Source organism: Salvia miltiorrhiza, chromosome 2, assembly GCF_028751815.1.
Source record: "Salvia miltiorrhiza cultivar Shanhuang (shh) chromosome 2, IMPLAD_Smil_shh, whole genome shotgun sequence".
In the NCBI taxonomy this organism is placed as follows: Eukaryota; Viridiplantae; Streptophyta; class Magnoliopsida; order Lamiales; family Lamiaceae; genus Salvia; species Salvia miltiorrhiza.
Window position 1 is genome coordinate 67,693,646 of NC_080388.1, and position 72,089 is coordinate 67,765,734.

The window sequence follows — 72,089 nt, forward strand, 5'->3', positions numbered from 1 at the left end:
TTACGATAATTTATAATTTGTTTTTAAAACTGTTCAAAACGTGTCTAGTGGACTTTTATAATGAAATTACACTTTATTTGTGGGAATATGGAATTAGAAAGTGACTAGCTAGTAGAAAAATAAAAATTGGGTCAAATCATGATACTAAAAATGACTAAAAAAAGTTATATGTTTTATACGAATTTAAGTAGCAAAGTCAATAATTTTATGAAAATATTGGTTTTCACCACAATTAAACTAAAATAGAGACTAGTTGAGCACTTGTCATTAGGGATGACTTAGGGATGACTTCATTAAACTAAAATAGAGACTAGTCGATGCCTTCTCCTCAAGAGACCAGAGATCAGATGGTGCAGGATAAGCCAACGTATGCGGCGGTTTCCAGACCTCTTTTATCTCGGAAGCCAGACGTCCTTGTTCATCGCTTAACGACGGTGCAACCAGAAAAGAAAGGTGATGTTATCGTGGTATCTATACCTCAGGATCTTTATCAGAAACGTATGGACGAATTCAAATTTGCTCTAATTGGTAGATTGGTTCTCCGGAAGGGTGATAAACCAAGAACGACTCATGACCTCAAGCAGGAGCTCACGGATATCTGGCGACCAACAGCCCCTTGGCAACTTGTACCTATGGGAAAAAGCTTTTTTTCCATTAAATTTCAAAACCCTGATGACAAAGCGTTGGCAAAAAAGAAGCAGATGTTGGAGTTGTCCAAGGGCTCTCTACGTCTACGTGAATGGACTCGGAATTTTGACCCATATAAGGAGCTTTCTTCTCTTTGTCAGGTTTGGGTTCGCGTTTAATTTTTACCTGTTGAATATTGGACTCCTGATACTATTGCTAGTATTGGACGTGCTTTAGGGACTCCCATAAAAGTTGACGGCGCCTCTGCGGATGGTGATGTGGGTCATTATGCTCGCATTCTTGTGGAGCTTGATCTTGCGTTGCCTATACCTGAGTCGGCTCTTGTGGATTGTGCAGACAGTTATTTCCATGTGGAATTTGGTTTTGAGCAATTACCCTTCTATTGCAATAAATGTAAGATAACTGGACACACGATTGATAAGTGTAGAAAAAATCAAAAGCAAGAAGCTGTTTTGAAGGAGGCGATTGCTCCTAAGGTGGTTGCTGAAACCAATATGGTTAAGTCGACAGTTGGTGATTCCATTCTTGTTAATGGAGCTACTACCGATGGCTTCCATGTGGCTAAGCATAAGAACAATTGGAAGCCTAAGGCTGGCTCTCAGTTGAACAGCCAAACAAGTAATGTGCACCGGAATTCTTTTGAGGCGCTTAATCAAGAACCGCTTGATTTGGATTATGCTCCGGACTTATTGGCTGCGGTTACTGTTCATGATCCTTTGTTGCAGATGATAAATTCGGAAGATATGAGTAATGGCGTGGGCTCTGGTTCCAAAACGGAAAGTTTAGACGAGGAAATCATAGCAGATATTGAGCCTGCTGTGCAAATGGAAGTGGTCCGGGAATAGGGCGACATCTCAGAAAATATGGGGCTTGCTGTTACAGCAGCTGATCCCCCAGTAACAGGTAGTGAAGCAGCCGAGCGACATGATTCGGGTGGTCGAATTTCAGCTGTAGGATCTGGGTTTGCCCAAACGGACAGGGTTTCTCTGCAGAATGTGGATATAAGTGGGAGTGTCCTTCTTGATAGTGGCAAGATTTCGTCAACTCCTGCCCCAGAGGATATTGATAAGCGTATTAGTCGTTTAGAGGAGCAGGTTAATCAAGGGATGCAATTGCTCTCGGAAGCGCCGGTAAAGCGAGGTCGTGGCCGCCCAAAGGGCACGGGAAAGGGTATGGGAAGGGAGCCTGTTCAAGCAGTTCCGGAAGGCAGCATAAAAGGTCGACTCAGAAATGCAGAGGAAATGGTTTACACTCCGAGGGACTTTGTGGTTGATACTAGCAATAGTGCTAGCATGCGTGCAATGAATAATGTAGTCCATAGACATTGGTCGGATGAAATGGATGACGATCCTCTTTGGTAGATGCATAGATGTCCTGTGTTTGCTAGAGCCTTTGATTAGGTCTCTTTTTGTTTAACAATCTCTTTTCGAGTTTCATACCCTTAGACTGCGTTCTTGTGCTTTCATGGGTTTTTATTTTTCTTTTTCTTTTATAATAAACCTCAATTTCATCATTAGGAATGTCAATCGGGCCAGTCCATCGAGTTTTCGAGCTAACCCTATCGAGTTCCGAGTTAATCGGGTGCAGGCTAATAGGGCTGGAGATTTTTTTGGGTTGTAAATCTTCAACTCTAACCCTAAATGTTCGGGTTTCGGGTTAGCCCATCGGGCTAATCAAGTTAAAGGCGTAAAAATAAAATTATCATTTGTATTTTATTATTCTTAATGATCTAATGTATAATGTATAAATATACATAGATATTAAAGATATAAATTATATAATGCAAAAATATAATATATTCAAGATTACATAACATATTAACATATAAAATAAGTTTTTTTTAAGACTATATAAAATAAGTTAATAACAATAAAATGTTCAACTTTGTTAAAAAAAAAATATTCAACAATAGTTTGAAATTAAAGAAAAAAAGTATCTAAAAAAAATCTTAAACCTTAAACCCGCCAGCCCGAACGGGTTAGCCCGATTTATAATCATGTTGTAATTTTACAACTCTAATCCTCTAATTTTATCGGGTTATTCGGATCGGTCTACGAGTTTCGGGCTGGATTGACATCCCTACTTGTCATGTATGGAAAGGCCACGGCGTTGGCAGTCCGAAATTAGACGTTGGAACTGAAAAAGGGCTGTAGGCCCCACTGACTATTAGTACCATTTTATCAGAGCCTAATAGGCTAAAGCTGGCACTCATAATTTCCCACTTATTTCCTCCCAATTCCATTCCTGCCCCTTTTTTCTTACTTCTAGCTCTAGGGTGGATTTCCGGCCGAATTCTCCACCACAGGCGTCACCCCACCCCACCCGACCACCTCCACCACTCCCAAGGTCAGATTATTTTCGCATTTCTGTTTTTAGCGTTGTTTGATTCTATATGAAGCGAAGAACGAGCGGGGGAGTTTGGTTGCAATTTCGAAGTTTTTCTGTGTGATGTTTGGTGCCTACTTTGTTATTTTGTCTGAGCTGATTCGGTGACCTGATGAAACTTGATCCCATGAGAATTCGACATTTATGAGAATTCATCAATGTATGTTGTTAATGTGTTTAGAGTAATGTTGCTGTGGTATGTACTTGCCCAGAGGTGTTGGAACCACATTCGTATCTGGTTTAGCTAGTGTATTTGCCACAACTCTTATCTCTTGGTCAGTATGGACTGCCAGTTCTAATCTCCTGCTAGAGGTCTCAAAATTTCGAAGCTCTTTTTGCTTCTGAAGATTTGATTCATGCTTTATTTTGTATGATAGATTGATACCTTATTCAGTTTCCTATCTTATGAAAGGTTTTACACTTGAGAATCCATGATCTAGTAAATTGTTCTTGTTTTCTTAGTATTTGTTGAATGTTAAATTATTGTCATTCAGATGGGAAGCAGCAGCTCGGACGAAGAGTCAGATTTCAGTGACTCAGAAATAAATGAATATAAAGTGAAACCTTACGAGTTACTTAAGGCGGGTACTTACAAAGTAAAGGGCCCCAAAGGTTCTCTTAGGTGTCCTTTCTGTGCTGGTAAGAAGAAACAAGATTATCAGTATAACCATCTTCTTCAGCATGCCATTGGAGTAGCTAAGGGTGCTGCCAGCCGAAGTGCAAAACAGAAAGCTAACCATCTAGCGCTAGCTACTTTCTTAGAAAAAGACATGGCTAGTGAGGCCGAGCCAATGCCCCAACCTTCAATTTCTATACCCGATCCTAAACCTGAGAAGAGTGAGCTGTATTGTTGGCCTTGGGTGGGGATAGTTGCTAATATACAAGATGAGCCGAAGAGTAGTGGTTCAGCTGATCGTGATGCTTACTGGTTAAAGAAATTCTCCAGATATAAGCCTATCAAAATTGAGATGTTCTGGGATGACCAGCAGCCTAATGCACAAGCCGTTCTAAGATTTGATCATGATTGGTTTGGGTTCAAGAATGCAATGGAGTTTGAGAAGTCCTTTGAAGCTGATGGTCAAAGCAAGAAAGGATGGGATGAACGGAGAACTTCTCCGGGGCCTAATCTGTATGGCTGGTTTGCTCGTGAAGATGATTATAATTCAGGAGGACCTGTGGGAAACTATCTTCGGAGGAAAGGGGAGCTGAAGACGATTGCTGACCTTGTGCAAGAAGCAACCCAGGATAGGGACACGATTGTTGGGAATTTGGTCAATGAAATCGATTTAAAGAATGAAAATTTGGATCAGTTACAGACCAAGTACAATGAGAAGACATTGTCATTGAGTAGGATGCTTGAAGAGAAAGATGAACTTCACCGATCCTTCTATGAAGGTATGCTGTCTTGGATGAACTTTAACGAGAAGACATTGTCATTGTGTCAGGTTCTGATTGCTTAATGAGTGTCTGTATGCATGTCTCTTATCAACTAATCTTATGAACTTGTTTTAATCTTGTGTTCAAAACCTCACTGCTCCAAAAGTTTCTTTAAACCTTGCCCGTGCTCTTGCTATGATATTCAACTCCATAACATGATTTGACTTCACAACTTTAGTTGGATCTCTCTAAGATTAGTTTACAATATATCGTGGCAGTTTATAAATGATTATATTCTATGGGTTCATTTAGAAAAATCTTTTCTCATGAAACTCTCTGAATATGCATGATTTTGCTGACTCTTGTTTGTTTTCAGAAACTAGAAAACTTCAACGCATTGCTCGTGAACACATAAAGAGGGTTTTGGATGAACAAGAAATGCTGAACATAGAATTGGAGAGTAAAAAGAAAAGGCTTGATTCCTGGAACAAAGAGCTGAAAAGCCGTGAGACATTAACTGAGCGTGAGAGACAAAAACTTGAAGAAGAGAAGAAAAAGGCAAGTCTTTTTCCATGCTACGTATCAGTCTATATGAATGCATACCCAAATATGAAGTTGCAATTCTGCCTTATCTTCTTAGGTCTAAGCATGACCTTCCATGGGTGCTACTAATTTGACAGATTCTGTGTCATTCTAAAAGCCAACTAGAATCTATTATTTTAGCATATTCTATATAATTTGCTAATTGGTATGCACGCTGGTCTATGAATTTGTCATGATTTATGCATAAGTTCTTATGCCCTTCATGTTACAGTTGAATTTTCAGCTTCTACTCCTTTTCCACTTATCTGGAGTGTGTGTGTGTGTGTGTGTGTGTTTCTTTTTCCTGCTGACATACTTTGTAACTCAAATTTATTATAATCCTCCTAATCTTCTGCTTATAGTAGTACTCATCTTTGATTATAACGTTGGAGCAAAACTAAATTGGTGGTAATGTACTGCTTTCATATTTTCTATCAGAATGATATGAAAAACTAAATTGGTGGTAATGTGTACAGCTCATCTTTGATTACAGTGTTATAGTGAAACTAAATTGGTGGTGTACTGCTTTTATATTTTATGGCAGAATGACATGAGAAACAGTGCACTTCAATTGGCTTCTGAGGAGCAAAGGAAATCTGACGAGAATGTGCTGAGGCTGGTTGAAGAACAAAAAGTATGACTTTTGATATCACTGCTCCTCCTTATATAACAGTCACATGAAAACTCTATGTAATCCAGCCTAATGTTTCTATTGCTTCTCGTATATCATGACATCTATTGCAATGTGCAGAGAGAGAAGGAAGAGGCACTGAAAAAAGTTCTTGAGTTAGAAAGAAATTTGGACGAGAAGCAGAAGCTTGAAATGGAAATTGAAGAACTCAAAGGAAAGTTGGAGGTAATGAAACACATGGGAGGTGATGACGATGCAGCTGTTCAGAAGAAGATAGATCAGATGAATGAGCAGCTGCAGGAGAAGAAAGAGAATTTGGATGGTCTAGAAGATCTAAACCAGCAATTACTTGCTAAAGAGCGCCAAAGCAATGACGAGCTGCAAGAGGCTCGCAAGGAACTAATTGCGGTATGAAATTTATGATGTCTGATTAGACATTTTCAGCGTAGTGACTAATATGCTGCTCCAAGTTGATAAACTTATAATCATCCAGAAGAGTAGAACTTCCAAGAAAATGCTAAAGCAGTAAAGAAAGATTGTAGCAGATTCTCTTTTGAAGATCTGCTGATGCTCAGCAAAGATAAACCTTTCTCTTTTGGGCTCTGTTTGAAGGAACTGGTTTTTTACTCTCATAGTTTACGCATTTTTCTCTTATTGATTTTCAGGGTTTAATTGATCTGCTGAGCAGCAGCCGTGTTAATATAGGGATAAAAAGAATGGGTGAACTTGATGAGAAAGGCTTCAAAAATGCATGCAAGCAAAGATACCCTCCCGAAGAAGCAGAGATCAAGGCTCTTGAACTTTGCTCCTTGTGGCAAGAAAAGCTAAAAAATCCTGAATGGCACCCATTCCGAGTTGTTGAAGATAGCAAGGGGAATGCTCAGGTAGCTTGAAATGACTTTACTTACTCAGTTGCATATCATAGTTGACATTTTCTTCCATATACATGCAACTTTCCAAGAGCTCTGGTTGAGCCAACGAGCAAAAAAACGTGAAATGCCTCCAGTTTACCAATACAACCTTACCATCTTTTGAACTTCTCCAAATTCTTCAAAGCTTTCTCCATAATATATTCTGGTTCTCTATGCAGCATGTGCTGAAAGAGGATGACGAATTGCTAGTAGACCTTAAGGAAGAATGGGGAGAAGAAATCTATGATGCCGTTGCTACAGCCTTGAAGGAAATCCAAGAATACAACCCGAGTGGTTGCTATGTGGTTCCGGAGCTGTGGAACTTCAAAGAAAACAGGAAGGCCACCCTAAAGGAAGTCATTGCATACATTTTCAGTCAATTGAAGACGCTCAAGCGCAAGAGAAATTAACAAGATCTCAATTCGTGATGATTTGAACGGCCCATTTGAAACTGGGAAACAAAACCCAAATTTTAAGATATTCATTTTTCACTTTTTTTTTTTTTTTCCTGAGGCTGGTAATCTGAGTTGTATGAGAGATGCGGTCGAAATATGTGACTAGGATTCTAAGTCTAACTGCATTGTTTCATAATGCTGAAATACCAAGAAGCTGTTTTAACTGTTGGGCATTGTTTAGTCTCTTCTAGAATTGCTGAAACAGTGTATTTGTGAAATAATTATGTTGTTTGCATCAGCCTAACTTTCTTTGATTTGGGTTTCTGTCACTTGAAGAATACAATAAAGCAGATCTTGTGGAACAATATGAACCTCTAAATTTGTACATTAAAGTTTTTCTTTCTTTCTACACAGGACTGTTTGTTGCTGCTATCTTTCTAGCTTCATTTGATTGCAAATGACTGTCCTGGATTCATCATCTAATTATCAAGATTTCTTGGCCAATTAGTTGCAAGGATTAAGGTCTCTCCAATTCAAGTTTATTCTTGCTTATCCGTTGGAAACTCTGTGACTCTCTCTATGTATAAAGAAAAAAAATTCACAATTTTAAATGACTATAACTTGTTCATTTTAAACTTTTTTTTTTTCACATAAAGTATATCAAATTTAAGTTCTTATCACGATCTTTAATTTATGATATATTAAATTTATTTTTATTAACAAAATAACATGATTTTGCAAAATAATAGAATTATAGGCAAGAGAGAAAAAAATACTCCATCTATCAATTTAAGTTTAACTAATATTAATTGCTGAAATTATCTCTTAAAAAAATTAACATTAACTTGTTTATTTAAAATCAGTTTTATATTAAAATTATTTATTTAATATACTATAGATATCTAAATTCAACCCAGTTTCTCTTCGATTCCGTCATATTTTGCAGGTCCTGTATGGAATTAAAATAAATTAAAATTAATATTTTTTCCTAGAAAAAAAAAAGTATTCAAATTACGAAAAACTGTTTCAAATAACAAAATAAAGAAATAAAATGATACGTAATGATAATTGATAGCAGATTAGCATCTAAGGATCCTGCCATGGAGGCCCAATCATATTGGGCTGAACTAAAATTGGTTCAAGTCCAAACGATAGAAGCTAGGGTTTTGGGGTTTTCTTCTTTTTATCCTCTCTCTATAAATTGCGACCAAGATCGTTTCAGCAGCCCTCACTCACGTTTGCTGCTCAACGCTTGATTCCGCAGGTGCATTTTTCATTTATTCTCTCGCAACTTCTCTTGTCTTTCGTTTTTTGTACGATTATCTTATTCGTTTTTGTTTTGTTTATTAACGTTGTTGCTTTTATTTTCATTTTTCTGGTAACTTTTTGAAGTTGATTAAAATTCAGTCTACAAAAGATGATGGTCTGAGATTAAGATAATTGGTATCTGAATTTGATTTGATATCTATTGTGTATGTTGATTTATGGTTTCTGTATTTCTGAAAAATGCTGCTCGCTTTGTTCGTTTGGATCGTTTAGTTTCCTCTGTTTTGTAGTTATTGCTAGATCATATATCGCCTTAAACGATGTTATCCGACTTCTTACTTGCAATTTCAAGATATTGCCTTTTTTTTATATGTATCTGGTCGGGGCATGCTTAAATTGGAAGCTTTTCGATTTATCTTCATATTTACAATTTGCTGATTTATGTTTTGGAATGTTTGATTTATTGCAGTTCATATAATTAGAGACCGCCTTTAGCCCGAAGCCAAAATGTCTGGGTAAGAAACTCTGAATTTTTTGTAACTATTGAATTTCCTGGGTATGTGAAGTTGATTCCATTGCTAAAGCGAATGCAAAGATTTTATAGTGCCATTAGTCAGATTGTTTAATTGATTTTAAGAGAAAAGGAGTGATGTAATGTTGGATATGTGGATTGATTATGGCTAAAAATCCCTGTTGAACTTGATTGGATGTTTTGCAGAGAAGAGCCTGTTGTTGTGGAGACACCAGTGCCGGTGGCTGCTCCCACCCTTGGTGAGCCTATGGATATCATGACGGCTCTGCAGCTTGTGCTCAAGAAGTCATTGGCACACGGAGGTCTTGTTCGAGGCCTTCATGAGGGTGCAAAGGCAATTGAGAAGCATGCTGCCCTCCTTTGTGTGTTGGCAGAGGACTGCGACCAACCAGACTACGTTAAGTTGGTCAAAGCATTGTGTGCCGACCACAATGTCAACCTTATCTCCGTTGCAAGTGCCAAGACCCTGGGTGAATGGGCCTGGTGTAAGTGCATTCTGCTGATTTTAAATTACTGACTTAAAATCAAGAAAACCACTTATGATTTGTCTTCGACAACTGTGGTGATGACGGATCATCTTGAGCCGGTTGTCTTGCTGTTACTTGGGACAAGTTGAGATAGTATTTGATTGTAGTGTTGAATTGTGCTTGTAGTTGTGCAAGATTGATTCTGAAGGCAAGGCCAGGAAAGTTGTCGGGGCTGCTTGTGTTGTCGTGAAGGTAATGGTTTTCTTGTCAATAATACATGGAGAGCTTTGATTAATAGGTGGGTCTGACTTTGAGTTTGTTGTGATATAGGATTTTGGTGAGGAAAGCGAAGGGCTCCATATCGTGCAGGAGTATGTGAAGTCTCACTGAGAGGCTCTAATTATTGAAAATGGGTTAAGGGGTTTAGAGATAGAAGCTCTCATTTATTACGCTTTTAATGGTTTCTTTGTTTTTGTTATTTTCCACCGGATTTCAGTTTGCAGCTGTGCAATCTGAGAACATCTTTGTTGAGGCTTGGTTTGCCTTTGATGATATTATTGTTAAGTTTTGCTCTCGATGTTTGATACCTTCTTTATTCTTTTATGATGTTTTGGTCCATATAATATGTGCATTCAATCTCCCTAAATTAAGTGCAGTCTCAGTTGAGTTTTATTTCAACAAAATTGCGATTGTTTCAATTCAGCTCACTGCTACCTAAGAATTATCTTAACCATAATTGTTGAAAAATTGCTTAAAACTGATTGCTCTATGTCAAGTGTAGGGTTCATTTATGCGGAGTACTCTATTTGTCCTATTTGAAATGTTCTGCTTTCCAATCCGGGCTGTTCCATTTGAAATTGTATTTTATTTCTTTGAGACGCCCAACAAAACGGAGAAGAGATTCAGTGTCCCATAATTTTATGTGTATTACTGTGTCCCATGCTTATATTTATTATTTTAAAAATAATTTTTACAAAAATAAAATTTATTATAATACTATGAATTATATTTAATTTTTATTTCAAAAAATTAAATTTTTTAAAAAGTATATACTGTGATTTTGAATTTATCAACCTATTATTAGCTAATAAAAGTGAAATTAAATAATAAAAAATAATTATATACCCAAGATTGATGGAATAAACCCTAGTTAATAATCACAAAATTAAACTAAAGTATATAAAGTTGAGAGTGAAGAAAAAAAATATAAGAAAACACATAAAATTGAAAGTGGGACACAAAATGGGACATAAAGTGTGGTACACTGAATCTCATTCCAACAAAACGAACACCTAACATAAGTTTTAGATTATGGAGCAGTAATAATATATTAATGTTACCAAAAATTATTTTTGTATTTTTCTTGATATGATTAAAAAACCCAATTTTGTTATAAATAATTTAATTTATATTTATTCTAGTCTCGAATAACTTGCGAATACCTAGATCAAAAGTTATAAGCTTTGGCAACTAGGTAGGTAATGAGGAGTAATATATGCAGAACAGAGGAATGACGTTACCAGGGGAATCGCGGGGAGCAGCGAGATGGTTCTCGCCAGATGAATCTCGCTCGTCAAAGGAATCACACTCGCCAGAGGAATCACATGCTCGCCAGAGAAGTCACTTTCGACCAGAGGAATCAGCAGAAGCGCGGGGAAATCTCCCGCGTTAAGACGACTTTACCATTTTACCCTCGACCACGCAAGGCGCATGCCGCGGCACTGATTTTACTATTTTGCCCTCCCATGTAATCTATAAATAAGCTATGAGCTCGTGCATTGTAACCTACGTTATCTCTAATTCTCAATACATCAATAGTTTTTCTCTTGAGTTCCTGCATTCCGACTGTTTTCTTTGTCTCCTTCGTTCAATTATACTAGGTATAATCTACGTTTACTGCTCTTTAGTCTAGGTGTTGGTTCCTTGTTTCACCAGTAGGAAAATTATCGGACCAAACCATGATTTGGATTGTATCCTGTTTGGTTCAAATTTAGATCTTGATTTTCTTACTTAGGTTCGGATCCAGTCCACATTCATTGGACCCAAAAAAATGAGATTCATGTCCAAATTCATAGGTTTTGAGCTTAGACCCAGATCCATCATTTTTCTTTCTTTTAAAATAAATTCTAAACTAACTAAAAATTAAAATAAACCCATAATAATTGTCTAGAGTTACAACAATCATATCATTCAAAAATAAATAATTACATCATAATCCATAAAAAAAACATCATAAGAATTCAAAATAACCAAAACCACAATAATCGAGTACCACAATAATGGTTAACAACATATTGAAACCATTAATTTTTTTAATCTTCAAAATCGTCTACAACTACTTTCAACATCATCAACATCCTTAAAGAAGTTAAGATAAAATATAATGAGAAATACACACTTATTTTAATTGTATACGTATAAAAAAAAGATGACGTGCGCCTTCAAATTTACCCTGAAAAAAAGAAAAAGAAGTATTATGTATTCAAATAATAATAATAATAATAATAATAATAATAATAATAATATTCTCTCTGTCCCATTTAGCATGATCATTTTTTCATTTTGGGTTGTCCTATCACAAATGGCCACTTCCAAAAAAGAAAAACTCTTTATCTCACAAAAAGTTGTGGAATCCACCACTCTATATCACTTTAATCCTTTAATAACTCTTCTCCTTAATAATCATACCCGAAAATAAGTGGTCATGCTTAATGGGATAGGGGAGTAATAGTCGAAAAAAATTTACGATAAAAATATATTTTTCTTTAATAACATTAATATTATTTATAAAATGAGATGACTAGAGAGTAGAGATCTTTAGAGTATGGCTACATAAAAATAAAAATAAAAATATATAATTATTTATATATAATTGGACCCGCGGATTAAATCTGGACTGAATCTGGATCTTAAAATTCTTACTCCAAATCCAAATTCAGATCCAAATTTTTTAGAAATAGCCTATATTCCAATCCAAATTCATGGTGTCCAATTTTTACGAGGTACAAATTAAAATATATATATATATATATATATATATATATATATATATAGGAACTATTATAGGCCATAAGATCTTAATACATCAACAGCTGGATTTAGTGACTAATTACTATAGGCAATTTTCGGCAGATATCATCTTTGGGTAAACAAGTAATTTGATTATTTTAATAACTATCTTTTCCTTAATTGTGGGGATTACATTTAAGTGGGTATCTTTTTCTCTCAACCCATAAATCTTAATTAAACACGTCTAGTAAAGAATTGAAAAAAATCACGTTCAAAGCTTGTTAACTCCAACAGAAATCACGTCCATTTCTCATGATTCACGAAAATTAAAAGTTTTTCTCATATTTAAGATATGGATACACTTTTAATTCAGATATTTGATTTTTTTTTTCAAATTGTTGAACGAGCATGCACCAGTATGAATTAAATCCGTAATTTATGTTGTTGTTGAATTAGTATGAATTATTTGTGAGTTGTTTATGAATTGGTATGAACTTATACGAATTAAATAAGTATTAATTATGAATTATATTAGTCAGTTAATTATTTTACGGATTTCAGGCCAAGTAATGACATACTGAATTACTGTACGAATTATTAGTGCATTCGTAATTACTGTATGAATTATCAGTGCATCATAATTACTGTACGAATTATCAGTTATCCAAACCCTATTAAATGGTTGGTGCAGAGTAATTCTCATTGTGTATGTCAATGATATCAACTTCTTTTCCAAAAAAAATTGCAATAATTGCGAGATCTGATTATTAATGTAGAGAGAGATTAAAATGCAATACCCAAATATAACCTTATGCAACAATTATCTATGAACTATATGCATAACAATTTCGAATGTAACCGCCCATAGTAATTTAATCTCAGCCGTTCAAGATTTGATATAAATGGTCAGGATTTGTTCTTATATTATAGTCTAAGGGGAGTTTTTTGTATAGCCCCCCCCCCCCTATATATATATATATATATATATATATATATAGGGTGCGGTTATAGTGAGAACCACAATTATCGTGAGAACATAAGAACCAATAAAATTACTGCATCTGCTATACAAATTAATGCATCCGCTATTAAATATAGTGCAGGATCCAATGCCATCTTAGCCATGAGGTGAGCGAAAGATGCGTAGCGGATTGCGGTAAAAGATTAAAGATGAGCCTCACTCCCTATTTGGGGTCCGATTACTAGTCACGTTCAGCTCTCATCATATATCACCAAACTAATCTGGGTTCGTCCTCATCAAATGTTTTAGTACTATATCTTTATTTTATTTTTATTTTTCATAATACTCTAAAATTTGTTTACTTTGGGAATTTTTGATTTGTTTGATGTATAACTTAATGTGTCAATATGAATTTAATAGATATGATAATGCTAATGTAGACAAGTACGGTATGATCATTTTCTTGTACATGTCTGATAAGGTGCATGGGAAGAAAACTTTAAATTCAGTCATGCAAAACTAAACCATAATTACCAAAGATTTGAAACTAGAATTGTTCGACATTCTCATATCATATAATACATAATTATTATTATTACTAGTATTACTGAATAAACATAAATGTATTATGTATATATAAGCATAGTCATAGAGTGAAACTCTTAATCGTTCTTTGATATTGAATTAATCTACCCACTCTTATAATCTATCTTACAAAACTACCCACATTACCCAAAAGCAAAAGTGATGGTGATAGGCATGCTTGGTTTTTTGTAAAAGTTCTTACACAATGTCAGAAAAATACCATAAATGCCAACTCACGTCACTTTCCTGCATTAATATATACTGTAGGTTGAAAAATTGAAAAAAATTAGGGGACGTTTGTGTGTTAGAAATATTATTTTTTTTTGATCGGGCAAAGTCATATTAGATGTTAGTAATTAGTTCCCCATCCACTCCAAGGAACCACCTTATCTCTCCATTCACCAAATCCACCTTATATCTCCAATCTCCAATTCGCTCCCAAGAGGGATCGAACCCGGGTCACTTCACTTAAGTGAGGACCCGGTGGCCAGTGGGCTAAGCCCCCTGGTTGTGTTAGAAATATTATTACGAAGGTACAAAAATTCACGATTATGTGTATTATGAAGGAAATATTTATTTTGAAGCGAATGGCATAACTAGCCGCCAGAAATTCTTAGCCGGCAGCACTAGCCGCAGAACTTTTTTACCGGCGGCTAGTGCTTACGGCTACGAATTTCTGGCGGCTAGTTACGAATTGAGAATCAAAAAAAGGTTCTGAAACTAATGGGTCAACTAGCCGCCAGTAAACCCTAGCCGCTAACACTAGCCGCCGGAGAAAACACCGGCGGCTAGTGCTAGCGGCTAGGGTTTACTGGCGGCTAGTTGACCCATTAGGTTCAGAAATGTTTTGTTATTACATATATGTTTAAATTGAATTTTTCGGCCCTCGTATTACTGTTTTATTAAATTTTGTGCATTTTTAACTACCTATCTTACATATTTTCTTACACAATTGTACTTGTGTAAGAACTTTTACAAAAAACCAAACATGCCTATCACCATCACTTTTTGCTTTTGGGTAGTGTGGGTAGTTTTGTATGATAGATTATAAGAGTGGGTAGATTCCCTATTCACCGTTCTTTGATATTGAATTAATCTATATGGTTGTGTGTGAGTTCCAGCAACAACACAGCTGTGAAGCATGATTTTTTCTGTTTTAGATTAGAGGTTTGCTATTGGTTTGGAAATGGAGTCCACCAAAAATACAGACTGGATATTGATAAGGTTAAAAATTTAATTAGGGGTTAACTAATAATTTTTCCTTTTAAAAAACGATAATTTGTTTTCGCCTTGCCTAGAATATATTCACATGCATATAAAATGCAAATTTGCATAATCGCACTTTTTTTTTCTTCTACTGTGATTCATCTTATATAATTTGCGAGTAATCGGTGCCCAATTTCCAAAAGAAAACATCACAAGTTGCATAATTTAACTAAAAAGAATGAATTAGGTGCGGTCTAATATGATTCTATTGATTATTACTAGAATGGACCACAAACAAATACACGTTAAATTTGACCAAGAGGGTGTTTCTCTGAGCTTATTTTAAAGAGCTTATAAATTTTTTGAGCTTATAAAATGTTTATGAGATGTTTCAAGAGCTTTAGTTCCTAAGAAATTATAAATTATCAAAGTGATTGGATAATTGAGCTTATAAGCTAGAGAGATAATTTTTAGTTAGATAGATAAAATCTTTGTTAGAGAGAGAAAATAAAAAAATAGTAGTATGAAATTAGAATGATACATGATGAAAATAAAAAATCATAGTTGAATTATTTTTATAAAATGCATGTTGCTTATAAGATAATGAGAAAATAAGTTGAGGTAGATGAACTTATTTTTGAGGGAACTTATAAGCTCTTAGAGCTTATTTTTACAATTTATAAGCTCTTCAGGAGCTTATTTTGCCAAACACTTTGAAAGGGCTTATAAGTTGTTTTAAAGAGCTTATAAGCTAAGCCAAACATCCTCCAACTCTGATGGAGTACAATATTACAATTTGTTTCATTTTTTCTCCAAAAAGATTCATAGTGAAAGAAGATATGAGGCATTTACTTTAGAGAATTATCCTTGACAAATAAAAATAGTAAGGATATTCTCTTTGTTTACTTAATGGATTGAAACTTTAGAATATCCTAAGGTTCTTAATTATTTCTATCATTTAAGCTAGTTTTGTTTGATTTTTATATCATTATAAATGTGAGATTGGAACAATCCTACTCTTTAGGATAAAAATAATCAATCGTGTATTTTGTCAATCATATAAAGTAAACGCCCCTAAATTTATATATAGTCAGCACTTTTAACAAGTCGACGATATAAAAAAAAATAGGTGCTTTAACCTTATGACTTATATTAGAGTCACAATCTTTACCAAGTTTAATTTGTGTATATGTTGGCCTAACAATAGATAAATTAATGTATGAATCAAAGGTCTCAAGTTAGAGTTCATCATAATATGATCTTTAAATTTAATGTTGTAATTATTTTTTATTTTTTACTCCCCTCCGTCCCTGAAATAAGTTCCTCTTTGAGGACGACACGAGTTTTAAGGAAAAGTGGTAAAGTGTATTGATAGTGGAGAAAAATGTGTTATAATTAGTATTGAGAATGGCGAAAAGATGAAAAAGTGTTATAATTAGTATTGAGAGTGGTGAAAAAGTGAAAAGTAAGAATAAATAAAGTATTATTAATGGTAGGGTAGTTGTCCAAAAATGGAAAGAATGAAAAAGGAATTTATTTGGGGGACGTCCCAAAAAGGAAAAAGATGAACTTATTTCAGGGACGGAGGGAGTATTTTTTATTTTTTTTAAACGAAATTGAGATACTCGTCGAAAGTATCCGCACTGAGGCCGGTGACTAATTGGCGGATAGCCGCCGTGCATTTCTGCAAAGGCGTGAGAGAATCCCGACCTATGGCATCACTGCTCATCTGAAAGTAACTATCGACACCTTGAATAGCTTCGACGATGCGCAAGAACAACTCCTTCTGCATTCGAAAACGACGTCGGAAAAATGTAGGCCCGTACGTTGGATTGTCGTTGAAGTAGTCTTGCATAAGACGTAAATGAACATTCTCACGATCACGGTGGACGTAAGACCGGGGACGTTTAACATGTTCCGACTCCGGCGCCCGTTGGGAGTAGATGTGAGACATCAATTGTTTGTGCAACTCTATCTCGTCCATGATCGCTTGAGCTACACCGTCGGATGAATTAGACGAAGAATCGTGCAATGGTTCTGCCATTTTTTGAAGAAAAAGAAGAAAATATTGAAAGAGAAATATTGGAAGATTGAAGGAGTAGAATTGTTGTTGTGTGAATGAAAGAGTGTAGGGGTATTTATCGATAGGAAATTAAAAAAAAAAAAAAAACCTTTCAAACGGCTAAAATAGCCTTTGCTTATTAAAACAAAAAAAATAATTGAAAATCGGCTTAGTAGCCGTTGACAGCAAAATTAGGATTTTTTTTTTCTTTTATTAAGGCGAGTGTAATTGTTCTTGACCGCTCGAGTAGGCCTCATGTAGAAGGCCTTTGCATCGACCTACTCGATCTCCACCTTATTCGAGTAGGTGGGATCAGGTATACCGATGCAGATGCTCTAACCTTATATTATCACTTTTCCCCTTAAGATTTGGGGATTGGGTAGAGCAAAACTCGTGGCTACATTTGGTTAAATAATTAATTTAATTTGCATGCATGAGTTTGTATCTTTCATTACATATCCACAGCTCGCTCTCTCTCTCTCTCTCCCATCATGACTAATCCCAAAGTGTTTATTGTAGCATTATTGGTCGTGAGTGTGGTAGTTGTGTATGGACTGCCAGTTAAGTACACAAACAGATCTGAGTGCGACGGCGCTTGTGAGGCAAGGTGTAGGTCATCGGGAAGGCCCAATCTATACGAATAGAAAAGGGGCTTAAGGCATTTTAGGGCACAACTTGTGGATTATTTATTTTACTTTTTTTATATATTTTATTTTAAAGTTATTTTACATATTATATATTTATTAGATATTATACTTAATCTATGTGATATATATATCTGTAGCTATTGATAAAGCTTATAGATAAATATATCCATTCAATAAATTATCTAATAAAAATAATAAATTAATAGATTTGTTAAAATAATATATGATCAAATAAAATAATATTAATTATACGTACAACGTACGTTCTTTCTACTAGTTTGTTCTTTCCGCTAGTTTGTGTAAAAGAGCGTGTGGGAGTTGCTGCGCGCACTGTTGCGCCAACTATCAAGCATGCCCTTGCTAGTTGCTATGCTAATTTGACTACTCATAATCATCACCTCAAGTGCCCTTGATTTTACATAATTAATCCACTCTTCTTTTGCTTTTGCCTTTGCTTCTTTAGTGGTCTTTTCATGGTTAAGGGTATTTATGTATTTTGGCAATCCTTGCAAATTATTGGAGTTTTTCTAGTTTTTCATTATATTTATGCCTTTGTTTGGCGATGCATTTATCAGTTGTCTAGCTTTGCGCTGGTGATGTGCGCGATGATAATTATAGTTCGATAAAACAATCAAGAACAATTACAATCAACTATGTTAAAATACATCATAAATATGTAACCTATAATTTAGAAATATTTAATACTAATTTTTGATGGTCCCACCGCCACTTTACATCTTTATCATACATTTCTTAATCTCCGTGCCTAATTTTTTTTGGGTCATTTGAAGCGGAACAAAGCGAGTACTATTTTGAATACGGTACACTCAGTTGTACCCAAATTTTTGTATTTAAAGAAAGAATATAATCTTATCAAATATTTAATTAGTTTCAAAAATTTGAATATCAATTTCAAACCGAATAGGAATCAGAATTTATAGCCGAATAAGAGTCGGGTACAATATTGTGTCGTTTCGATTTAATGACACCCGCAACGTCACAAGATTTAAGTTGTGGAATTGAGTGAAGTCTAGTACATTCGGTGTGAGGAAATTACATGAAACTATTTTCAAAACTTTTGCGATGTTCACATGCAACTGTGTTCCATAACGACAGTTGAAGTAATATAGGAGGAGGGGGAGAGAAAGTCCCTAGTAAATAAACAGAAAGCGGTGAACTATGATTAGTCATTAATTGTAAAAATTGCATACGACTACGGGAGCTTTCACTTGGTCTCAGCAACGGGAAGATAAATACCCTCTGCTGCTAACCAAATATTATCAGGTTTCTTGTCACGAACGCCACAAACCTGAAAGATGTAATAATGTACAAGCATTATGATCGAGATCGAAGCTCCAACTTTTTAAATTCATTTATCATTTCATTCTTACCTCTTGCTGACCCCCAGCTATGCGTTGGTATTTCTTGTCATGGCTATGAAGGTACCCACCGGTATCTACATGCCGAAGCCTTACCCTCTGATCTTGCCTCCATGTCTTACCACTTCCCTCAATTTCAACACTGAACACACACAACAAACACTATCAACGCCTCGTTTTTTATAAACCTAATCACACAATCCACAAGGTTCATAACTAAATGTCTTACCTCCAGTGATCCCCAGTGTCGGACTCCCCTTCACTGCCAAAGCAACTGACCTGTAATTTTGTTTTTCATCACATATTTATGTTTAAGGCAATAATAGTAAGTTCAATACAAAATGGATTAGTGCAATCCAGAAACAACTTTCACCTAGAAAGCAATTTCAAACACGATGGAGCTATAAGTATTTAAACAGTTTATGACACAAGAACATATTTTATGTGGAACTCATACAATTCTATAATTTGAAGTGACCAGCCGGGGGAGTAAAAGTCCCTTTCTTCCACTAGTCACAAACTCACAATAGAGTTAAGATGAATATTTTTTCTAGAATAAACATGATACATCAGTGACAGTCCATTAACAAGTTTGATTAGTAAGATCTTATCATATTATTAGTAATTATACCAAATAAGATGATTTTCAGAAGTAAGGTAACAAGGATCTTATGTCTGTTACTTCAACAATCTAGTGGGAACCAATGTCTGTTACTTCAACAATCTAGTGGGAACCAATAAGCACCTTCAGAAAAAAAAAAAAAAAGTCACTCATTTTGCAAATGGGTTACACAAGGGGAAAAGAAAAGGTTTGATAAAGTCCATCTAATAAAATAGACAACTATACTGTATTAAAATGAAATGAATAACAACTGCAAAACAGATTGAGCATAGATGCCACTGCAAGCTTAGTACTTACACGAGTTGACTTAAATACTCTGGAATAACAAGTCTTCAATAGAGAAGGACATGTAGATATTTTAAGAAGCAAGTTAGGATTGCTTCACTGTGAGCAACAATGTGCAACAGACTTGATAGAGCAGTGGGAATCTTGGAGTAGAATCGTGCAGTATCCCAGTATTAATTATTTGAGTAGTTCTTATTTAATTATTTGGAGTTAGTTAATCAGTATTGAGTCAGTGAACAAAGCCAGCTCTGCATGGGCCTAGGATTAGGGTTTGTTAGAGTCTATATATTTCTTCTTTCTGCATGGTACACTCGTCTATGGCGTTTGGCCTCTTTAGAGGAGTGTACTGTTTATTTATATTTTCTTCATCATTCTCTGTGTTCACTTTATCAAAACTAGTAGTAAAAAAGAAGCTTTAAACTCCACAAACAAATATTATTAGTAAGAGACTGAAACATTGTTGCTATAAAATTCTATCGACAAAATAGAAACATTATGCCAAATTACTAGGTCTCAATGGATTGAAGTTTGAAGATAGATTTCATATCAATAATAGCAAAGACATTTAATATTCATCCCTCAATTTGGACTAATTTTGACAGATTTGAAATCAATTTTTGTAATCCTTCAATTAAATCCCCGAATCGAAATGCAACATTTCGAGTTGTAATGAGAGCTAAACTTGATAATGTATCCTCTGATTTGGTCAAATTAACGGTCAGCTTACACAATTTCATAGCCGAAAACATGTTTGAGTAACATTGAGTCACCACTACTCTACCAGAATTGTGGAGTTCAGCACAATGACATAGAAAAGTAAAAGAAACAATGCTCTCAGTTCAACAGCCAGAAAAGAACACAGAAAGATAGATATTTAAATATTTGATGCTGAGGGAAGGTTCCTAAGCAAACTCATAGACACTAACCTCCATATTGCCTGATATTGGCGAGGCATGTAAGTGGCTGTGCAGCCACTTCCTAGTTTTCATATGTTGCAATCTAATAAGGCTTCCACTTTTGATTGAGTCTCCTTGCTTTGCAGATGAATCTTGTATAGGCCTGACAATCTGCAAAATAACAACTTCTAATTAACAGTCCAGGAACCGGAATCAATAGATCACATACACAAAGGAATTGCAATTACATCAGGACAATCAAACGATGTACTGCTGACTGCTGACATACCCAGTAGCTATTGGCATCATCAACATTAGGAAAACCAGTGACAGACTGCTGCCCACTGCCAGAGCCGTAAGGAACATCATGCGAGTGCAGCCTGAATTTTGTCCTCTCATGCATCAGCTTGATGACTGAACCATATGTTATCTATAAAATATATGAGAAAACACATTGGTACAATGACAATGAAACATAAAGCACATAAAACTGGTTTAACTGCATGTTACTAATTACTTCATATTCTCAGCATTCGAGTCAAACGCCATTCAGAACTAAAACAAAAACCGAAACATGTTTCTCAGGAACCAAACAAAATCCAACAAATCTCATCAAGTCTAAAACCTTAAACAAGTTAGTTCTCACAATTGAACATACTCCAGCAAAATCACATCAACGAGGAGTTGATATATTTAGGCGACCCCACAAAATAATACTACAAATAGTTATCAATTCACAAATGCACTGATACTCGTCACAAAGTTGAAACCAAATGAATACCCCGTAATCATAACAGCTGCAGTCTGAAACAAAAACCGGAGCATAATATCTTCAATTTTCGAGTACAAGTTCTTCAATATAAACCAAAATTTACGATAAAATATACCTAAAGCTCGCCGACCAAATAGCCAATATTAAATTCACTCATCCAGAAATCGCCTCTCTAGCTCACACACACTGTACGCGAAAAAACATCAAGGATAATTATCACTTGCCTGAACGCCCTCGGAGGCGGCGGAAACCGGAGTCGAACCATAATCGGAGTCGAGCGTCAGAAGCAGGAATATCGCGAGACCGAAGAAGGAGACGGCCATCACTAGCAACAGCACAATGAACCAAGTCTTCTGCCAAAAGGGAAGGCTCAGATCCGGATCGGATGAGCGGCCAACGGACTCTCGGTAGACTATTCGGGTGGAACCCGATGAAGACGCAGCGGAGAAGGCGGACGCCGGTGCGGATTTCCTGCGGGTGAGGTTGCTGTGTTGGTGCTGCGGCGGAGCGGGGGGAGCCACGGTTAAAGCTTCTATGCGGTGCCGGAGCTCCGGCTAATTTTTCGATTGAAGTGGCAATTCGTGTCTTGTCGTCGATCCAGCAACTGAAGAATGTGCATCTTTCTCCCTGGCCCCTGGGCTAATTAAATTCAAGTTTGGGGCTCGCCACGTGTGACTCATGGAGTCTACGAATTATATTGTTCCACGTGGAGTTTTGTTGACGTGGGCTGCTACTATTGGAAAACGGGATGTGCCTGGGTGGTGGGCTCACTTATGCAGTTTTGCATACGGTTCACGTTTACTTTTGGGTTAGTGTTCAAATCTATCTCAACAGAACAGACTCACCTTCTAGCAATTTATCATAAATTCTACTTTTGGAGTATTTCACCTTTTGAAAATGACTAATTCTACACAACTTTTAATGATTTTATCAAATTCTATTTCAACTAATACTTACTCCCTCCAATCCTCTAAAAATAATTACAGTATATAACTTTGATGAGGATTTCCCTTTTATTTTATGAAAATAATTAAGTTGCATGTCTTGGCCGCAGAGTTTCAGCAAAGAGATCAATCAACTTTAAGGGTGCGTTCTCTTTGGTTGTAAATTTATTATGACGTTCTCTTAGATTGTAAATTTATCATAAGAAAATGAAGGATAAACAAAATTTCACTCTTTAAATCCTTCTTCCTTTCTTTTCCCACATTTCCTACTTGATCTTTACTCATTCCTTATTTACACTAGTACACTACAAAAGAAGGATAATATTATCACACCATTTTTAGAGGGATGATATTATCCCTCCTTTATAGTGTAAATGAGGAATGAGTAAGGATCAAGTATGAAATGTGGGGGAAAAAAATGAAGAATTTAAAGGGTGATATTTTGTTTATCATTCACGATTTCAGAATCAACATTCAGAAAAAACAGACCATCACAAAGATATCCCTTCCCCACAAAGTTCACTTTTAGTCAACACGACTTTATCAGACTCAAAAACAATTTCCAGACCAGCTTTGCTTAGCTGAGCACTGGAAACTAAGTTCCTACGCATGCTCGGCACATACATCACATTAGAAAAACTCAAAATTTTTCCAGACGTGAGTTTAAGCAAAACTTTTCCTTTACCGAGCACGCCGACAACACTGGAGTTCCCCATGTAGATGCATTCTCCCTCTGCTGCATCCTCGAACTCAAGGAAAAGGCTCATGTTGCTACAGAAGTGTCTCGATGCTCCAATGTCCAACACCCAATCATTCTTGTTCTCGGCCTTAGTAGCTTTCACCATAGCTGCAATGATGTCATCGGTTTCAACCAAGTTCGCTTGATTTGCAGGCTTTGGTGCTGGCCAGAAAGGTTGTTGTTGGGGATTATGCTGGTTTCTTTGAGGACATTGATAGGACTTGCGACCAGGGGCTCCACAGGTGTAGCACGTCACCTTCGTCTTTGTGATTTTCTTGTCTGTTTTGAATGTTGGCTTCTTTCCATCGTGCTTTATCTTCTTAAAAGCTTGTGATTTTTCTGTTCCTGCAGCATCATCAGATTCAACAAGATTAGCCTTTGAAAAATTAACAAAGTTCGATGGCTTATCTTTGAGGCTATTAGCCTCTTCGGTCCGCATGTGGCTGATGAGCTCTTCAAGTGACAGGTCCCTCTTTCTCGTGTTTTAACAAGTTCCGGTATTCAGACCACGATAGAGGGAACTTCTCGATGAGCACATTAGCCTGGAAGATTTCACACATCTCCATTCCTTCGTTGAGCACAACTACGGTCAGATTCTCGTATTCGTGCAGCTGCTCCATGATGGGTTTGTTGTCCACCATCTGAAGCTCTAGTCATTTTCCGACAACGTACTTCTTTAATCCTGCGTCATCACCACCGTATTTCTTTTCCAGAGCCTCCCATATTTCCTTTACCGAGCGCCGATTGACGAAAAGATCAAAGAGACTATTCATCATTTGGTTTAGAATGTGACCACGAACAGTTTTGTTGTCTTTCTCGTATTTGAGCAGACTGTTGTCATCGGGTGGAGGAGCTGGGGGATCGGCTGTACCACCGACGGCGACGATGATTGTGGTGATAGGTGGAAGCACGGCAGGGGCTTCCTTGACCAACACATAGTCGACTTCGAGTTGCTCAAAGAAGATTAATAGTTTCTGAGACCATCTCTTGTAGTTTGATCCGTTCAGAGGTTCCAACTTTGACAAATCGGGCAGAGCACGGTTTGATAGGGCCATTAGGATAGCTTTTAAATTGTTGGATCAAAGCCACGCCAATGAATCATCTTGTTTGAAGTTTGAAAGACCATAACTAATTTCTAAGAATCATCTCGTCTAAGGCTTGTAAAAATTGAAGAGAAATTCAAATTATATCATATCAATTTATTTAGTACTCTCTCCGTCCCACGAATCTTGATGCATTTCTAAATATAGTAATAATTAGCTAAAAAAATAAGGGTTCTTAATTATACTTAATTTACTTTTCTACTTTATTACCTACACACTTCTACTTTATCATTTTTCTACTTTATTACCTACGCACTTAAAATACTAATCTACAACTCCTTAATTCTCGTGCCGAAAATAAATGCAGCAAGATTCGTGGGACGGAGGAATTATTTCAATTGGTGAATTTTTATAAAAAAATCAATGTGTAATCCATTTAAAAAAACAAAAAACAAATTGTGAAAAATATCTTATTTTATGACCAAATTAAAATGAAGAAATAATTTATTTAATCACAAGTATTTATTTATAAAAATTAAATTAAATAATTTTTTATTTAAAATTTTCAAAAACATGACCAATAAAATATATATATGGCCCGTGCATCGCACGATAGTGCGTACTAGTAATAATAAAACTAAATGCAAGAACGTGCATAAATTATAATTGAAGGCTAGAAGATAACACACCTCACATATTTTGAATTTTATTTTATTAAAAAAAATATTACATTGCGCGCACATACATATATGAATTTTCCGAAAAAAATTAAATGTGCATCAGATGCGGCTAGTCTATCATTGTAGTCACTGCCATGCACCGCCAAAACAAAACCAAATAGTTCATTCACAGCATCGCGGACTTCGTCAAGGTCGGGCAGAATGAATGGCTCGTCTACCATCAAACGAAGAAAGCATCAACAAATAGTCTTTCATTCATAAATGTCAATGCCTGCCACTTGACCATCACATCTTGCTACCATTGCAATGCCCATCATCATAACAATTCCTACCATGTAAATGCTGCATCTACTTGCACCCATTATCATCATAATCATCAAACATAAAATTTATATATTTATGGTGGAAATGGAATGGGAGATAAGGGATATTTATGCTTTCATCTTTGGTACTTGATACTCAAATGTGCATCTACGATTGTGACTTGAGTGTATGTTTGGCGTGTCTAGTGTCTAATAGGCATATACTACCGGTAGATGTCTTTAATGTAATAATGTCAATGCGATGAGTTATTTTCTGTTCATTATTGGGCGCTTACTTTTAGGGTGTCTTGTTTGATGAATAAGATAGATAAGATTGGATTATCATTAAATAATCAACTTAACATTGAGATTATAAATAATCATTTAATTAGATGATTAAAGTGCAGGTTGAGTGATAGGGCGTATTTATACGCATATATTTTGGGTATTTTGTTATGAATTTTATGCTTAGTTGATGATATACATCATCTTTTGGGAATGTTTTCAGATCCTAAGTCGTTCCTAATGATTTTTGATAGGTTTTGAAGAAGGAGATCGAATTTTGAAGAGTTTGAATCTGTGCGCGTCTATATTGCAACCAAAATTGAATTGGCGAGAAGTTATTAATGGCAGCCTTTGACTTTTGTTTAGGGGTGAGCAGAAACCGAACCGAAATACAAAATCAAACCGAACCGAACCGTTTCGGTGCGATTCGATCCCGATTCCACTGGTTCGATTTTCGGTTCGGTTCCGAAAATTAAAAACCGATAAGTTAAAATCGAACCGAACCGATAAATATTAATATTTTATTATATATTTATATTTTATAATATATAATTAATTTTTTAATTTTTAATTGGTTTATATATTTATATTTTATAATATTTTATATATTTTATAATATATTGATTGATTTTTTCAAAAATTATATATTTATATTGTTACATTATTTTACACGTTTTAATAGGTTTTTTTGAAAAAAAAGAAAGAAAAAAAAATTGCATAGGTTCGGTTTGGCACCTCCAGTTAGTGCGATTCGGTTCCAATTTTAATCATCAGTTCGATTTTTGGTTCGATTTTGCACCAAACCGAATCGATGCTCAGCCCTACTTTTGTTAGTCCCTACTATAATTCCCACATATTTTATTATTAGTAGTGGGCTGAATTAAGTTTTTTTTGTTATTGATTAGGCCTTAACGCCACTTTTGTTTCCTTTGGTGATTAGGTTTAGTTTTAATTCCTTAATTATATATATTAGTGATTACATAACAATTAAACACACAATATCAGACGCCAATTTCTGGAGTAGCAACTTGGGCGAAATTAGGGATGGCAATCGGGTACAACGGGTACGGATAGTGACTATTCATACTTATACTCGCAAACTAAATGGATAGTGATTTTTAACCACGAAATTATCCATGGATATCAAATGGTATCCAAACCCGCTACCCGCGGATACCCGCTATCCGTCGGGTATCCGCCACCCGCTATCCGTCGGATACCCCCACCCACTATCCATCGGATACATGCGAAACAGAATTTAAATATAAATTTATAACAAATTTAATACAAAAAAAAAAATCAACACAAATAACATAGTTCAAATTCACATCCTTCATCCATATTGAAATCCACAAATACCAAAGTTTAAATCCAAATTCATCAACTAAAATATAAAATTCCAATGGCTGAATTAGTGTTTGGGCCTTAGGTTTAGATTTTGTTATGGCCTTTTTTAAGATATGATATGCTGGCCCATATCTCAAATGTATATTCAAAGCCTATATTTTTAGGATTTTTTTGTGGGTATTTGAAGGGTATTTCACGGATAATTGACGGATATTTTCGCGGATATTTTTCGCGGGTAAACGGGTTTCATGGGTATGGATAGTAAGTATCTAAACCCATACACACGAACTAAATGGATAGTGAATTGCACCTACGAAACTATCTGTGGATATCAAATGCCTCTCAAACCCACCCTAATAGGTTCGGAGTTTCGCGGATATCCGTTACCCGCGGGTAAATTGCCATCCCTAGGCGAAATCTTGGAGTTTTTATTCAAGTTTTATTTTCTGCATTTTCGCAATTTATTTATTCATTTCTTGTGTTATTTTATTTATAAGTTCTAGGTAAGTTCTTTTATTTTGACAAAGATTAGGAAAGTACTAGCAATATTATTCTATGAGATCTAATTGTTTTTATACTTTATTTTATGCTTGCATCTGCGATTCTCTGTATTTATCGATATTAATTGTTTAATCCATTAGGTAGTGCACAATATTTATTGGTTTAAAATTAATTATACAACCAATTAAATCGGTCATACCTAATCGTGATTTAGGTTTGATTAGTGGTAAATTGACACATCAGGGTCAAAGGAAAAATAATCTTAATTCAATAATCCTGCGTCAGAGTTTATTAGTTTTGAATCGGATTTCCCTAGAAATTAATGTTGTCGACTCATCTATATAGTGTCTCTTACGTTTGTCAGTCGATTAGGACAGTAATTAGTGAATGGTCTTCCTGATTACCGAATAATAAGGAGAAATAAGATCACATCAGAAACGTCTTCGGTGGTTATAACTGGTTTGCTTGCATGAATTAAAGTTATATTTGCATCAATGATTAGAATAATTAAGCTAAGGTGTACTTAATTGATTGCTGGAATTCTTTATAAATTGTTAAAATTTTCTATTTATTCTATTAGGATTAGAAGTACCATTACAATTCTTTTGGCCTTTATTTATTTATTTATTTATTTATTTTTATTCTGGTATTTTTCTATAAATTTCGTTTGTTGAGTTACTTTGCACGTTGAATTTTTAAGAGAATTCTCGCCAATCCATTGGGAGACGATTTTGTTTGCTACTGTCTGCGCAGTATGAGCATACCGGCTGACTGTCGGATATTTTTAGTGTAAAACGACACACCATTAAGTTATTCAACACGAGCAGAATCATGCAAACTTAATACTCCCACCGAATCATTTTTGAAGTTCCCCGTCCCAGTTCCAGTTGTAGCTGCACTTGGTAAGCAGTACCACCAACTCATGAAGATCAGAGCATAGGACAATTATTTGCAACTACCTCCCATTGCCTTATACTCTCTCCGTCCCGCGAATCTTGAGGCAATTCTTTCGGCACAGGAATTAAGAAAATACTCCATACGTCCCACTTCAATAGGCTCATTTTCTTTTTTGGGTAAAAAAGTTGTACTTAATTGGTGTGGACCACACCACTTTACTACCATTTTTCTACTAAAACGTAAGTTTTCTTAATCCTCGTACCCAAAAGAAGTGAGCCTATTGGAATGGGACGGAGGGAGTAGTATTTTGTGTGTTAAGTGGGGTAGGTGAAAAAGTGAAAATGTGAATTTGTGTGTTAAGTGAGGTAGGTGAAAAAGTGAAAATGTGAATAACATGAATTTTTTTTTTGCCATATAAGTATTTTGTGTGTTAAGTGGGGTAGGTGAAAAAGTGAAAATGTGAATTTGTGTGTTAAGTGAGGTAGGTGAAAAAGTGAAAATATGAATAACATGAATTTTTTTTTTGCCATATAAGGGAAATGACTCAAGATTCGTGGGACGTAGGGAGTACTACTTATTAAGTAAAATAAGTTCACCAAAATCCACCTTATATCTCCAATCTCCAATTCACTCTCAAGAGGGATCGAACCCGGGTCACTTCACTTAAGTGAGGACTCGGTGGCCAGTGGGCTAAGCCCCCTGGTTAATATGCATATTAATCATCAATAGTTGATATCGAGAATTTTCCTAGTTAATCACTTTTCTTACTTAGCATCTTAGAAACCTCCGTAGTTGTTTTTCATAAACCATATTCTTTGCAGATGTATGTGGTTTTTTTCTTTTATTATTATATTATCATTCTTTGCGGATGCATGTTTTGAGTCCCCAATTTTTAATATTTTTTAAAAATTGTTCGACAATATAAAATTCGACGATGGAATGATGTGTCATCTCGCCAGATTCTTAGTTGTAGCTCTATTTTACTGGGCAAAATTCCACCTCCGGATTAGCAAGGTGACTCATCATTCCATCGTCAATTTTTTTTTATAGTAGGACAATGTTTGGAAAAAAAAGTTGGGGACTCTTTAATAGAAAAAAAAATTTGGGACATTTTTTAGAAAACACTAATTAAAGTTGAGAACCCAAAACATGATTAACCCTTTTACTATTGATATTGTTGGTATTATCACCATCATCATTTTTTTTATGAATGAACAATTAAATTTAAAAATGACATGACGGTGGACTCGACTTGAGACCTTTGATCGTAGGCATTAACTAATACAGGCACGTAATACCATCATCAACATTATTTTTGTTTGATGATGGAGGCAGCATGATCCCCTTAGGCCCTAGTCCCTACCCTCTCACCTTCCTGTGCTATATGATATTGTGCTTTTCTCTTGTTTTGAAACTTAGATGATTCATGTTTTGAGTTATATATTTTACTTGAACTTGCAGCTCCACTATCTTTAATTAGTAAATGCTTTCAATCTATTTTGGTAACTAGAAGTCGTAGCCTTACATAGTAGCTTTACGCCTCTAAAGTTCCTTGTTCTGATTGGTTTTCTTTCCATTGTATGCTGCTTTCCACGGTGAAGATTGGGCACTTCCTGTTCATGATTACAAGTAACTTCTCCTGCTCAGCTTACTTAATTTTTTTTCATTACTATTTATGGCTTCCTCATTTTACATTTGCATGATTTTCAGGTAACTTAATTTTTGAATTGCTTAGCTTTGGCATTGCATATTTGCATTGGGTGAAGTAACATACTATCACAATGGCCATGGTATCAAAATATTGCTGATGTCTTTTTGGATTGATACCCAATAAAAAGATACACCCATTTCAAATCAATTTTTATGTGAAACTGGCAGAATCAAGATGTAACATTGAATAGGTATATGGTAAATGCTTGGTAGATAAGGTAGGAAGCGGAATACAGTTTATGATAATTTTGCTCCTAATTTTGTCGTGAGAGTGGAGATCATACATTTGGGGTTTTGTTGACAAGTTCCAATCTGGTCGTCCACTCTGCAAGCCGCAGGAATTACAAATGATCATCTTATATTAGTTGCCTCAGACATCAAGATTGCATACCATATCGATCATCTGTGTTTAATTTGTGGGTGATTCCCTTAATCCTCTCTAACCTTTTTGTGACACCTCAGAACTTCTTGTTGCCCACTACAATCCATGTAAGTTTATGTACAAATCATTAAATATTATTTGCTACTTTTCTTGTACATCATGTGATCATAGAGAATAATTATTGTGTGCAAGAAATCACAAATCTTTGCCACTCGCAGTTTTTATTATGATTAATTAGAACTGATACCCCTCTCATATCTTTTTTTTTTTTTTTTGAGGAACTCTCATCTCTATATTCTTAATTACATTGTGATTTAGACTTACATACTCGTTCTTGTTAAGCTTAAGTAAGTGGGAGAAGATTTATTCAAAAGCACACACCATACAAAATTCTCCCTATATTTCTCATTTGTAAAGTCTCGATTTCGAAAACTGTGTTGCTGTAAACATGAATAGGCATTTACCAGCGAAGAAGGCTTCAATAAATCTTCTCAATCGAACTATTTGAAGCAAAGTTTTACTCCATCGTCACCATTTGTTTTGTTGAAGAAACTTCCCTAATATGGCAGCTGCCAAAGCTGCTTTGAAAGTGGGATCTTTTTTTAAGGTTGAAGCCATCGATCTGTTCCACTAAGAAGGTGTTTGGCCGAGCTTATAAGCTCTTTAAAACAGATTATAAGCTATTTAGAGCACCTCCAACGCTCGTGTCGAGCGCTGTATCGACCCGCGTCGAGGAGGGGAGCGGTGCACTGGAGACTCGGCCTGATGCGAGGCCGTGTCGAAGCTGCGATCCGGGGCGAGCGGCGGTGGTGTATGGCGCGTCCTTCAGACGCGCCCAATTAAATAAATAAAAAAATCGAAAATCATTTTTTTTTAAATGATCGTTTGAATTTTTTTTTTAAATCGACCGTTGCATGAAACGGCTATTTTGTTATTTTATTTTATTTTTTCTTTTTTTCCCCTTTTTCCCTTCTATAAATACCACTCTTCCACAATATCAAATTCACCACTTTCTTAACTACAATTCTCTCTTTAAAATTTTTCTCAACTACAATTCTCTCTTTTACATTTTTAAATGGATCGTGAATTCGATGAATACCTCGAGCAACAAGGCGGTTCGAAGCTTCCAATGATGGGATTTGCTCCATTTTCACAAGCCTCCAATGTCTTGGCTACGGGAAATCTTCCCACGTCGACGGCGAACGCCAACGTCCAAGAAGAGCCGGAGGCGGTGAAACTGAAAGCCAAGGGCACCCGCGCTGCATATTCTACCGAGGAATCCGAGCTCGTGGCAATCTTGTGGGCGGAGGCAACCCACAATCCTATTTTGGGGACCTCCCAAAAGTTGCTCCAATATTGGGGAGCAATCGCGGAGAAGTTCAACGCGCTCAATGAGTTGGGAGCGCCGCCGCAAAAGCCGGATCATCTCAAGTCCCACTTCGCCCGTGTCCAAAAGGAGACGAAATTCTTCGAGGGCTTCTACAACACTTGCAAGGAGAATTGGGGGAGTGGTATGAGCGACGATCAAATCTTCCAACAAGCCCAGACGATGTTCAAGGCGAATTTCAAGAAGCAATTCTCCTACGTCAAAGCTTGGAAAGTGCTTCGCGAATGCCAAAGATTCACGTCGCAAGCCGGGGATGTCCACTCCGCAAAAAAGTCGAAGGGCTCTGATGGTGGAGCAACCACTACTTCTTCGGAGCCGAGTGTCACGACGAGACCCCAAGGCCAAAAAGCGGCAAAGCGAGACAAGGGCAAGGCGAAGAAGGGAGAAGGGTCTTCGGGAGGAGGTTCGACGTTCTCTGACGCCCTCGAGAAGGTGGCCGAAAGCATGAGGGAGCATGCTCTCAAAACGGGGGAAATCGCCGATGTAAAAAAAATGCAAGCCGAGATGAAACGGGAGGAGATGGATATGAAACTCTTGAACAAGGACACGACGGGTATGACGGATGCACAATTGGCCTTGCATAACCACCTAGTCCAAGAAGTGCTCAAGCGTCGAGGGCTTATTTAAATTATTCAATTATTGTTATTTTTTATTTTATTATTGTATTTTAATTATGTTTTTAATTTTATTTTAATTATTGTAATGTTTAATTATATTTTCAATGAAATTGAGAATTTTAAAATAAAAGTGTAGAAACATGAATTTTGTGGAAATGGAGATCTAAGACACCCTTTAAGACACGATGCACTGGAGAGAGGTGTGTCTTAGGTGGGGACCACCATCTAAGACACACCCCACTGGAGATGCTCTTAGAAGCTTATAAGCTCATTCAAAGTATTTATCTAGCAAAATAAGCTCATAAAGATCTTATAAGCTCTTTCAAATAAGCTTAGTCAAACACCCTCTAAGTAGTACTGCACTTCAGCTTTCCCGCTCAAATCATGTGAACTTGGGGTTGAGTTGGTGAGATCAAGGGTGATTCTTGGTGCCAATGGGCTGAGAGGCGGGGAGCTCTGGTTGGGTGGCGCCTCCACTTTCGAAGGGTGAGGGTGGAGTCATTACAAGCATTTTATGCAAATTACAAGCATTTTATGCAACATATATACTGGCTTATGCAATTATTCTCCATTCTCACCACATTTGTCAATTCTCATTTAATCTTCTATATATATATATATATATATAGGGGCGTGCTCCAGTGAGACCCCCTATTTTTTGTGTAATATAAGGACAATGAATAAGATATATAATACTAATGAACAAGACGTATATCTAACGAACAAGATGTATATACTGATGAAAAACAAAATTTAAAAAATTGGTAATGAATAAGACATATATACTAATGAACAATGCAGTGTACACAGATGAATAACAAAATTGAAAATATTCTGCTCCCTCCAAGATTCGAACCCTGCGAAAAAAAATCTCCCTCCAGATACAATATCAGCCATAAGATTGATAAAATAAACGCATCAGATCGTGCATCATGTTACACGAAAATTAGGGGGTCTCATTGGAGCAACCCCCCAATATATATATATATATATATATATAGGGAAGAGTTCAATGGAGACCACTCAATATTCAAAGAACAAATACTACAAATCTCAGCCGTTGATATTATCTAATCAAACGGTCACCATTTATTCACGTCATGTTCAACGGAATTTTTTTTGTTGAACCCTCAAAAAATCAGTATTTATTCACGCCATGTTCAACGGATTTGATGAACGATCATCTAATCCGTTGAACATATCAGTAATTCCATTGACGATAGTATTTCTTCCTTGGATATGGAGATGGAAAGCTGCTGATTACTTTTCGTGCTGATTTACTCAGCGAGTGAGAGAGAGAGAGAGTTTTGGTGTTATAAGCGAAGGCTCACTAGCTGTAAAAAAAAAAAGGGTGGGTGTGCGATTTTTGTGAGAATTGAAGCGGCTGAGTCAGCCAAGGAACCGCGACGGAGACAATTTCTGATTTGGGAGAAATTAGGGTTCCATTCGATTTTTGAGATTTGGATTTGAGAAGTAGAAATTGAAGGGGGGGGGGGGATAGACAGGCGAAGGAAGTGACGAAGGCGGCGGTCATTCGCCGTTCTTCCATTGGTCGGTGGCGGTGGAGAAGTTTTAGAAAGGAGAGGAGACGCAGCGCTGTTTGTTCTGAGAGAGAGACGATTTTTTTCGGGGGGGGGGGGGAGGGAGGGGGCAGAGGAGGATGAAGGAGAGGAAACAAAAAGAACGTCGTTTTTTATTTTATGACACGCGTATTGCTAAATCATTAAAAATGCCACGCGTATTGCCACCTACATTAAATAATAGTTCACGTCATTGCCGGTAAACTTTAATCATAACCGAAGTTCTCGTCGTGTGCAAATTTCAATTAAATCAAAAGTTTATTATCTTTAGGAAAGTGGCTAGTAATCGTAATAAAACTAAACGCAAGAACATGTATAAATCATAATTCAAATTAAAGTACAATTTGCAGCTTAAAATTTGAAGCCCAACATATTAATTGGATTTTATTTAATTATATAATATTAGTGTATTACATGACGCACGCAAATATATAAGAATTTCTGCACGCTTAGACCTGAATTAGAGTTTACAGCCGTAGTAAAAGAGACATCGGATTGAAGTCCTTACATATCTTTATCTTTATCTTTATCTTTATCTTTATCTTTATATATATAAAAAGCAAAGTAAATATAAATAAATTCAATTAGAAGGGTGTAATTGGAATTGGAGTGAAAATATATATATAAACCATATTGATAAAACTACCGAAAATTAACCTAAAAAAAGGAACTACCGAAAATTGTGATTAAGCAAAAAACTGCCCAACTTTGCTGATTTCATCCTTTAATTCAGTTTTAAATTTTAATTTCATCCTTTTTTCTCATTTTGTTGATAAAACATATTTTTCTTAATTTTATGAAATTATATTTTAGATAAAATATGCAATAAACATCTTAAATAAAAGGTCATAAAATTACCTTTAATTTGATATATAGTATGTAGAAAAGAAAAATTAAATAAGCATGTTGTAATAATTTAAAGTTTTAACATATTAAAAGTTGAAACAATGGTGTCAAATGGCCACATTGAACATGCAAACACAATATTTGGCCACTAATTGAAAAAACACAAATTATGACCATTAATTAGGCAATATGCCTAATATACCCCTAATTGGGCGGACTGGGTAGGGTCAGGAGCGCGGGTCGCGTGCCGGGTAAGATCAGGCACGCGGGTCGGGTTAGGCACTTATGGCACTATTAGTGCCATAAGTGCCAACGAATTTTTTTTTTACTCCCCCTGCCATGTCTAACACCCCAGACCCCGACCCCACCCACCCCCAAGCCAAAAGGAACTTTTTAAACACTTCCCCTAGGGCTTAGATATTCCATTTAGGGTTTAGATTATCCATTTAAGGTTTAGATGCTGCTGTTGTTTCTATATTTGTTCTGCATGTTTGGCACTTATGGCACTAATAGTGCCATAAGTGCTAAAAAGAACATTTTACTTTATTTTATTTTGGATTTTCGTTGGCACTTATGGCACTATTAGTGCCATAAAATAAAATAATAAAAGTAAAATTTGATTTATTTTTATCTAGGGGGAGTAAATTTTTTTTTTTTTGTTTTTGGCTTGGGGGTGGGTGGGGTCGGGGGTCTGGGGGGTAGACAGGGCAAGGGAGTAAAAAAAAATTTCGTTGGCACTTATGGCACTAATAGTGCCATAAGTGCCTAACCCGACCCACGTGCCTGATCCTACCCGGCACGCGACCCGCGCTCCTGACCCTACCCAGTCCGCCCAATTAAGGGCAAAAACGTCCCAAAGCTATAAAAATGGCCAAAATTTATGTTTTTTCAATGAGTGGCCATAATTTGTGTTTTATGATCCATTTTGGCTATTCCAAAATTTTACTCTTAAAAGTTTATATTTAAGAAGAGATATTTTCCTTAAAATGAGGAACCGTATTTTAACTCTTTTAAGTTTTTTTAGAATTAATATTTTAAAATTTCAAATTACATATTTAAATTTTATTTATATTAAAAATATTTTATTAATACTACATTATGTAATTATTATAAAATCGGATTATATTATATATTACAATTATTTTAAGAAACACTAAGTAAATAATCTTATCCAACTAATTGAAAATTAAATTATTTTTAAAATTATAAATTACAATCTATGTACACGTACTTTCTCAAAGTCTCAGCCAACTAATTTTTTATATAAATCTTTCTTAAAATTGTATACAATTAATTGTTTATATAAATCATTCTTAAACCATACTCCGCATAAAAATAGAAAAGTGGATATTTTTTACACCAAATTCATAATGTTACATAGCAAATTCATACACAATTTATTTTATGCGATAAATCTGGTTCAATTTGTGTAACTATGGAAACTCACTATATAAGTGATACAATATCTATATATTGACACATGTTATATTTTTGTATAATTACATTGGTAATATTAAAATATTAGATCACTTAGCAAAAACTGATTTTGGCATCGAATTTTAATTATATTAGTTTAATTATATTAATATTATAAAATATATATATATATATATATATATATGTGTGTGTGCAGATTTTGCGCGAGTCTAAATTCACCGCGCATAGCGCGGGAGATACACTAGTATATATAAAAAGCAAAGTAAATGTCAATAAATTTAATTTGAAGGGTAATTTTGGAATTGAGAAAAATTGCATCATCCACTCCTAAGTCCTAACTGCCGGAAATTTAATTGGAAAAAAAAACTGCCCAAATGTTTAATCATACAATTAGTATTCTTCCTTTTTAATCTCATTTTATAGATAAATCACATCTTTTCTATTTTCATTCAATTATATTTTACATAAAAGTATGAATTATACATCTTGATGGAAAAATCATGAAATTATCTTTAATTTGATATATAATATGGAAAAAATAAATTTAAGATGAACAAATTATAATAATAATAATTATACTTTAACATATTAAATAATTTATATTTTGAATAGATATATTTTCCCTAAAATTTGGAACCGCATTTTAGCATGCTGTATCAAAAGAAAGTTTCCATTCATGCATGAAATGAAGTAGATAATTTTATGCTTCTTAAAATTTATTTTTCTTAATGATAATATTTTAGTTTTTTAAAATACTTAAAATATTAAAATTTATGCATTAAAATTTAGATAATTTTATGCATTAAAATTTATTTATATCTAACATACTTAATATATACTCCCTCTGTCCACGAAATAAAGGCCTACAGCCTACTTGCCTTTTTGGGATGTCCACAAAAACAAGGCCTACCTATTTTTGGTAAGTTTTTATTCATATTTTAATTGGTGGGTCCCAATAATCAATACATTTTTTCTCCACTCAACTAATAAACAATACATTTTGTGGGACCATTTCTCCACTCAACTAATAAAAATACACTTTTTCTTAAAACCCGTGTTTTGGCATGTAGGCCTTTATTTCGTGGACGGAGGGAGTATATATATATATATATATATATATATATATATATATATTTACTAATGTACTCCCTCCGTCCACTAATTCAAGGCCTTCTTTCCTTTTTGGGACGTCCACCAACTCAAGGCCTATCCATTTTTAGTAAGTTTTTATTTATATTTAATTGGTGGGTCCCAAAACAATACACTTTTTCTCCACTCAACTAATAAACAATACATTAATTGTGGGTCCCTTTCTCCACTCAACTAATAAAAATATATTTTTTCTTAAAACCCGTGTTTTGCTACTTAGGTCATGAATTAGTGGACGGAGGGAGTATGTTATTTCAAAAATTCAGATGTTATTTTAGTTTTATTTGTTATTTCTTTCTTTATTATATAAAATGCAGACCTTATTTTTAATCAAATATTATATTTTTGCATAAATTACATTGATTATATTAAACTATTAGATCAATTTACAAATAATAAATTTGATATTAAAATTAATTTTTTTTACGTTATAATTATGATCTCTACACCCACAAAAATAGCCTATTTTTGTCATTTAAGGACGTTCACAAAAATTAGTCTCATTATAAATTTGGAAAGTTTGCATCAGGTGATGGATTTGATGAATCTTTTTCTTTACTCACAATATAATTAATTATAATTATTTACACTTCTTTTTAAATATGATCATTTATTCATTCACAATACACTAACAATTTTTATTAAAATTTGTATCATCTCTTTCTATGACTATTTTTTGTGGAAGAAGAAAATATAAATATATAAACAATTTATGCAAATTTAAGATGACAATCACCGCGCATAGCGCAGGAGATACACTAGTATATATAAAGAGCAAATTAAATGTAATTTCATTCAATTTGAAGGACATAATTGGAATTTATGGAAAAAATTGCTTAATCCACTATTGAAAATGTTGACCACTTCCAACAAAAAGAAAACTGCCGTGTATATTTCCTTTTTAATTTCTTTTAACTATTTTTGTTTCTTCCTCAAAAAAAAACAAAGAAAAAAAACTTTTTTGTTTCTTATTTCTCTTTCTTTTTTTATTTATGATATTTTGATTATATTATGCATTTAGATTTATTTAATGCATGTATTTTGTTAATGGAACAAAATAATATTACTATTAAAAAAACATTAAAATATAAATTATAGTTTATTTTATGAAGGAAATTACAAAACGATGGCATCATAAAAGAATTATGTGAATATTCTTTAAAATAATAATATTGTATCTATATATATAGTTTGTAGAATGATAATAATATGGGAAATATATATTCACCACTTCAGCATATTTAATATTCCAATTTAAATTCAATTTGAAGGATATAACTGGAATTGAAAAAAAAAATCCACTACCTAACTAGAACTGCCGATTTTTTTTTTTTTTTGCACCACTAATTTGTTGGTTGCTTGTGCTGTAGAAGTTGTTTAAAATTTTAATTATCTTCCCATTTATCTCATTTTGAATATAAAATATATTTTTGTTATTTTCATATAATTATATTTTGGATAAAATATCTAATATACATGTTAAATAAAATATCATGAAAGAACCCTTAATTTAATATATGCTATGTAAAAAATGAATTTAAAATGAGCAACTTATAGTAAATGAAAGTTTTAACATATTAAACTATTTATATTATTTTTCTAGAAACAAGAATCTATATTTTAAAATTCAGTAATTTTCTATAGTTTTTCTAATTCTAATATTTTAATTTTTTAAAATTATGTATTCCTATTTATTTTATAGTATTTAAAGTTATTAATAGGACATATGTAATTTATCATAAAATGGTATCATAATATATATATATATATATATATATATTATAAAGAAAAGTGTGTGGAAATAAATTTAATTGGAAGGATAAAATTTAAATTTAAAAAAAAATAAGGAGTTAAAAAATAAAAATCAAATTCAATATATTATTTAAAGTAATATATTATTTGAATGAAGTAACTTTTTATTTTTTTTTTATTTTCCTTATATATCTATATATAAACAAATGTTATATTTTTGCATAAATTACATGATTATATTAAAATATTAGATCACTTTGCAAATAATAAATTTGATAATAAAATTATTTTTTTTAGGTTATACTAATAATTACTCTCTACGCCCACAAAACAGTCTATTTTTACCATTTAAGGATGCCCAAAAAAAATTAGTCTCATTATAGTTTTGGAAAATTTGCATCACATGATGGATCTTTTTCTTCACTCACAATATAATTAATTAATATTATTTATATTAATTTTTAAGTATGCTCATTTATTCATTTACAATACACTAACCATTTTTATTAAAATCTGTATCATCTCTTTCTAGGACTATTTTTTGTGGACGAAGAAAATATAAAATACATACACAATTTATACGAGTTTGAGATTACAATCACCGCGCATAGCGCGGGAGATACACTAGTTTTGTAGAAAAACAGAGGCGCTAAGAGAAAGATTATTAAGAAATAATCCTTCATTTATGGGCAGCACAACTGGCACGTTAAACTCTGTCTCTGTAATCTGACCAACTTGTACAAAAAAAGCAATGGCCAATTGCGTTCTAATGTCGCATCACATCTTGCAACCATTGCAATTCCCATCATCATAACAATTCCTACTACGTAAATGCTGCTGCTTTTACTTGCACCCATCATCATACATAAAATTTATATATTGTGATTTTGGAAGTGGAATGAGGATGAGAGGGCTATTTATTCTTTCATCTTCATAGTCTATAATTGTGATTTTGTGTTCGGCATGGCTAGTGTCTAATATCCATACTATGTCCGACTGCCAATGTGGAGGACTTATTTTGTGTTCATTAAGAAGCGTTTACTTTTAGAGTGCAATTGGTTTGATAGATAAGATTAATAGAATTTAATGATCATTAAATAATTAATCAATTTTTGAATAATAAATAATCATTTAATAATAATTAATCAATTTTTACTTAATTACACTTGTACACTTGCGGCGTGTATTAAAAAATAAGCCAACAAAGAGAGTATTAATTATTTTTAAATAAATGATTTATGGATTCAACAAAATTAAATAGAAATGCTATTTTTTATAATAAATATAATCACGGAACTCTTAAGAATTCAAGTTATATATATATATATATATATATATATATATATATATATTTTATTTATTCATGTAAGTCTTATGATCATTTTTTTTTTCAATGAGTGAAAGATCTGGAGAAGAGGATTTCGAGGAGTTGGGCCGACTGTCGTCTACTCATTCATACAAATTATCATCTCATTAGTTGCTTCAGACATCAAGATTGCATAGAATGAATGTACTAGAGTTGGACTGATCTATGTTTGTCTAGCTATATATAATATAATACATTTTCTGTGGCTGATTCCCTTAATCCTCTGTAACCTTTTTCCCACACCTCAAAATTAGTTCTTGTTGCCTAGTAGAATCCATGTAAGTTTTTGTACAAATCATTAAATATTAATATTTGCTTCTTTTCTTGTAGATCATGTGATGATAAGAGAACAATTATTTATTATTGTGTGCAAGAAATCACAAATCTTTGCCACTCACATGCAGTTTTTATTATGATTAGGACTGATACCCCTCTCATAGCTCTATACTCTTAATTACATTGTGATTCAGACTGTTAAGCTTGAGTAACTGAGAGCATGATGAATTCAAAAGCACACACCCATTTGTAATGTCTCGATTTCGAAAAACTGTGTTGCTGTAAATATGAATTGGCATTTACAATAAATCTTGTCTTTCCAACTCTTTGAAGCTCCATCAATTTTGATGGCGGATACCATTTTTGTCTTGTCTTGTTCAGTTGGGCAATAAAAAATGTGGAGGTGCCGTCACCATTTGTTTTGTTGAAGAAACTTCCCTGATATGGCAGCTGCCAAAGCTGCTTTGAAAGTGGGATCTTTTGTTAAGGTTGAAGCCATCTGTTCCACTAAGCAGTGCTGCACTTGAGCTTTCCCTCTCAAATCATCTGAAGTTGGGGTTGAGTTGGTGAGATCAAGGGTGATTCTTGGTGCCAATGGGCTGAGAGACGGGGAGCTCCGGTTGGGCGGCGCCTCCACTTTCGAAGGGTGAGGGTGGTTGTGCTCTCCTTCGTACGTTGCAATTACTATGGATTGATCTTCCACACTTCTTTGGACCTGATCACAAATATATATGAGTATTTTTATCTGAATCAATAGCTAGGATATGATATGATATGATTTACATACCTTCTTCTTCACCGGACAGGTAGGAGCGAAAGAGCACTTGAAATAAGCTCTTGGAGAAGGGTTGTCTCTAGTCACCTTCTGCCCATACTTCCTCCATTGATAACCATCCTTCACTATCTGCACAATTTAATATTAGTAATTTTTGTAAGACCAAATTTTATTAATTAATTAAAAGTGACTTACAAGGCTTGTGTCGGAGGCTTGTGTTCGGACATGAGAGTGCGAAATAATGTTGGGTTTGATGAGGGTTTTGTTGGAGGAATCTTCGTCGCTAGAGCTGCTCTCCACGTTGTCGTTGCTCTTCCTTTTCTTGCTTCTGTACTCCGCTAATTGGCTCCTTAGCCCACTGTAATTCTCACACATCATACTTAACATTTCTGTCAGCTTCTTGTTTTCTGCACTCATCCTATTTATCTCCTCCACCAACGCCCCTCTCTGCCAAACATTATAAAATACTAACATTAATTCACAAGAGAGGAAAAGAAAAACCCATCAACTTTGGTAGAAATTGTAGGGATGGCTTGCTGACCTCTTCATTTCTACCAAACGCCATGAATAATTGACTCTCGCCTTCTTGTTTCTGAATCCAGTACAAAAAGCTTGAGTTTAATTCGGACCTCAAATCCATGCACATAACAATAATATACTTACTACGTAATACTTACTGGCGGCGGTGGCGGCAACGGAGGCGGCTTGGCGTTGAGATTCAATGAAGTATCTAGTAGGCTACTGAATTCCATCGCTTCTTCTTGCAAACTGGATAATACAAGTTTCAACAAATTCCGGTCAAGAATATGATCTATCTTTTATGTGATAAGTTTTTCTGCTTCTTATACACAGTTGCAGCAGCAGTATCCAATAATGGATGCAACCTTATATGGAGAGAGAGAGAGAGAGAGAGAGAGAGAGAGAGAGATGAACAAGTTGTGGGAAGGTGGGGTGGAAAATGGCTGGAATATATAATAGTAATAGAATTAGAGAGAGTGGTAAATTGGAATTATGTAAGTCGAGGCATTTATTTATATAAACAGATTGACGGGTGTGGGCAAGAAAAGTAGATCACGTTGGTTGAACATAGTCTTGATTTCAACTTACATATTAAATGCCACATTCAAAAACTCTTTGATTTTTATATATATGTTCCACTTTTTTCTATTTCAATGTCTCAATATATAGCATATACCAATATCTATTTTGCTTTAATTAATATATCTATTGAGTTATGCGTTTAGTAGTTAGTACTTTGATGCACATCAATTTGTAAAATGGAATAAAAAAAATTAGATCAAGATTAAGGAACCTAAGCTTAATGCTATGCTATATTATTGTTTGAGGTTGACTATATACTATGAGGACCTTCGTATATTGCAGACAGATGTGACATTGTCATTTTTCTCAGTATTTGATAAATATAAACATAATATTAATATATTTATATTACATTATTGCTCTTAAATAAATTATATAATGAAAATAAAGGCTACCTAAAATTTGTAAAATAAGCGTTTCAAAAAAAAATTGTAAATAAGACTATTTAATTTTATATGTATATATTAAATATTGTGCGATCCAAAGAAAGAAAAAAAAACTTTTTTAAGAAAATTGATAGGGAAAAGGTTTGTATATCCCATAAGGTATATTTAGAAAATTTCAGCCTCTCCCATCATATGTTTAATGTTTTGGACCAATTAAATCCTTTTATAATTTCTAATTTCCGACAATTTGCCCGCTCGACTAATCGGGCACGATTTTTCATTTTTTTTTTTTTTCTAATTCGTTTCTCTCTCCATCCTATCTATGAAAATAGATCATAATTTGCTATTTTTGTTCGTTCGCAAAAATATATTCTAACTATTTTTTGTCATTCATGGATCCACTAGTTTTTAATTTATGGAGCCCTTTCTCTCATTAACTCTCTCTATTTAAAAAAAAATAAAAATTGTAGGGTCTTTTCTCCACTTAAAAAATAAATAACTAATTTTTCTTAAAATTAATAACGCCCTCTTTTACGACCTATTTTCGTAGATGGAATGAATATATTTTAGCGGCTTGAGCGGGCAAATTGTCGAAAATTTAAATCTAAAAGGACTCATTCAAAATATATGATGAGGGGAGCAACAATTTTCAAAATATATCTTTAAAGATGCGTTAACTTTGATTGTAAAAATTTCATTGGAAAATAATGAATAAGAAAATATTATTTTTCTCCTTTTTTATTATATGTTTATTAAAAATGAAAAGATGAGAAAATATTGGAAAATATTTTCACCCCACTACCCAAAGATAATATTGTAGGCAATTAAATTTATAGCCTATTAAATCCTGCCATGTGGAAATTACAAATTAAATATGAAATTATATACTTTATTTTATATTTTAGAATTAAATTAAATATTATTCCAAGATTAAATAAATATATAATTAATATTTGATTATGTGGATTTATTGACCAGTCAAAAATTGACATGTGGAAAATCTACATATAAAATATTCAATATTTTATGTAGATAAATATGAATCTTGAGGAGCCAATCAAATCGCGCCACCTCAGCCCTAAAAGTCCAATATGAGGGCCTTAAGCCCATCAGCCCACTCCATTCTTCACCTATAAATATGGGTCATTTGTGGAGTCAAAAAGGGACAGAAATCATTTGAGAGCTCAAGCATTGAATGAGTAATTCTCTACAACGAAGTCATCTCCAACAATCAAGGCGTTCTACAAAGAAGATCAAAGAGTTCTTCATCAAATTCATCCAAGTCAACGTTTGATTCAAAAATAAGGTGGAAGCCCTCTGGATTGACGTCATCAAATCAAATTTAAGCCAACATTCAAGTTTAAGGAGATCAAGAAATTATATTTCCCTCCAAGGATTTGAATAAGTTCGAAGAGAAGAATCAGAGGATTAAAGTAGAGAATTGCAACCCGCAACAAATTCATTTCAATCCACATATTTTGGATTTGTACAAATATTATCCAACATTGAAAAAAAAATGAGTGAAAATGAGCTGTCTGAGAAATATTCCACCATGCTCGGAGAAAATTTTATATGATACATATAAAAATGGTAGAAAATGATGAAAATATATATTTTATCTTTTTTTCATCAAAGTATATATATAAAAGAATAAAAGTTCAGGAAGAAAAGATGGTGAAGACTTTTAAAACGTGGGGTGGTTTATATTTAATTTTTTGAAATAGGAATTGCTATAGAAAAAGTCAAAGTCACGCCCACCAATGGAAGAAGAATAGACGAATTTAGGTTTGATTCTGAAATTGACCAATCCATTTGGTCTTTATTTTATTTTATATTAGTACAGATTACTGTTATTTTATCATCTGAAGTTGGCGCATTTTCCACGTTAGAATCTTATTTTGAATGCATACTTATCCGTCGCATACCACTCCCATTTCTATAATTGAATCTATTTTTATTTTCTTTGAATCTATTAGTATTAAATAACCGTAATGGTTTCTTACATAGATTTGAGATAGCTATGCATTTTTTATAGTGTGACGTTGATTTTATTATTCGAGTAGAGTAAGAATTCAGTTCTTTGAATTTATTTATAGCTTACGACTTATGATAGTATGCAAGTAAACAAGCATAAGTAAATTAAATAAATATGAGTTCCAAACCGTACTACTCATAAACTCGTTGAAAAATAATTTATTTGATTTTCAAAGGCATATTCTTTGAAATTTAGTTACTCCCTCCGTCCCATTAATCAAGTCTCCTTGCTTTTGGGCACGGAAATTTAGAAGAGCTAAAGTAGATGTAAAAATAGTAGGGATCACATAATTAGTGTATTAGTTAATGTTATTTTATTTCATAATTAGATGCAAAACACACACACAGATCTCTCTTCTCGCCCTTCTCTCTCTTCTCGCCCAAATCTCCTATCTCTTCTCGCCCTTCTCTCTTGCAAAACACACACACACAGATCTCTGGCAGAGCGTACCACCATGGGAGAGCAGAGCGCACCACCATGGGAGGAGAGCAGAGTCGAGAAGGGCTCGAGCTTTTCGATTCGAAATATTCCGACGAAGAGAAAGTAGAGGAAATTGAAGGAGAACCGATGATTGGCTATGCCGGTTGGTGGGAGTCGTGGTCGCAGAAGCCCTCCGGCGACTGGAAGTGGATGAGTCGCGGCGAAGAAGAGCCGCGAGTGGACGCCTGAACGGTGGGGTGCGAACTGCGAAGGGGTGGGTGGCCTGACCGCCTGAGTCGCGCCGCGTGAACGGCGGCGCCGGACGGAGAATTAAACGAGAGAGGAGCTCCGCCCGAGTTCCAAGAGAGGGCGGCGATTTGAGAGAGCGACGCGGCTGTGCTACAGAGAGAGAGGGCGGCGATTTGAGAGTGAAGAGAGGAGAGAGAGAGAGTGACAAAGAGAGAGATAATAGAGAGAGAAGAGAAAGAGAATTGTTAATTAAGTAACTAATTTTTGCCAAAAAGGGAAATGAAACTTGAATATTGGGACGGTCCAAAAAAGAATAGGAGACTTGAATATTGGGACGGAGGGAGTATAATAAATTAGTTATTTAATGTTCTACTTATTTCAATCACCTCTCGTCTTTATATTTTTGCAACCAAAGTTCTATGTTACTATGTATTTCATGTGTAGTTGATTGTAACAATGTTTAGAAAGCACGTGATTTTGTATATCATGTGAGAAATGATCATCTATATATCAATTTATTAAATAGTCTACTCGCGGAAAATGCAGCGCTACTTCAAAATCCAACTAACTACTTAATCAATAAAAATAATTATTTTTATAAAGTGAATGAATCAATTCGGCCCCGAATCAGAAGCGCGCAGAGAAGTGTGCCTCATATTTAATTTCATATACAAAGGGAAAGGAATTTCAAATAAAACTAAGATCATGGTTGTTACTCCGTACATTAATTGAATTTATTGTAATTTCAGGTACAAAGGATCTAAAGTTGAGACACAAGAAAATTTAGTTACTTTTGAAATAATATTCAATTTGATTAGTTGGGGAAAAAGCTAAGTTGGAAGAATTCATGAGAGTCATAATCACATGTCTAAATCAAGAATACAATTGGGTGGAATTACATTAATTTCAAGCACAACTATTTGAACTTTAACCTTTATTGGATATATTCAAGAATGGTACTTACACGTGCTTCTTCTTCTAGTCCCACAAAATTTCCGACAAAATAATAACCAAGTCTAAATTATTCTACGTGTTTCACATGAATACACTTATAAATTCAATTGATTACTCACTCATAGGTGAGATTATCAGCCTTCACTTGGTCCGTTTTTCGGCATATACAAACACTCATCTACAAATTACACACTTCTGAAATTCATATGTGAGTAGTTGAGAAAATAAAATAAATCATAAATAAATTAATAAAGTGTATACCCAAGATTTCTATTTAAGTACTCCCTCCGTCTTAATTCAATAGATTACATTTTCTTATTTGAACGTCTCATTTTAATAGGTCATTTCCTAAAATGAAAATTCAATACATAACAAATAACCTCGTATAACTCATCATGTACATCATATGTCATTGTGGCTTATATATAATTATCTATCTTTTTATTTTAATTAAAAAAAATATCTTTATTTTTTTCTCTTACTTTTTTGACAAATATATCATTAAAAAGAGTTACTCTCTCATATTTTATTAAACTATTCGTTTCTTAGCTAAGTCTCTCTCTTACAAAACTAGTTTATACTATAGCTTGGTTGTATACGTCGTGTAGATTGTATTTTTATTAATTTGATTATTTAGTCTAGTTTATACTAATTGTAATTTAATTAATTTATTTATTATAATACTATATATTAGTTTTATGATACGTTACCTTGTATAGTTGTATCTCAAATTTAACAAAAAAAAAGGATTTCAAGCAGAAGAAGCTTCTAGTCTTGAAAAATGATGTCTAATTAAAGACCAAGTTTCATTGCTTTTCCCTCTCCAAATATTTCAGAAAAAAAGGAACAAAATGATAAATAATTCCATTTTTTATAAAAGAAAATCTTGAAAAAGAAAAGATATATATCGTCTTGTTTGTCAATGTGAACGAAATCTAAAAAAGGATCTTCATTTTGGTTGGTCTTCTATTAGTCCTTGTCCGTACTTAATTAATTAAGAGTCTTAAGACCAGGATAAGTACGATGTATGATTCATTAATTACTTGTATGCTTAATTTACTTGCATTTATCTATATAATCCACTTCATATATATATATATATGGAAGGGCTAAAATAAGAATTATTTTCAGCCCTTAGATCATCAAGATCTACGATTGATTCATCATCCTGTTGGATGAATTTATGGTTCTGAGTTCGAATCCAAAAGGTAGTAAAAATTTATTTTTCGCAATTCATACCTTTAAACAACAACTTCATATGTGTTCTACATTAAATTCATACATTTAAATATTGGAAAATGTTATATACGTTCATAAGGTCATTATTGCCGTATTACTCACTTTCCCGGAATTTACTCACTTTCCATTGCTTTCTGTTTTGAAATTACTTTTTCATAAGTTCATCTAATTATACCTATGTGTTCGGTACGTTAATCGTGCATGTTCATCATGGTAGATTGTTAATGTTCATCGTAAGAAAATGCGTTCATTAAACTTGTTATACTGTTCAACTAACATAATAGATTAATTCAATAAAATTTCATTATACGTTCGAAACATACCTGTTATAACGAAACTGTGATTACGTGAAAGGAAAAACGTATCCAACATATCTCCATGGTGAGGAGCAATATATGCAGAGTAGGGAGAGAGTACAAATCAGAGGAACCACTCTCATCAGAGGAGCCGTATGGGTCAGAAGAACCATTTATACCAGAAGGATTTCATCCATCAGAGGAATGACTCTAGCCAGATGAGTCATCCGCACCAGAGAAGTCATTCTTGACAGAGGAGCCCTCTCCTCCAGAGAAATCATCCGCGCCAGAAAAGTCAAACTCCATCAGGGAAGTCATTACCGCCAGAGGAGACGCCCTTGCCAGAGAAGACGTGTTTACCAGGGAAGTTCTTCATGCCAGAGATGTCAATATCACCAGAGAAGACGCCTTCGCCAGAAAAGACACTTTCATCAGAGGAGCCAATAAGCGCGCGGGAAGGTCTCCCGCGTATTATCGAAATTACCAACGTACCCTTCCACCACGCAGGACGCATGCACCAAAGATGTTTTTACTATTTTACCCCTCCGCTTGTAAATCTATAAATAGGGCCCGAGCTCGTGTATTATTTTTTACGCTATCTCATATTTTCAAATACAACAGTCAGTTTTTCTCTTGGGCTCCAGTTTTCCGATTGCTTTACTTCACTCTTTCCGATCATCTCTAGGTATAGCTTTTACTTTTCATATTATAGTTTAGGTGTTGGTTCCGTAAACACCAACTGGCGCCGTCTGTGGGAAAGCTACTGAATTAAGACGTGAGGTTACGGTCGCCGGCGTACGCAGATCTGTAAATCCAATCGGATTTGTGGGCGTCGGCACCGATGGGTCCGATAATCGGGACAACTAGTTGTTTTTGATTGTTTAAATTGTGTTTTCCGGGTCAATATGTCATTAATTTTCTTTAATCTGCGCTGATTTATGTTTTGAGTGCATGAGGAAAGGTGGCGACGGGTATGAAACATGAATCGGGGGAAATTTACGTTTATTTACCGTTGATCCGGACTAGTTGTCCGTAAATAAGGGGTTCTCTCGTAGAATTGACGTTTTCTTCACCGATCCAGTGTTTTGCATGAAGAAATTATAATATGGTGCTCTGTTCCAATTATGTTCGTCGTTTTCTTATGGATCTTCGATATCTTGAGTATATGCCACTTGTGCATGGGTGTTTTACGTGTCAATGTGATAATTGTGGGCGATTTACGTGTTTCCTCCGATAATCTTAGAATTATACTAGGGATTTACCGAATGTTATACTGTTTTCAGTCAAGCGTGTGGCTATTACTGTTAATCCATGGGTCTGCATCGATAATACGTCGATTAGTACTTTACTTCTGCTGTGTTTGGGTTCATGCTGTTAAATCCGTGGGTCTTCTTTACTGGGGTTCGATAATTACCGTTACTTCCTTTGCCTGAATGATAAATCTTTGTTCTATATCGTTGGATTGGAGTTGATGCTTTGTTCTTGCTATGTTGGCTCTGTGCCGGGGGTTTATAGACGTTTTTTCGTTTAAGGGAGGGGGTTTATGGGTGTTTTTCGTGATTTTCGTGGTTGATCTTCGATTCCGATGGTGGAGTGGGGAAATTATGTTCTGTTCCTGGCATATTGGGGTTTTTTACTGCGGATCTATGGGTTTTCGTGGCTAATCTTCGATTTCGAGGGTATTTACCGGCATGGATGCGTATTCGTTGTGGTGAGATTCGCATTGTTGTTTTGGGGACGGTCTTCACTTATGGGAAATGATTATTTATGCTTTCCATGTTTTCCCTGACTAATCTTCATATTATAGTAGCATTTTACATAATTCCTTCTGTTATCATGTTTAATGAAGCGTGCTAACATGTCTTCTGATGGTTGCTCTGCTTGTACTTGTCTCTGGGTATCTTGCATCTGCTGGATTTTACTGAGGGCTCTGTTTTCTCAAACTATACTCTGGGTTTATTTCTCAGAGTGTAGGGTTACTTGGAAGGGAATGTTCTAACGGTCTTCGTACCGGTGATTGAGATTTTTTATTGGGTTTCTTATACCGGAATTCCCGTCGGTAGCGGAGGGTTTTGTTCTTTCGTCCTCGATATCATTTCTCACTTTGTTTACATCTAGGTACCATGGGATCATCAGATGCTCACCGCAACCTAGAAAGGGAGTTCGACTCCGCTGCTCTCACCACGGAGATGCCACCTTCATTGCTCCCGGGCCTCCAGGGCAATGCTACCTTCACTGCCCCACCAGGGTTTCAGGCTATCCCCGCCACTCCGTTGACAGGGTTGAATGCAAGTCTCCAGAGATCTGCTTTGGTGACTCCAGGATCTGACATGCCATGCTTAACTCCCGCGTCTGGAGCGGGACAAATCACGTTTGGATCGATGGAACAGATGATGGCGCTGCTTCACTACTCCGCTGTGCGTCAGGCACTAGGAACTCCCATGTTGTCCGCTGTTCCCACTGTAGCTCCACTGGTGGGAACGGCTACTCTGCAGGGCGCTGAGGCCCCACCTCCCGCTGCTCAGGAGGTAAACACTTTAGCAATCAACAAACAAGCTGCGGTGCCTCTGGAAGTACAAGGGGACCCTGCTGACAGGGAAGTGGAAAGAAGACCAGAGGGGAGCCGGGTCAGACTTAACAGTGTGGTGAGAAAGGAGAGGGTTGACGAGTCTGATAGTCAATCCGTCTCTTTGGTGTTCGAGGAAGAGAGACCGAGGGAGAAAGCTCGGCTAAAAAACCAAGTGTCTCAGCTAAAACATCAACTCCAGGATCTGGAGGAATCACTGAGGGAGAAATCCCGAAGGGAGGACAGGGAACAAAGGTCAGGAAAATCGCACTGGGTGGAAAAGTCCCATCGATCGGAAAAATCACGCTACACAGAGAGGTCAGAGGAAAGAGAGCCGGAGTATTCCTCTGGCAGACATGAATATAGAGTCCACAAGCGCCACGCTCATGAAGTACCCAGGGACAGAAGGGAACAGGGGAGGCATAAGGGGGACAAGAGAGCTAAGACATCGAGGTTCCACCTGATCCACAACCGCAGTCCTTTCTCGGACGATATTTTGGCAGATGCCTTACCTAGGAGCTACAAGCCCATCTCACTGGATTACGATGGCACTACCGATCCGGAGGTACACCTCAATCGGTTTGAGGGGTTGGTTACGTTGCACATGTACACGGAGGGCATCAAGTGCCGGATCTTCTCCACTACCCTTACTGGACCAGCCCAGTTATGGTTTGGGACGCTGCCCCCAAATTCCATTCACTCTTTCGAAGAATTACAGACTCGTTTTTTGCGTCAGTTCGCGAGTTCACGGAGGGTAGGGAAATCAGCCCTTTCGCTGATGGATATTAAGCAGGAGCAGGGAGAAACGCTTCGGGAGTACACAGCAAGGTTTAATCTTGCTGCTCTGGAGGTGCCAGAGGCAGAATCGCAAATTAAAAACTGCGCCTATGTCAGAGGACTCAGGCCAGGAATCTTTTTTGACGAATTACAAATTCGACCAGCAAGGGATTTTGATGACATCATGGCAAGGCTGCCGGGGTATCTACAGTTGGAGGACGCCAAAATGGCGAGGAAGGTGGAAAATGAGAAACACAGAGTCAAGAAAGCTGAGGAAGCACCCGAACGACAAAGACAGCAAGATAGGGCCCCATTCAGAGGGTTGCCTCCTAGGGTACTCCCACCCCAGGGAGGAATGCCATCTAATCAACAGCGCACAGTGAATGAAGTAACGCGGTTTACCGAATACACGCCCTTGATTAAACCACAAGAAGAAATTTTTCATCTAATAAAGGATCAGCCGTTCTTTAGGGCACCGGGGACTTACCGGACTGGGCCGCCGCAGGAAGGGCCTAATAATAAGTTGTGTGAATATCACAATTCCTTCGGGCATTGCACGAAATATTGTGGACACCTTAAGCACCAATTGGAGTTATTGGTGCGCCAGGGATGTCTCGACCACTTCATTGATAGGGGAAATGAAGGTCAGAGGAGGACTGATCAGAGGGATCAGCGGGATCAGAGAGATCAGCGAGATCAGAGGGATCAAAGAAATAACCGGGATCAGCGACGAGAGCAGGGGAATAACAACAGAGATCGCAGGCTCGATGATAACCAGGATAATCGCAGAGAAGGGGCAGATAGACAAAATCTTCCTCCCCCCCATATAGAAGGGAAGTTCACATGATTTGTGGGGAAAACGGGATGCCCACATCAAATAGGGCTAAAAAGCAAGTCGTCAGAGCAGTCAAAGCAGGGTATTATCCTAAAAGGGTCATGGAAATCACCAGCGCGGCAGAGGAGCCGGCAATCACTTTTGGAGTAGAGGATATACGCACATTAATGTATCCACATGATGATGCGCTGGTCATCACGGCGGACATCGCCGGCTGCATTATTCACCGAATTTTCGTGGATTCGGGCAGCGCTGTAAACATCTTGTACAAGGAATGTCTCCAAAATATGGGAATTAACGCTCATGTTGAGCCGACAAATGCTCCTCTGTTTGGGTTTGGAGGAGAGATGGTCATGCCCCTAGGGTATGTAGAGCTGCCGTTGATCCTTGGCAGTACAGTGGCGGGCAATAAAACAAGGATGGTACGTTTCTTAGTGGTGGATATGCCCAAACCCTCATACAATGTCATACTCGGCCGGCCTGCCTTGACGGCATTCAAGGCAGTTATCTCTTTGTTTCACCTAAAAATGAAGTTTCCAATCGAGGGTGGAAGAGTGGGAGAAGTTTGTGGCGATCAGACGACATCAAAAGCATGCCACGTGCAAATGCTCACGCAGTCAGCGGGGCAGAAAAGGGAAAGATGGACAGAGGGATCGAACGCCCGGAAGAGGGGGAAAGTGGGCGAGGTGCATGCCCCAGCAGAGGAACGCCAAGAGTTGGCGGATTTATTAAAAGACAGAGACTCCACAGAGAAAACCGCGCTGGTGTCCACTAGCGATGTTTGCAATATGATAGAGTTATTTCCAGGGAAAGAGGGTTTCCAGACTAAGATTGGATCGGCCATGAGTGATCAAGTCAGAGAAGAGCTCATTGGTTGTCTTCGACGAAATGCGGATGTGTTCGCTTTTAGTACCTCAGATTTGAAGGGAATCGATAGAGGGTTGGCGGAGCATTGCCTCAACGTGGACCCTAAGGTCAAGCCGGTAAAGCAACGGACAAGGAATTTTGGGGCTGAAAAGGACGCTGCCATCAGAGAGCAGGTCTATGAATTATTGAAAGCTGGGCATATTGTAGAAGTGCAATACCCAGAGTGGATTTCAAACGCAGTGATGGTACCCAAGAAAACAAACACCTGGAGGATGTGTGTGGACTTCCGAGATTTAAACGCTGCTTGTCCGAAGGACCACTATCCTCTGCCGAGGATTGACCAATTAGTGGACTCCACTTCAGGATGTGCCTTATTATCCATGATGGATGCGTACCAAGGGTATCATCAGGTAAAGATGAACAGGGGAGACATAGCCAAAACGGCCTTTGCCGTCTGTTGCGGAGTATATGGGTGGAAGAGTATGCCGTTCGGTCTGAAGAATGCAGGAGCCACATATCAGCGGATGATGGAGAAAATTTTCAAAGAACAGCTTGCTAAGAATATCTCAGTATACGTAGACGATATGCTCGTACGGAGTAACAGGGCAGAGGACCATGTGGCAGATCTGGAAGAAATCTTCACGGTAGTCAGAGATCACAGACTCATGTTGAACCCAGCCAAGTGCACTTTTGGGGTCACAACAGGGAAATTCTTGGGGTATAAAGTCACGCCAGCAGGGATTGAGGTCAACGCCGACAAGGTCAAAGCTATTTTGGAAATGACACCGCCTAGAGGAATCAAGGAGGTGCAGACCCTGAACGGGCGTATCACTGCCCTAAGCAGGTTTATATCGAGATCGGCAGAACGGAGCATGCCGTTTTTCAAAGTGTTGAGGAAGGGAGCCAAGTTTTTGTGGACAGAGGAATGCCGCGCAGCATTTGAGGATCTTAAAGTATACCTAGCGAAACTCCCAACCCTGACCAAGCCGGTCCCGGGAGAAACGTTGTATTTATACATAGCTATGGGGGAGGAGTCAATCAGCTCTGTGCTAATCAGAGAGGAAGGAAGTCATCAGAGACCTATCTATTTTGTCAGCAGAATTATTCAGGGCCCTGAGCTCAACTACACAGAGATCGAGAAGGCGGCTCTGGCGGTCATGATCACGGCAAGAAAGTTGAGGCCTTATTTCCTTTCACATCGAGTGGTGGTGCGCACGTCTTTACCTTTTAAACAAGTTTTGGGGCGCGCAGATTTGTCGGGAAGAATGGTCAAATGGGCTGTGGAACTAGGGGAATATGATGTAGAGTACGAGCCACGAACGGCGATCAAGGCGCAGGCATTGGCAGACTTCATACAAGAAACAACTCGTCGTCCCATACCAGAGTTCTGGGTGGCTTATGTGGATGGGTCAGTGACAAAAGAGGGGTGCGGAATCGGGGTTTATATTACTTCGCCAGGTTATGGGACATACCAGTTCGCCATCAAATTCACCTGTCGGTTATCTAACAATGAGGCGGAGTATGAGGCCGTGGTCAGAGGGGCTCATATCCTGTCAGAGCTTAAAGCTGAGTGTGTCATTATAAAGACAGACTCCCAGTTGGTTGCACAACAATTCTCGGGAAGTTATAATGTCAAGGATCAGAGGATGAAGGCGTACCATACCAAAATTAACGAAATGAAAGAAAAATTCATGGAGTTCAAGCTCGAACAGATCTCTCGGGAAGAGAACACGAAGGCCGACCTACTGGCACGCATGGCTAGCGCAGTAGAGCAAACTTGGAGCGACGAGATTATTCTACTTTGTGACACCAGAGAGATGGAAACTTCGCAGGTATTCTCGGTAGAGATCAGAGATGATTGGCGGGCTCCGATTATACACTTTCTGAAGACAGGGGAACGACTAAGCAGAGAGTCCAACCAGAGGGCTCGCTATGAAAATTACTGCCTAATCAATGATCAACTCTTCAAAAGATCTTTTACTCAACCTCTGCTAAAATGTTTATCGCCAGAGGAAGCTAACTTTGCTCTGAAAGAGATTCATGCAGGTTGCTGCGGCGGGCACACCGGATTTCGAGACCTTGTGCGCAAGATCATTCGGGCAGGTTTTTACTGGCCTCACATCAACCAGGAAGCCAGAGAATTTGTCCGCAAGTGTGAAGCTTGCCAGCGGCATGCCGGGAAAATCAACATACCAGGGGAGCCCATGGGTGTAATGTACGCCGCTTGTCCGTTTGATAAATGGGGCATTGATATAGTTGGGAAGCTGCCTACAGCACCTGGAGGGAAATGCTTTCTCATTGTGGCAGTGGACTATTTTTCCAAATGGGTCGAAGCTGAGGCCGTGAGCAAGATCGATGAAGTTACAGTGGAACGTTTTATCTGGAGGAATATCTGCTGCAGATTCGGAGTGCCACGCATCATCGTGTCTGATAATGGGACTCAATTTACGGGGCAACGGGTTGCGGACTTCTGCGATCGAATGGATATCACACAGCGTTTTGTCTCGGTGGCTCATCCACAGGCAAATGGACAAGTAGAATTGGCTAATAGGACCATATGTGAGGGCATCAAGAAGAGGCTAAATCAGAGCAGATGGAAGTGGGTGGAGGAGCTGGATACCGTTCTTTGGGCTTACCGAACCAGTCCAAAAACGGCGACAGGGGAGGCACCATTCACGCTGGTGTATGGATCCAATGCGGTGATACCAGCAGAGGCACGACTAGAATCATACCGGATTACCACGTATGACACTGAGCACAATGAGGAGCTCCGCCGAGCAGAGCTGGACTTGGTGGAAGCACAGAGGGAGGAAGCCCGTATCAGAGCGGCCAAGTACAAAGGCATCATCAAGGCGGGATATGACAAAAGGGTCAGAGTGAGGAAATTGTCGAAGGGAGATTTGGTTCTCAAGCGAGCTGACGCATTAAAGGCGGTGGGTAAGTTCGAAGCCAATTGGGAAGGGCCATACATTGTCACAGAGGTTTTGGGAGGAGGTGCGTACATATTGTCGGATTCAGACGGCAGAGCTCTACCCAGACCATGGAATATAAACACACTCAAAAAGTTCTATGTATAACTGCTTCTTAGCAGGAGTAATCACTTGTAGACCGGATACTCTTTTTCCCCACAGGGGTTTTAACGAGGTCCGGGGCCATAATATCAATAAAACAGATATGTGGTTCTAGGGAATTCCCTGGTGTGGTGTTTGTTTATTTCAATTTTTGTTTTCTTATGTTACATATGCTACCTAACATGTTCGTGCAGAGCACTGCACATGTCACCAGAGGGGGGAGTAGGGTGTATACCCATAATCCTCAATTTTTAAATTCAAAATGCAAACTCAAAATGCAAACTGCTTCTTAGCAGGACAAGGGAGAAATAAATACAAAAACTGCTTCTTAGCAGGCCAAAGGGAAAACAAGCATCAGGGATGGACGTCTCTTCCTTCATGATCCAACACTCCGAGTTCTTTTTCGTGGCTGGGACACGCTCACCTCTCAGATCTACTTCAACTCCATTTTGTGCCTGCAGAATACCAAGAAAAACAAGTCAAAATGCCAAAAAGAAAGAATACAGAGGAGGAACAAGGCCCAACGCCCAGATCTGAGGAGCCAACGCTCAGATCCGGAAACCCAACGCCCAGATCTGGGAAATCAACGTCTAGATCTGAGGAGCCTGGTTATAAAACACTCAAGCAAGGGAACTCCACTCGTTACAACCACAAAGTTAGGGATCTACACCAGAAGCACAGGGGAAAAAGGCGGAGCCCTCAGGGATGTGAGTGTTTAGAGGGGAAATTCCCTTACTTGAGTGCCATACAACCGATCTAGGGAGGCAAAACATCAACAGACCCAGGGTTTGACGGATCGGAAGAGGATATATATAGAGGCGATACTGGGCTTAGAAAATGGGCTAAGAAATAATGGGCCTACGCGAGTTTATGGGCCGAGGAAGGAGTAAGAAATAAATGGGACAACATGTTCATAACAGAGTATTGCACATGTCACCAGAGGGGGGAGTAGGGTGTATACCCGTAGATCCCAATTTTTAAATTCAACAAGTCACGCTCCACCAGAGCAGAGGGGTCACGCTCAACAAGTTAGAGGGGTTGCTGACAATCGTAAGCCGCGAAAGTTGGTTGTGCCGCCCGGGCCCTCCATGCTCCGCGCAGAGGTTGCTGACAATCGTAAGCCGCGAAAGTTGGTCGTGCCATCCGGGCCTTCCATGCTCCGCGCAGAGATAGCACTTAATCATAAGCCGCGAAAGTTGGTTGCACCCCCCGGGTTTTCCATGCTCCGCGCAGAGGTTGCTTTAACCGTAAGCCACGAAAGTTGGTGGCACCCCCTGGGTCCTCCATGCTCCGTGCAGGGTGTTCTTTCAATCGTAAGCCGCGAAAGTTGGTCGTGCCAACCGGGCCTTCCATGCTCCGCGCAGAGGTGGCACATAATCGTAAGCCGCGAAAGTTGGTTACACCCCCCGGGTCCTCCATGCTCCGCGCAGAGGTTGTCCTTAACCGTAAGTCACGAGAGGTGGTGTGCACCCCCCGGGTCTGCCAAGCCTCGTGCAGGGTGTCCACTTAACCGTAAGCCATGAAAGCTGGTTGCACCCCCCGGGTATTCCAGGCTCCGTGCAGGGTGGACCTTTAACCGTAAGCCACGAAAGTTGGTCGCACCCCCCGGGTCTTCCATGCTCCGTGCAGGGGGTTACTATTCAATCATAAGCCGCGAAAGTTGGTCGCGCCATCCGGGCCTTCCATGCTCCGCGCAGAGGTGGCACATAATCATAAGCCGCGAAAGTTGGTTACACCCCCCGGGTCCTCCATGCTCCGCGCAGAGGTTGTCCTTAACCGTAAGTCACGAGAGGTGGTGTGCACCCCCCGGGTCTACCAAGCCTCGTGCAGGGTGTTCATTTAATCGTAAGCCGTGAAAGTTGGTCGTGCCACCCGGGCCTTCCATGCTCCACGCAGAGGGTTACCATTTAATCGTAAGCCGTGAAAGTTGGTCGTGCCACCCGGGCCTTCCATGCTCCACGCAGAGGGTTACCATTTAATCGTAAGCCGTGAAAGTTGGTCGTGCCACCCGGGCCTTCCATGCTCCACGCAGAGGGTTACTATTTAATCGTAAGCCGTGAAAGTTGGTCGTGCCACCCGGGCCTTCCATGCTCCACGCAGAGGGTTACCATTTAATCGTAAGCCGTGAAAGTTGGTCGTGCCACCCGGGCCTTCCATGCTCCACGCAGAGGGTTACTATTTAATCGTAAGCCGTGAAAGTTGGTCGCGCCACCCGGGCCTTCCATACTCCACGCAGAGGGTTACTATGTAATCGTAAGCCGCGAAAGTTGGTTGCACCCTCCGGGTCTTCCATGCTCCGCGCAGAGTGCTCAAGCATGGATGGGAAGCAGCGTGGACGGGAAGCACGAAATCGCCAGCAAAGAAATCAACCAAATCCTCGTCAGAGGAGGCGGTGAAATCCTTCCTAGAAGAGTTAACAAAATCCTCGTCAGAGGAGTCATCGCAATCCTCGCCAGAGGAGTCATCAGAATCCTCGACAGAGGAGTCACCAAAATCCTCGTCAGAGGAGTCATCAAAATCCTCGTCAGAGGAGTCATCGCAATCCTCGCCAGAGGAGTCATCAGAATCCTCGTCAGAGGAGTCATCAAAATCCTCGACAGAGGAGTCATCAGAATCCTCGACAGAGGAGTCATCAGAATCCTCGCCAGAGGAGTCACCAAAATCCTCGTCAGAGGAGTCATCAAAATCCTCGTCAGAGGAATCATCAAAATCCTCGTCAGAGGAATCATCAGAATCCTCGCCAGAGGAGTCATCAGAATCCCCGTCAGAGGAGTCAACAAAATCCTCGCCAGAGGAGTTATCAAAACCTTAGCCAGAAGAGTCATCAACAAGCAACGAAAAACAAATATAGGCAATAAAGATAAAAGGAGCAAGGAAGGGAAGGAAATTTCACTAAAACATGCCCGGAGGGCATAGCTATACACCAAAATTTGAAGGTAAATATTCAGCTTATACAAATCAAAGAGTTACAAAAATTTCTTTCGGTAAAGACAGGAAAGGGATAAGGAGCATCAAGAGGGAGGAACAGAGACAGCTGGGGCAACAGCAGAGGAGACAGGGGCAGAAGCAGATGGAATTGGGGAAGGAGCACCACTTGCAGAGGCATGGCCAGAAACGGTCTTCTCTGTGAACACGGGCAACGGACCAGTCTCCACCGGTTGGGGAAGACGCACTCCCAAATCCAACAACTTGGCAGCTTCCTGCACATATAGATCCTCATCTTGATACAGGTCGAACAGCTGTTCCACCGCAGCAGAGGAAGAGACAGAGTCGGTGAAGGCAGAAGCCGCTAAGTCAGAGGGCAGAGGGGGCTCTAGGCCGAACTGAGAGAATGTTCGGGTGCTCTCGCCAGAGGGATCCCATAGCCGGTTCACAAAGTTCATCAGGGAAGCAGAGAACGCAGGCGCATATATGGGAGCAGAGGGCAGCGAGTCAGATCCAATCCCAAGAGAAAAGTAGGGAATGGCTTTCTCTAGCACTGGATACCACCACTCTGGCTTCTCTGGAGAGTGTTCAGAAATGCCCATCCGTTTGTTTATCTCCTCGTCTTGGAGGTTATCCATCAGGGCTCTGAAATTCAAAGTGGCAAGTTGTTCTGGGGTGGCCCCCGCCATCTCCAATGCCTTGGAAGCTGTTTGCTCTATCACATAAGCAAAAAGAGGTCCGAAATCTTCCAAGTATTCGGGAGTCTTTTTGAAAGACTCCAGAGTGCCTTCCAGCATCACCCCCAGGAAGTGTTGGCCTCGCGGAGACAAGAAGTACTCCAGGCGTTGATCTCGAGCCCCCAGGACGTACGCACGGTTCTGAGCTTCCACAAGTATCCTTTTCCAGCCCCGCCTGGCTTCTTCGTAGTCTCTTTCATAACCAGCTTTAAACCTGGCCAGGCATTCATGGCCCTCTTTTGTGGCCCTCGACAATTCGGAGGCCAAGGACGCCTTCTCCACCTCCATCTGAGCTAATTTAGCTTTCAACTCAATAACCTCCGCTTCAGCCTTGCTTAGGCGCTCCACAACTCCAGCAACATCATCATCGCGTTTAGCGACGTCCGCTTGTTCTTTCTCTCTCTCTTTTTCAGACACATCATAATCATGAATACACTTGACAGCTCCCCAGATCCCGGATTCCATCTGCAAGGAAAACAAAATGGGTAATGACAGAGCAATCAAAAGGTTAGTAACTTAAATTTTCTATAACAAAAATACAAGAGGCAGGATACCTGAAGAGCCAGCTGGCACAACTTAGTAGCCAAAGCCCCGCGCGTCAGCGCCTCCATCTTTTCCTGATCCTGAGAATGGACACGAGCTATCAAAGCATCAATTAATTTCTGCCCCGACAGACTCGAAATCGGCCCAGGAACAAGATCCTCTGGTTCGTCAGCCGAGGGCACCACAGCTTTGCCCTTACCCTTTCCACCGGCAGAGGGGAGAGCCTTGGAACTACCAGCTGACTTCTTCGCTGGCCCTTTGCCCTTGTCCCCAGTAGGAGGGAGAATCTTCACTCCACCAGCAGACCTCCTCGCTGGCTCTGAGGACTTGCCAACCTTTTTTAGGCCCTCCTGCCTCTCCTTCTCACCCACAGAGATCAGGGAACCTCTCTTCCTCTTCTTCGTAAGGTCGGCAAGGGTAGCATCGGGAGCCGAATCAGGCGAAGGAACCTCATCAGTAATATCCACGACTTGGATATCTTCTTCACGGGTGCCAGTGACATCACCAACGCTGGAGTGTCTACCCCTGCGAACAAGGGCCCCCGCATCAACTTCCTCCGCATCAAAGGGGCGCGAAGCTTCCACATTTCTCTCTGGGATCTCAACTACAGGGGGAATAGGGATCAGTTCGGACCCAGCAGGTTGCTCCGAGGGACTTGTTCCGGAAGCAGAACCGCCCGAGCCATGTGCTCCGTGGCCAGCAAGAGAAGGGGTGTCAGGCAAATTGTCCCCACATTTCGATCTCCAAGACATATCTGCAAACCAAAATTTCACAACATTAAAAGCAGGGTAATAAAAGCTAATGTGTTTTCTAATGTATATTTTTTACCTATTGATCTCGCTGGATACAGGGGAAACAGACCATTATATGCCAGAGAGGAGTTGTTCTCGGCCAGATACCTACAGTCTAGAGGTTGGGCCTTATTCATAGCATTAAGATGAGCTATAATACTCAGGTCGCGAGTGGAGGGGACTTCGGGAGAGGCTGGCTTATAAGTAGTGCGACTTGTATGCCATTCTAGTTCCGAAACGTGATAGTCGCGCCAGGTGCCGAAAAGGGTGCGCACATAACAATAATGCTTCAGGAAACCCTTATCGAAAGAATTCAGAGAGGAAAGGAAGGTGGTAGGATATTTCGGGTGAGCAGCAAAGCTATACAGGGGATTGCCCTGCATGCGGAGGGTCTGGGTCTGACAGAACAATTTGGCGGTGTCCCCAACACCGTGAGCTCGGCACAAAACATGAAAGGCATATAATCTCCGAATGGCAGAAGGAGCGACTTGAAAAAAGGGGATGTGAAAATAGTTACAAACATCAACCAGCAGAGTAGGAGGAGGGAGTCTCAAACCAGCATCTATTTGGGCTTTCCAAACAACTATCACCTTGGGATGACGAAGGCTTTCAGGAGGCGTTGAATCCTTACAAAAGGCCTCGAATTTTAAACCATCAGGACGCCTACATTTGTTTCTCAACTTCCCCACCTCTGCGACATTAAGACGGGAATGAGGAATACGTTTGGGGGGTAGGCGGGGCTTTTTCCCTTTTCTCCTAGGTGGAGAAGGAGAGGGTGCAGTTTGAGATTCGTCAGAAGTAGAGGGGGAAGGAAGATTTTCAGGATCTGGCCGCGATGGGGAGGAAGATGAAGGGTCTTGGGCAGAAGGAGAGGGCGAGCGAGAGGGTTGAGGGGCGGAGGTGCAGGCCATGATGGGAGATACCAACCCTAGGGTTTCTAGCACGCTCAATCAGAGCACCAACAGTTATACCACTACACTACGATTAAATATAAAATTGCAGCGAAGAAGATACGCGAGTTACCTAGACCGGAAAAAGATGGACGGTAAAACCTGGAGCGGAAGGGTCGTAGGAGAATGCCGGAACAGTGAGGAAATCGCCGGAAAATGCAGAAAATTCGCTCGGTAAACTTGGAGAAGAAGAATAGTGAAAAAAGGGGAGTTCGAATCGCCTAAGTAAGATTGTACGCGGGTAACCACCAGCACGCGGGATGAACGGCACGTGGCATACGGAAGAAATCAACGGATGGGAATTTATACGGAAAGGCGAAAGGACGCAAAGGTTAAAAAGTAACCTCGGGTACGGGGAAAATACTGTAGACTGGGCAGACATTTAATGCGGATGACGTCATCCACGCGGGCGAGTCCTCTGACTAGTTGCATCTCTCCAGAGTGAACTAGCCAGACCAGGGGGTGGGAGTAACAAAAACGCCAGAGAACAATTTACAGGGCTTCTTTTTACGATTGATTCATCATCCTGTTGGATGAATTTATGGTTCTGAGTTCGAATCCAAAAGGTAGTAAAAATTTATTTTTCGCAATTCATACCTTTAAACAACAACTTCATATGTGTTCTACATTAAATTCATACATTTAAATATTGGAAAATGTTATATACGTTCATAAGGTCATTATTGCCGTATTACTCACTTTCCCGGAATTTACTCACTTTCCATTGCTTTCTGTTTTGAAATTACTTTTTCATAAGTTCATCTAATTATACCTATGTGTTCGGTACGTTAATCGTGCATGTTCATCATGGTAGATTGTTAATGTTCATCGTAAGAAAATGCGTTCATTAAACTTGTTATACTGTTCAACTAACATAATAGATTAATTCAATAAAATTTCATTATACGTTCGAAACATACCTGTTATAACGAAACTGTGATTACGTGAAAGGAAAAACGTATCCAACATATCTCCAAAACAAATTTTCTAAAATAAAATTGATTTGATTATAGTTAACTAAGGTAATACACATTATCCAACATATCTCCAAAACAAATTTTCTAAAATAAAATTGATTTGGTTATAGTTAATTAAGGTAATACACATTAATAATAAGTAGTAATTGACCATGAAATCATTTACTCACAAAAAAAAAAACGCATCTTCCCAGATGATTGAACACCGTTCAATCAACCAAAATGAACGAATGTGATTCAGTCTCCATTCTTTGAATATATATGGTTCTCTATTGAACCTTCCCCTATGTATATATGGTTCCAATGAGATTCATTATATATGGTGAGATCTTACATTGATTTGTAGGTGATTTAATATATCCTATGACTGATACTTACCTGGAGGGGAAAAAAAATTACTTGAGTTCGAATTTTGAAGAGACCGAAAATTTTACTAATTTTTTAAATATCATTATTCAACACTATATATTGCTTGTTCATTATTCTCATTTTTCACGAAAAATAGCGATCTCACTAAAATTTAACCATATATATATATATATATATATATATATATATATAGAGAGAGAGAGAGAGAGAAAGGTTAAACAGAGAATGCTAAATATTTAGATAATAGAGAATTCGTGAAACAAAAACGAACAGATCTACAATTTTTATGAACAAATCAATGTACCGCATGAACAGCAATTTGCCCCGGATTCGAATCCTACTGGTGGCGAGTTTTTCTATTTTTTTTTACTAAATACGTCTGTTCGTTTGTTATGTTGATCTGTTCGTAACATGTATAGACTTGTTCAAAATGAAATATATAATAATTTTCTGTTTAACTTGACCCTATGTATATATAGAGGGAGGCTAAAATAAAAAATCAATTTTAGTCTATAAAATAGGAACAATTGTAGGCTATTAGATCTTCAAATATGGACGGACAGATTTTAATGTAATTACATCATCTAATTAACGCCACATTAGCTTATAGGGCAAAAAAGTCACTTCATAATTTTAATAATTATCTTCCCTTAAATGAAGGGGTTACGTTTAAGTAAATATTCAACATTCCATAATTATATTCCCCTTAAATGAATGATGTGTATCAGTTGCAAGAATTATTGCAAAGTAAATCAATATATTTATTAACTAATATGCAACTCTGTACGAATTTTACAGTAGTACTGTATGAACTATTGGGTTTTGAATTAACTAAAATGAAACTCTGTACGAATTTTTGCTAGTAACATGGTACGAATTTTGCATTTACAATGTATGAATTATTAGTAGCATTTTATTACATTTAATCAAATTTCTTTTATTCTTTCTACAATTTTGAAGAACATTTATCCAAAATAAAAAGTCAGTTCTTCAGCTTACATACGAATTTTGCATTAACAATGTATGAATTATTGGATTATGAATTAACTAAAATGAAACTCAGTACGAATTTTGCATTATCAATGTATGAATAATTGGATTATGAATTAACTAATATGCAACACTGTACGAATTTTACATTAACAATGTATGAATTATATAATAATTTTGGGAGGAACATGAAAATAAATAGACCGTGACAAATCATATTCACTGATTTTATAAATTTCAAAATTTGATAATTTTTAAACCTTTTTGTTTAGAAAATAATAGTCGTGGAAAGAAATAAGTCATTCACTTGTTTCTGTATTTTTTGGGAAATGGTTTATGTATTACAATAAAATGCAGAAAATATAGTCAAGTCATGACATATATTTATTTCCTTAATAAATGGGCGTACATATCGGAACTTTATTATTGAAGATATGGAAAGTCATAATTCCAATTTCGGTTATGCCCTTTGATTGAAAATTAGTCTGCATTTTAAGAGGGAAGACTACGAATTAATGCAATCTCTCACAATTTAATCAAGACCGTTAATTAGCAGTAGATCTATGGCCATAAATTAATCCTATTTTATAGTCTAAGGGGAGTTTTCTGTATAACCCTCCCATATATATATATATATATATATATATATATATTTCAGGTTCTCTACAAAATAAAGTGACATTGGCTGCTTATTGTTGAAAAATCTCAATCGTAATTTATGAAATATATTAGAAAGGGATACGAATGATCTTAATTCATTTTTCCAGACGTGCATCCAATGGATTTCAGAGTACAAAATTAGACTATTCAATGACCTGTAATTTTGAAAATGGCCATAAATTAACTCATTCGGTTGATTAGGTCCCCCTCAAACAAGATGTCACAAGAGAAAGTATATAAATAGGGTATAATAAAATCGAGTCACGAATATTGCAATGCTGACTTTTGTTCATTTATTATCGATTTAAGTCTTTTAACTTTATTTATAGGATAATTTGAAGTTCCCAAATTTAATTGAGCCCAATTTTTTTTTTAAAAAAAAATTAAGATCTATGTTTACAATATTAATTAAGATTTTTAATAGATTATTTTATTCATAGTAGTATAATATATTTATTATTTTGTTAAAACAATTAGAGATAGTAATACACTTAATACGATAATACTAATCAATTATAGTATATAGATATATAAGTTGCATATAGTTAATAATTTTTATATGTTTTTGTTAAATCAAGTAGCGTGCTTGTTTATAAACTAATAAGTCAATACAATCAAGTTCAATATTTTATCTATATAAGACAAAATACTTTTTAAACGATACTTTGGTTAACATGAAGACTTGGAGCAGCGACCAAATCTAGCACAAGTTGGTGCGTTGATCATTGACGAATTTCACCTGCAAGTTGCCAAATATGTCCATATCCATTTAACGGTAGAAAATATGTTTACTAATCAGTAAATGTTAAGTAAAAGATGTGGAATTCAAGAAAGGGTATTTTACTTGCATACATTGAGATCTAGTTTAAATGATAAAATTACGACATACACACTTTTTTTTGTGAAATGTCTTCGGTTTAACTTCGCCTGCGTGTAAGTAATTTTCCAACCTTTATGTGAATAGTGATTTCGCTTGCGTATTTTTTGTGTAATGTAAAAGTTCTGCTTATGTATAAATTACTTATTTGAGTATATAATTCGTATCTCTTCAAAATTTATAATTTCAGAAAAAAGAGTTTTACTAGCACACGGGTTGGAAGTTCAGTTTGGTCTAACTGGGAAAATAGATTAATATAGTCATCTGAAGCATTTGGGCACCAAAAATTTAAAGCATTTTCATTACTGGAATTGTGGGACCTGAGTTTATTTTGAACACCAATTAGTAGTACTAAACTAGCATGTTCCAGTGTTTACTAATTCAATTGTAATAAGTTTAACTCGTTAGATTTATGGAAATAAATCAAATTTAGATTTTCATGTAGTTTATAAATGTGATGATACTAGTAATAATTTTTTATATATTAGATACAAAATAAATGTATGTATAAAAAAAATTATGCTACGTGAGCGGTACTAACGATAGGTGCTCATGAAAGGTGGCCGATGTACCACTTATCTTAAAATATATTATTATTTTCACGTTCTCACCATTTTTAATCATTTGATCATCAAGATTTACGGTGGATGCATCATGTTGATAGATGAATGCAGCACTTAGGTTCGAATATTGAAGGAAATAAATTTTTTTATTTTTTCAAGTGTAGTAAATTTAGCAGCGGATGCATTAGTTTGTACGACAAATACAATAATTTTAATGATTCTGAAGTTCTTACGAAAATTGTAGTTCTCACTAAAGTCACACCTCAATATATATATATATAGGGAGAGGTTCAAGAAAGAACCATAAATAAAAGAAGACCGGAGAACCATTTTCAGTCATTCGATCATCAAGATCTACGGTGGATGCATCATCTTGTTGGATGAATGCAGATCCTGGGTTCGAATCCTGAAGGGAGCATTTTTTTTAAATTTTTTTAGTGCATTAATTTTAACAGTGAATGCATTAATTTTTACAGTGGATGCATTAGATTTGATGGTTCTCCCGTTCTCACAAATAATATAGTTCTCTCTAGAACCACACCCTATATATATATAGGGATGCACTCCAGTGAGATTGCTATTTTTCGTGAGATCATGAGTACAATGATTAAGGCAGTGTATAGTATTGAATAAGACAATATATACTGATGAATAACGATATTAAAAAAATTGATAAAATTTTCGCTCCCTCTAAGATTCGAACCGTGGTAAATATCGACCATAGAATACATGAAATCACCGCCCACAAATCAATCTAAGATCTCATCACATATAGGGGATCTCATTGAAACATTCCTACATACAGGGTATCGCTATTCAATAAACTGCCCTTAGTCTATAATATAATACTATATTATGCCGAAATTATTCAATCTAAGATCTTTTCTCGATTGTATAGTTCATTTAAAAAAAGAAATTATTCATACTCAATTGTGCTGAAATAGAAATATTATTAAAATGTTCATACTCAATTGTGACGTGAGGGTATTATTGACATAGGTTGTTGACCTTCTATATATTTATTCTATGTGGTTCTGATTCTCAAGCATCAATTAATTAGGAAATTAAAGATTTGAAATGATTATCTTCTCACTCCAATTAAATTTTCTGACGCAGAGGCGGCGCAGTGGTTTTGGCGGTCGGCATAGGTGGAGGACGGCTGCTGTCGCACGTCCTGGTGGAGGGTGGCGCAGTGGATCTGAATCTCGTAGGGGCGCTGACGACGCGCGGGGTGGCCTCTGGACAGCGCGGTAGTTGCAGGTGCAGATGGCAGCAGACTGGCGTGAGCTGTGGTGGTGGCGTCGCTGCTGTTCAGCATCTGAACCTAACGGCGGCGCTGTGTGCAGTAGCAGCGAACAGAGGTTGTGCGCAGATCAACAACGATGATACCTGATGTGAGGAGGCGTGGCAGATATGCGTAGGGCGGCGTCCGACTGAACTGGAGTGGTTGGCAGAGCGTGGCGGTGCTACTAGAAGCGACTTGGAGAGTAGGTTGCGCTCTGCACAACATTCAACTGGGCCGAGGAGGTGGCGTACGATTGATTACATGAATTGTTTTATGATTTGTGTATAAATTATTTGGATTAATGACTTTCCATCTTTCCAACAATACAGTTCCGATTAAATTAGGAAATAAAAATCTGCCAAAATACAATTCCAACCTCATTAATTGAGTCAAAACACAATTTCAATCTAATTTATGATCTGACGAGATTGAAGCTTTTATTTATTTTGTTACTTAAATGATTAATACATAAATAAAAAATAATTCATACAACTGACATAGATTGAGGTTAAAACAAATAATTCATACATACCCCAAAAACAATTCATCCCAAAACATAGAAATTCATACATAAACTAAAACTAATTCATGCAACAGATATAGGGTGAAACTAAAACAAATAATTGATATATACCCCAAAAACAATTCATCCCAAAACGTAAAAATTCATACATAAACCAAAACTAATTCATATATGTTGCATGAATTATTTTTTATTTATGTATGAATTAAGTACAGGTTGAATTAAATATAATGGACGTGAGAAATATTGCTTTTCGTATTTAATGATGGAAACGTGATCTCTTGATATGAGGAGGGGATAGTTATTGAATAATGATAATTACTTTCTTATCATCTAATCCCAATCTGCGTTGAAGACATATATTACATGTCTAATATAATACGACCGTCTATTTCAAACAGATCGAGGATCTATATTTGGTCTTATTTTTTAGACTAAGCTTTGGTTTTATTTTAGTGCAGCCCTATACATACATATATATATATATATATATATATATATATATGAAAAGATCATATAATATCTGAAATCTTATCTATACCAATTATGAACCATATATTTTATTCATGTGGTGCATTAAGAGCGTAACATGTGACAGATGTCTTCCAAAGTAAAATACACGCAGGGGTAAAATAGGAATAAAAATTTTGGATATTGAAAAAATTATTATTATTTTTATTTGAATCTTTTTTCGCATCGCTCGCCGCCTTAATATGCATAAAATGCATATAATTGAACGCAAAATATGCATATATACAAACACAAATATGCATAACATTGCACATAAAAATGTATTGCACTAGGCGATCTGGCACCTTTAGCCGCTGTACACCGCTCGCCGCTTAATTATGCATATAATTGTACATAAATATGAATATATATATATATATATATATATATATATATAAATACAAATATGCATAATATTGCACACAAAATGCATATACATAAACATGTATGATTTTTATTTTATTTTTGATAAACTAACATAATCAAATAAAGAAATTTAAAGGTCGCACCACAGGGGACTCGAATTCCCAAGACCTTTGGACTTGTGCATTAACCTCTTACCGCTTGGCCAACACACGTACACTAAATATGTATAATTTTGCACACAAAAATATGTTGCCACAAGAAATGCAATGCATTTTTGTGTTCAATTGTATACATAATTAAGCTGCAGCGGTGAGCAGCGGCTAGAGGTACTTGTCGAGTCGCCTAGTGTAATACTCCCTCCGTCCCGCGAGTCTTGACACGTTTGGGTTCGGCACGGGAATTAAGGAGTTGTAGATTAGTGTTTTAAGTGTGTAATTAATAAAGTATAAAATTGATAAAGTAGGAGAGAGAAGGTAATAAAAGTGATAAAGTAGGAGAGAGAATATAATAAATGTGATAAAGTAGGAGAGAGAAGGTAATAATTATTGCCAAAAAAGGAAACGTGTCAAGATTCGTGGGACGGCCCAAAAAGGAAAACGTGTCAAGATTCATGGGACGGAGGGAGTATATTTTTGTGTGCAATGTTATGCATATTTGTGTTTTATTATATGAATATTTGCATTCAATTATATACATTATATGCATAATCAAGGCGGTCAACGAGTAAAAAAAAATTAAAATAATAATTTTTTTTATTTATATTTAAAATTTTTATTCTTATTTTACACATGCATGTATTTTGCCTTGAAAGGCCTTCGAGGCCTTCTATCACGTGTCACGTTAAGGCTATTGGAACTCAACCCTATATATATATATATATATGGAGGACGGATGAACTATATAAATTAAAGGGGTGGAATTAAAAGTACCCACCCTCATAATATGTGGGTATTTTTCATAGACATATTATGGAAGTGGGTATTTTAATATATTAAGTCTAAAGATTTAAATATTAGACATAGCATTAAATTTTTATAAAAATAGATATTTTTAATTAAAAGTTATACTTAGGAGCATTTTTACCTATTGACGCTAAATTTGAATACGAGACTAGTCAACCAAGTCAACTTTACCAGTTATCCAAAATTGACAGCTGAAAGAAAATAAAAGGTGAACTTTCATGCATCAATTCTAAATACACACCAAAAAGAAAAAAAGATTTATTGTGGATAAGACAATTATAACTAATTGTAGAATGTGTGTCCCCGCAGTTTGATTACTACTAATTTTCTGCTCAACAAATTTGACACGCCTTTTCTTTATTCTTTATTCTTTTGGATTTTCTTGGTTTGTTTTACGTGAACTATATAAGTCTATAACCCATAATTTATATATGGATGGGGTAGTGTTACTACGAGGGTCTAGCCACACGATTCCTTGACTTGCTTTAAAAAGATTATTATTATTATTATTATTATTATTATTATTATTATTATTATTATTATTATTATTATTATTATTATTATTATTATTATTATTACCTAAAATAAATAAAAAATGGTTTTTGGAGGTGGGGGGATTCCAAATTTTAATCACTATTTTTTAAATATATAAGATGTGGTGCAATGTATAAGCATCTAGCATCATACTTGTAATTTATAGGTACAAATATGTAATATTTTATCCTTCCTTGATATATGTATTTTTCTCAATAGAACACGAAAAAAAAAACGGAGCAAAAGTATGTATGAGATGATTGTAATAGAAGGAAGTTTCAAGCATTGGAACTACTTCCCTTGTCCCAACTAATTTGATCAATGTTCTTTTTTGGATCGTCTCAACTAAGTTGATTTTTTTTTTTTATATGGAAAAGATCTTTGTCACTTTATTCACTCTATTCATTTTATTACCACACACACTTAAAACACTAAATACTAACTTTTTAAATCTTATGCCGAAAGGAAATTGATCAACTTAGATGGAACAGAGGCCAGAGGGAGTATAAATGATGCTTCTTTATATTATATATACATTAATGTTTCTTTATACAAACAATAATATGATTTATGTTGATAATTTTTATATATTAATTTTTTTATAAATTAATAATTAAATAAGTAAAATTAATAACTGTTCTACGATGGACTCGAACCCAATCCTTTAATTATTAATCACTCTACCGCTAGACCAATACATGCATGCACACTATATATTAGTACTTTTTTTGTGACAACTATAGATCACACAAGGATCAATGGTCCAAAATTATTTTTAATTAAACACTGGGAAAAAGTTATACACTCCCTTCGTCCACAAAAATTAAAGAAGTCCTAAGGGCTAAGGGAGGTCGACACAGATTTTAAGAAAATGTAGTTTTTTTATTTAGTGAGTGAAGAAAGGGCACCATAAATTGAAAAAAATTTGGATTCATGAATATCAATATGTGTTTTCAAAAAAGGAGTTGAGATATGTTTTCGTGGATGAACAAAACTGACAAACTAAAATTTATTTTTACTTTTTTGTGGAAGAAGGTTGTACCGGATATTTGTAAAGTTTTTATCATGACCTAATCAGAATAAATTTTCAATTTTTTT

General features: G+C 36.7%; 6 protein-coding genes across 11 annotated transcripts; 3 read left to right on the forward strand and 3 right to left on the reverse strand.

Annotated features, from left to right (window-relative positions):
• Positions 1-317: 317 nt before the first annotated feature.
• On the forward strand, positions 318-1,493 carry LOC131009914 (uncharacterized). The gene is made up of 2 exons (XM_057937314.1): positions 318-783; positions 865-1,493. The coding sequence occupies exons 1-2, from the start codon at positions 318-320 to the stop codon at positions 1,491-1,493; spliced, it is 1,095 nt and encodes a 364-aa protein (XP_057793297.1).
• A 1,340-nt stretch (positions 1,494-2,833) lies between these two features.
• LOC131008508 (factor of DNA methylation 1-like) lies at positions 2,834-7,338 on the forward strand. The gene is made up of 7 exons (XM_057935378.1): positions 2,834-2,994; positions 3,528-4,428; positions 4,787-4,968; positions 5,537-5,626; positions 5,744-6,031; positions 6,289-6,507; positions 6,714-7,338. The coding sequence occupies exons 2-7, from the start codon at positions 3,528-3,530 to the stop codon at positions 6,942-6,944; spliced, it is 1,911 nt and encodes a 636-aa protein (XP_057791361.1). The 5' UTR covers positions 2,834-2,994; the 3' UTR covers positions 6,945-7,338.
• Positions 7,339-8,011: 673 nt separating this feature from the next.
• Positions 8,012-9,771, forward strand: LOC131008509 (40S ribosomal protein S12-like). 6 transcript variants are annotated; one of them, XR_009096308.1, is made up of 5 exons: positions 8,012-8,193; positions 8,665-8,710; positions 8,914-9,212; positions 9,381-9,446; positions 9,525-9,771. XR_009096308.1 is itself a non-coding variant. In XM_057935379.1 (5 exons), the coding sequence occupies exons 2-4, from the start codon at positions 8,703-8,705 to the stop codon at positions 9,442-9,444; spliced, it is 390 nt and encodes a 129-aa protein (XP_057791362.1). In that variant the 5' UTR covers positions 8,049-8,193; positions 8,665-8,702; the 3' UTR covers positions 9,445-9,446; positions 9,525-9,771. The 6 variants fall into 6 exon arrangements, 3 of the variants coding, with proteins under 3 accessions (XP_057791362.1, XP_057791364.1, XP_057791363.1); XM_057935379.1 differs by having other exon boundaries at positions 8,049-8,193; positions 9,362-9,446; XR_009096310.1 differs by lacking the exon at positions 8,012-8,193 and adding an exon at positions 8,234-8,372.
• A 6,790-nt stretch (positions 9,772-16,561) lies between these two features.
• Positions 16,562-16,999, reverse strand: LOC131009915 (uncharacterized). Its single transcript, XM_057937315.1, has one exon. The coding sequence runs from the start codon at positions 16,997-16,999 to the stop codon at positions 16,562-16,564; it is 438 nt and encodes a 145-aa protein (XP_057793298.1).
• A 1,575-nt stretch (positions 17,000-18,574) lies between these two features.
• Positions 18,575-22,431, reverse strand: LOC131008511 (stromal cell-derived factor 2-like protein). The gene is made up of 6 exons (XM_057935382.1): positions 21,843-22,431; positions 21,136-21,276; positions 20,877-21,017; positions 19,273-19,322; positions 19,056-19,185; positions 18,575-18,973 (listed from the first exon to the last, which is right to left on the reverse strand). The coding sequence occupies exons 1-6, from the start codon at positions 21,939-21,941 to the stop codon at positions 18,890-18,892; spliced, it is 645 nt and encodes a 214-aa protein (XP_057791365.1). The 5' UTR covers positions 21,942-22,431; the 3' UTR covers positions 18,575-18,889.
• An 18,651-nt stretch (positions 22,432-41,082) lies between these two features.
• Positions 41,083-42,754, reverse strand: LOC131008512 (probable WRKY transcription factor 40). Its single transcript, XM_057935383.1, has 5 exons — positions 42,311-42,754; positions 42,175-42,225; positions 41,829-42,080; positions 41,646-41,762; positions 41,083-41,573 (listed from the first exon to the last, which is right to left on the reverse strand). Exons 1-5 carry the CDS (start codon positions 42,383-42,385, stop codon positions 41,268-41,270), a joined length of 801 nt encoding a protein of 266 aa, XP_057791366.1. The 5' UTR covers positions 42,386-42,754; the 3' UTR covers positions 41,083-41,267.
• Between the last annotated feature and the right edge of the window lie 29,335 nt (positions 42,755-72,089).

Excerpts from the sequence above, each read along its gene's own strand:
- LOC131009914 (XM_057937314.1), top strand. The coding sequence starts at position 318 with ATGCCTTCTCCTCAAGAGACCAGAGATCAGATGGTGCAGGATAAGCCA. Across the intron at positions 784-864 it reads TAAGGAGCTTTCTTCTCTTT|GGACTCCCATAAAAGTTGAC; the intron begins GTCAGGTTTGGG and ends GACGTGCTTTAG.
- LOC131008508 (XM_057935378.1), top strand. The coding sequence starts at position 3,528 with ATGGGAAGCAGCAGCTCGGACGAAGAGTCAGATTTCAGTGACTCAGAA. Across the intron at positions 5,627-5,743 it reads GGCTGGTTGAAGAACAAAAA|AGAGAGAAGGAAGAGGCACT; the intron begins GTATGACTTTTG and ends TGCAATGTGCAG. Across the intron at positions 6,032-6,288 it reads CTCGCAAGGAACTAATTGCG|GGTTTAATTGATCTGCTGAG; the intron begins GTATGAAATTTA and ends ATTGATTTTCAG.
- LOC131008509 (XM_057935379.1), top strand. Across the intron at positions 9,213-9,361 it reads CCTGGGTGAATGGGCCTGGT|TGTTGAATTGTGCTTGTAGT; the intron begins GTAAGTGCATTC and ends ATTTGATTGTAG.
- LOC131009915 (XM_057937315.1), bottom strand. The coding sequence starts at position 16,999 with ATGGCAGAACCATTGCACGATTCTTCGTCTAATTCATCCGACGGTGTA.
- LOC131008511 (XM_057935382.1), bottom strand. The coding sequence starts at position 21,941 with ATGGCCGTCTCCTTCTTCGGTCTCGCGATATTCCTGCTTCTGACGCTC. Across the intron at positions 21,277-21,842 it reads CCGCCTCCGAGGGCGTTCAG|ATAACATATGGTTCAGTCAT; the intron begins GCAAGTGATAAT and ends TATATTTTATAG. Across the intron at positions 21,018-21,135 it reads ATGATGCCAATAGCTACTGG|ATTGTCAGGCCTATACAAGA; the intron begins GTATGTCAGCAG and ends GTTATTTTGCAG.
- LOC131008512 (XM_057935383.1), bottom strand. The coding sequence starts at position 42,385 with ATGGAATTCAGTAGCCTACTAGATACTTCATTGAATCTCAACGCCAAG. Across the intron at positions 42,081-42,174 it reads CGTTTGGTAGAAATGAAGAG|AGAGGGGCGTTGGTGGAGGA; the intron begins GTCAGCAAGCCA and ends AATGTTTGGCAG. Across the intron at positions 41,763-41,828 it reads AAGCCTCCGACACAAGCCTT|ATAGTGAAGGATGGTTATCA; the intron begins GTAAGTCACTTT and ends TAAATTGTGCAG.